Below are 72,089 nucleotides of genomic sequence, written 5' to 3' on the forward strand. Positions count from 1 at the left end.
GTATGTAAAACAAAAATGCAATCATCAGTTCATTTCCACCACAAAACGTTTGAAAGATGCTCGAAACAGACATGCTGGTGATTGATTCAGATCTTCTGGACTTTGACCTCTTGGCATGGACTTTGATCCTCATTTCGGATTATATTTTGGGACCATGCCATTGTCCCCAAGTCTACTCGTTCTACAGACCCCTTGCCCTTTGCTCGGTCTACAGGCCCCTGACAAGGAAATTAGGGAAGGACAGAATTACAGTGGGATTCGGTTTCTAAAAAGAAACACTTGGAATCTTTTTTATGTTACTGATCACTAGTAGGGACACAATATGTATATAGGTTGAACTTGATGGACTTTGGTCTTTTTTCAACCTTATGAACTATGTTACTTATGAACTATGTTACTAGTAAGGTAGTATTATGTTGGGGTACTTTTTTGTTTCAATTGTTAATATTAAAAAAAAGTTACATTTTGTTGAGTATTCATTCTATTTTTATTTTCTTGCAGTTGTTTGGCTTAGTTTGAGATTTAGTTCTATTTTGTACAAGGTCGTGGCAGTGGCTAAGATCTACTGAATGCAAATCCCTGATAATCATTTAAACACAAAATATGAAACAAGCAGAATATTATGGCACAAACTGAAACAAGGGAAAAGTAGCAACTAATATTACTTTCCCATAGGTGATTTTAAGGACCTGAAATTGATGATTTAATTAAAATCAGATATTTTAATTAATTGTGCCAGTTAAGAAGTTTGACCTGCTCTTGTGTAATGTATTGTCTTCTATGCATGCTTTTCCCAACATGAAGTTCATTATATTAACATCAGCGATCTACTTGATTGATAAATGCTTTCTGTGCCACTTGGTCACACCATGAAACCTTGGGCTTGGTTTAGTACAGAAATGAACAGCAAATCAGACAGTAAATAGGCAGTCTATTCAGTCATCAGATTTGTTTGTAACAAGCAAAACATTTTTGCCTGTTAGACAGTGCTGAAATGTTGTGATGCCAGGCATATTAAGAACTTATGATTTTCACATGACTGGTTGCTGCTGTTTAAGACCGAAGTAGGTCCTGCAGCAAAATATGCAGAGAGGCATTCATTGTTAAATGGAGGTACCCTCATTGAAAGACTTTAATTCATCTGTTTTTTCCCCCTAGGCACCATAACACTACTTAATTGGCTGATGCCTCGTGTTCACTATTAAAAGCTATGCGAGAAATGTTGTTCTTTCAGTTTACCATCTTCTCAGTTTCTGGCAGGCAGCAATGCCTGTTGTCCATGGCATGTGTGCACAATACTGCACATGTGTACACAGGCATTGGTGTGCATATTGGGCTCTCAGGTTCATTCACCTCTAGCAGAAGATCGCTCATGTGTACCAATGCTAAACAGACTAATGCCCCAACACTCAAAAGGGTAGGAGCCAAGAGGTTCTGCAAATGGTAATAATCTGTGTAGAATGTGGAGAGCGGGTGAAAAATTATATGACTGTTCCTATAACAATATTATCTGGCTATAGGAAGAAATATACTTAGTCCTAAAGGAAAAGAGTCCCCTGAAGTTTAATTTAAGGGGACCTGACACCTAGGTAATAGAAACCCACGGTTACTGGCAGATTTTGTGGGACAATAGTTTCACATAATGAGGAAAAAAAAAACCAAAAATATAGAAAAAAAGAAAGTTTACTTTTTATTTTAAAGGTTTTTTTTTGTAAGAAAAATATGATTAAGTTACTGATTTTGAAAGATATATAAAAAAAAATTAATATAAGCCACAATTATTTTAACCATTGCTGCTTCTCTGCAACAGTTCTAATGCTATCCATGTGTAAGGATTATCCGGTCTTAATGACTATTTGCACAACTGGTAGATAAAGAGTACTAAATCTTTGCATTCTTGGATAAATGCGGACCTTTATCTTTACAACTTGACAAATAAAGTGCTCCAGTGTTTGACAGAGTTATCAAAATGAATGATCAACTCACAGGCCCCAGGCTATAACTTATAGGGAAAGAATCGCTTACAGCAAGAACCTCATATTTTATGCACATACGCAACAAATATGTACTCACCAACCATGAGTACCGTTGCCATGAAAGAACATGGAAGGCATGACATTAGGCTCAGGTTCATATAAGGCCCCATCAGAGAACCAAGGGAGAATATGACATATTAAACATATTCCAACAAAGCTTTCCTGGTTATTTCATTTTACCACTAAGCTTGGGCGTAGGGGATGGTGGGGGCAAATTCCCCCCAGTAACTCATGCGGGGGGGGACCGATAATGAAGAAATCCCCCCAGGGCCTAGGAACCCCCCCAATAGAAACGCCGCCGGAGGAGAGAGAGGGGTGCCGAGCGGTCGTTTTCAGCAACCGCTCGGCGTCCTTCTGTCTCCTCTGTCATCGCCGCCTGCCTCAGCGCTGCCCCGACTGCAGTGGTGGGAGCGTGAGGTGTCTGTCTCAGTGCCGGCGATTCACGCTGAGCGTCGGCATTTGACGTCATATGCTGGCGCTCAGCAGTGAAGCCGCGCGTATCGCGGCACAGCAGCGAGGCAGAGGCCTCGCGCTCCCACCACAGGACTGCAGGGTAAGTGAACCACAAAGGGCGGTAGGGAGAGGGTAGCTAGTAAGAAGAGGGGGTATGAAGAGGGTAGCTAGTAAGAAGGGGGGGGTAGGGAGAGGGTAGCTAGTGAGGGGGGTAGGGAGAGGGTAGCTAGTGAGAAGGGGGCGGTAGGGAGAGGGTAGCTAGTGAGAAGGGAGGGTAGGGAGAGGGTAGCTAGTGTGAGAAGGGAGGGTAGGGAGGGGGTAGATAGTGTGAGAAGGGAGGCGGTAGATAGTGTGAGAAGGGAGGGGGTAGATAGTGTGAGAAGGGAGGGGGTAGATAGTGTGAGAAGGGAGGGTAGGGAGGGGGTAGATAGTGTAAGAAGGGAGGGTAGGGAGGGGGTAGATAGTGTAAGAAGGGAGGGTAGGAAGGGGGTAGATAGTGTGAGAAGGGGTAGATAGTAAGAAAGTGTGAGAAGGGGGAGAGGGGGTAGATAGTGTGAGAAGGAGGAGAGGGGGTAGATAGTGTGAGAGGGCTTAGATAGTGTGAGAGGATTTAGATAGTGTGAGAAGGGGGAGAGGGGGTAGATAGTGTGAGAGATGGGGAGAAAGTGGGGATCTGATGGGGGAAAATGCTGCCCCCCCCACAGATTTTTAGGGGTTCCTATGCCCATGCCACTAAGCAGGTACTGTTCTAGTGTAGATGCCAAAAGTCAGGTCACCCAGCTAATGGAAAATTGTGCTACCTGTTGCACAGTCCTGGTAAAATGAGACAGACATTGTTAGTACTGGCTCTCCAAAAGAAGATAACCATAGTATACATCATCTGTTCAAAATCTAGATTGTAAGCTCATTTACGCAGGGCCCTCCTCACCTGTTGTCTCTGTAAGTCAATTTGTTATGTTACAATAAATAATAATAATAAAAACTGTTTTAGAGTTGGTCTTACTGCTCATCTGGGACATAAGAGAGAACAGCAGAACAAGATGTGTGGTATGTCATAAGGCAACATGTCATATTTATTAAAAGCAGTTCTGGGACCAGACTGGGATCACAAATCGTCCATGGCACTTTAAGGCCATCAGCCAATTAACCACATGCGTGTAGGCCACCTGCTGCAGGATAACTTTGGCTTACCAAAGGGATTTATAAAAAAAAAAGAAGGGTATGTGCGAAATATATATTTTACAGATCTTTACACGATTAATAAAATAATGGCATAGTTGCAAGCCTTTTAAAATTTGAATCAGAACCGTTATCAAGCTTTTGGTCAAGGATCATCCCTCCACAGTGAGCATGAACTGGCGGGAGTCCTGCATACAACGGGAACATTACATATTAGTTCTGTGTACATGTGCACTCCCTCATCCAAGCCACAGCCCTGACTTTCTGACTTTGCAGTCCTGAAACTTGAAAGACATGCAACAGCAATCAGCATTACCACAAATCTGAAAGCTAGTAGTTTAGCATTGGTATTTATCCATTTATGTGGCTCCCTTTTTACAACGGTTTTTGCAGAAAACCAAAGATTAATAAATGCAAGAAACTTAAAATTACATATTTGTTATTGATAATTGCAAATTGTGTCCTGTTATATTATTCTTGAGATATGCAAGCCAGCACTCATTTTGCATTTCCTTCATTGGGTGTCCCAAAGGTACCATGGGTTGACCACGGTTGCTCTAACAAGAATGAAATCAGATTAAAATATTGTAAATAAGTAGAAAGGCAAATGCTTCTAACATCTGCATACTTGGGAAATGCTTAAGTACAATTGACCAGAGTCACGCCTTTATATTGGAGTCAGATGTGGACAAACCTGGGCGAGAACAGACAAGCTTAGCTCCACCGTAATGTGGGCGGTGTAAAGGCAAGAGGTGGGTTAAGCCAAGCCTTACTTTCCAAGCCTTGTGAAGGGACAGGACTAGCTCCAGACAGTCTCTAGCTGGGTGTCAGGGTCCGGCTACCCGTTGCGGTAACCGCCGGGGTCCGGCTACCCGTTGCGGTAACCGCCGGGGTCCGGCGACCCGATGCGGTACCCGCCGGGGTCCGGCTACCCGTTGCGGTACCCGCCGGGGTCCGGCGACCCGACGCGGTCTCTTACCTGGATGCCCGCTACCCGCGGGCATCGGATCCAGCAGGTGTCCTACCGGCCTCTCCACTCGACCGGCTTTTGCTAGGCGCGCGCGCGCGCGCCCTCTATTAACTTTATTGTTCCCCGAACAAGGTTCGCGGGAACTCGCCGCTGTAGCCTCCCACTCGGGGGCGGAGCTTCCCCCGAGCGGCAAGTTTAAAACCAAGCACTGAGCTTTGCTCAGTGCTCAGTTATTGTGCTTCCCTGCTACATCCTGAGTGCGCCTTCCTAGTGATTCTCCGTGTACCTACTTGGCTTTCCTTTGACCTCGCTCCTGCCTGACCCTTATCTACTAAACGGTTCGTGATTCCTGGCTCTCCTTTGACTACGGCTTTGCCTGACCCTTTTGTACCTCGTTGCCCGCTCGTGTACCGTACCTCGGCTAGTCCTGACAGCGTTGTTGGCCTTATCTGCTAAACGCCTCTGCCTGCATATTGAGCTCTGCTCCCTATTGAACTGGTCCTTCCTGATTCCTGCTCCTGACACTGGGGCAACTGGGCGGGGAGTAGGCATGGTCAAATACAGCTACCTTCTTGCTGAAAAAAGAAACTTACCTGGGAGTTTCAGCCTCATTTTATATATATTTTTTTTAGATGATTTGGCATCACCAACACAAGTCAGTGAGTCAGAGGCCAACTCCCACATGAAATGTACCTGTAGAGCAATGTTGTCCAGGCTACCTAGCTAGTGTATGCCACCCTACACTCTGCTGCTGGAGGAGCAGGACCAGTTGGGGAGATCATGGATAGAGAGAAGGGTAGAGATAGAGCATGATAAATGTATATATATAGAGGAGGAGAGATAGTGAGAAAGGGGGAGAGGTGGTAAATAAGGGGAAAGGTAATGAGAAAAAAGAGATAGGGAGAAAAGGGAGAGATAAGAAATGTGGGGAGAGATAATCTGAAGGAAGGGAGATGGGAGAAATGGGGGAGATAAAGAAAGTAGAGTGATAAAGAAAAGGGGATAAATGGGAGAGATGAGACGAAAGGAGAGAGATGGGTAGAAAGAGGAAAGATAAGGAGAGAAGGGTGAAAACAAAGACTCTTTATTGGGTCACAGATCAAGCATTTATACACAAAGACCACGTCAAAATATAATACCATCCACTTCCCCTATTGTGCCCATAGTAAACATTCCGTCCATCTGCCTGGCACCCTTTATCCCGCCCCCCCCGCTATAAAGCTTACTGGTGTACAAAAACCCAGGTTCCCCTAATGAGGTGACCCCAAACCCTGTATATCCCTGGATGCCTACATCTCCAATCCTCCTCAGCCAGCCCCTTAGCTCAAAGAGCATTATGGGAGATGTAGTCTTGCAGCAGCTGGAGGGCCGCAGGTTGGACGCCCCTGTTTTAGTGGAGTGCGGCGTGTATATTTTCAGGCGTGTGTATGGGCAGGCATTTGTAAGGCCGGTGTATGTGTGTGTATTTACTACTTACTGTTTTGGGCATAAACTATATAGAATAATTAATTCTAACACATTCTAATCCAGAAGGACATTAAGTATTATTTTAAATAAATAAAAAAAAGGGTCCTTCACAATGTCCAGCTGTGAAAATGACCACTATGAACCATGTCTGTGCCTATCCCTGCTTCCTACCATTTACAAAAATGCAGTCACATATGATTTGAATGGCTCTTTAGCAAGATGGAAAAAATGAATAAAATAATTCTAATAACTATAGAAAACAAAATTACATATTATGATCTGATTAAATCTACCAGCTATACGTGTAGCTGGCTGCGTGCTATTCCTCCTGCAGTGTTCCCAATCATTGGTTCACTCCTAGGGACCTTACCAGGTGATTGTCTCTGTGTCCTTTTACATTTGGCCCCTTGAGTTTCTCCCATAAAGTCATTATCACACATTACAGCATTACCCAACTGAAACCACATATAGAAAGGTACTTCACGCCAGCTAAAGCATACTTTCTTTCATATGACCACACAAGTAGCGATTAAGAAAGAAAATACGCTAGGTGCTAGATGCAACAAATCCATTGTCAAGTATGAAGGAATATTGTAGGATTAACAACTAGACCCTAGACTCAAAGTAATAATCAGCACAGCGCACACTCCTCATAAACAGGCAAAATAATTGATTTTCCATCCCGGCAGAGAGCTTTCCGTCCATAAACAGGGGCAACAGTATTGAAGGTGCATTAGCCTTTTTAAAATAATCTGGATGATTTCAGCTCACGTTGGAAAATACACGTATCCTGTCTGCAAAAATACAAAGTCCTTTCAAGGCCACACACACCTGGGATTTAAACATCCCTGTTTCTAGATGTGTGTATTTGAATAGTTGCAGACTGTCGAAAGTGAAATACCGTGTTTGTGTCTAAAGAAAGTTAATTGATCTTGGATTATTTTTATTAGTGCTATATTTGCAGAGTGACTGCATAATAGGGCATCTACAAATTATTACACTGTATTTGCTCGATTATAAGAGGCAAATAAAAGGAAATAAAAACAAAAAAATGCATTTTTCTCAATCATAGTTTTTATTTTTGTGAATTAATATTTGCTAGTACAACTTTTTCCTATAGGGTAGTCTTATATTCAGGCTTTATTTTTTTCTAAATTAATATTCACATTTTGTGGGGGTCATCTTATAATCAGGGTCATCCTCTTATCGAACAAATAGAGTAGTTTAAAAAGAAACAAATCGTGTAAGCATGCAAGTCTTAAAGGAGAACAACAAAAATTTTTTATCTTTACCATATTTTCCACGAAATGTGAAATGATCTATTGATGTTGTTAGTAATTTGCTCAAATGATCTGTGCAAAGTATTGAGGAGTATCAAACTGTCTGTAAAGTATGGTTTATTCTTTTCTTGATCTGAGGAATCATTTCATGTCTGAGAATCGCTCATCCTCTTTTGTAAAATCAGAAGTGGGGCAATGACACCTTCACAATGTATTGTGCTGATAGTACAACAATGTATGATAATAATATGTTATTATAAAACCATTTTAAAAATGGACAATAAAACAGTAATTGTTAAACCGCTAAGATACATAACTATGAGCTACAGTGATGAGAAGGCTGTTTGTCATATAAAAAGGGAAGAAGTGGGGGCAGTTTGCCGTGGAAAAAGGGAAGGGGTGGGATAGGTGGTTGTTTTCCGTGGAGAAGAGAAGGGGTGGTTAAAAGAAGCAGTTTACCATGGAAAAGGGAAAGTTATGACTTTTTTTCAACCTAGGCAGAGTGGTATATAGGGGGTTAAAAGGCATATCATGGGGCACTCTGGTCCAGAAAAGCCTTAAGCCCCCATATAACACACACCCCGACTTACCACTTGTGTCTGGCGGGGGCAGTGCGTGGAGGCCGGTATTCATGAAGTTAAAGGTGCTGGTGTGCACGCACCGCGCCGCCCAATGTCCGTGCCTCAGCTCTTCGTCCCACCCCTTTTAAGACGTGGGACAAAGTGCTGAGGCACTGCCATTAGGCAGCGCAGTGTGTGCACACCGGCCCCTTTAACTTCATTAGGCGCCGGGAGGAGGCAGCCTGGGTGCCGCTTTCAATCCCGTTCGCAGCTGCTCAGCGGCTGTTTTGAAGGTTGGTCTGCCAGCCGACCTGCCCACGGACCACCGTGAAAGCTCCCGGTATCCCAGTCCAAAGGAGGCTGGCCCTGCCTATACCACCATCTGTGTCTAAATCACTATAAAATTATAGGAACCATGCTGTACCACATTTGTGTCTGGATCACTATATAACGGTGGGAGACATACTGTACCTCCACTAATGTCTGGATCGCTGTATAATGATAGGAGTTATACCGTACCCCCGTTATTGTATGGATCACTGTATATTGATGTCAGTCATGCTGTACCACCATCTGTGTCTGGCTTACCATTTAATGATGGGAGTTACGCTGTATCATTGTAGTGTCTGGCTTGTTATATAATGATGCAAGTCATGCTGTATCACTATTATTGTCTAGCTCAATACACAATGGGATTTATGTAGTACAACCATCAGTGTATGACTCAATATATATTAAAGGCTGTACCACATATGTCAGGCTCACTACGAGCTGCACTGTATCATAGCTATGTCTGGCTAACTGTATACTGAGGGATCTGCTATAATGGTGTACACAACAGCCTGAGCAGAGCAGCATTGTAGAATTAATGGAGGACAGCCAGCTAAGCAAGCGAGCAGTAAATGTATTAGTTTATGTTTTGCAAAAAGTTGTGTATGTATGTCTATACGTGTCAATAGCAGACGCATGCGTTCTTCTGCGATATGATGGCTCCTTCAATGAATTTACACACAAAAACAAGCATTAAGGATGGTGCTCACCTATCATATACATTATAGTGCATACAATGGACAGTGTCCCATATCTACCTACTGACAATAACTTTCATTTGGGGTGGGTTGCATCCATCAGGGAGTCACCGCATCATAGTCTTTGCGATGGGGTAATGTTAGAGTCTGAGGGTCAGCTGAGTTATACAGTTCCCCGGAATCGGGTGTTTCACATATGAAGGTAAGCAGGGTAACCGAGTTGCTCAGTTATATTACAAAGAGTCGCTCACGGTGGCACATCGTGGCAATTACTGCTGATGAGCTCCTCTAAGGAGGTACAACCCTCTCATTCCAAACAAAAAAAACAAGCCTATTGACTGTCAACCAATAGGGTGAATGAGCCCCTCGGAGACGGTACATGCCGCCATCCACCCGGAGCACAAAGATATACACGCGAACCATAAAGTTCCCACTGAAATTCTTAAAACTTCTAGGATTGTGTAAAGATACAGAGCCGCCCTGAACCACAAATAACAACCCGTTCCGTACACGCAATACCATTTCCTCTTGTTCCGTTAACTTTAATTATATTTTCTAACTCGCTTCCCGCGTAGTTATACCGTTAGCTCTCTAATCCACATCAGACCGCTGCCTTTTCTATCCCGAACTGACCAGGTTCGCCCTTCCTTCATTAAAAGAGGAGGCTGACCCCGCCCGCCTGTGACGTAAGCACCCAGCACCAGCCAATCACGGAGCACATCGCCCCTCAGCCCAGTGCCCCCCAGCCTGTGTCTCTGCTGTGTATATATATATACTGCGCGCCCGTGCAGCTTTCTCTATCCCCTGCACAGCACATACTCATTAATCTTTGCGCTTTATCTCTGCCCCACCTATAAAAGCTCCGCTTGTAGCTCTGTCACCAGAGTAGCTTTTTAGTCTCCGTGTACCTGAATACCTGGTTTACGTGGGAAATGTACCAGTGACCGGGCGCAGCAGAGCCTTTCATTAATAGCCATTGCATTTCGTTCCGTTACCCCAGCATTATGAAGATGCTTCGGGGGCTTCCGACCCGGCTGCTCCTGGCCCTATGTGTGGTCTGCGTGCTGCACGCCGCACCTGCCAACGAGCGGCGCAAGAACCGCAGGCAAGCGCAGCAAGTCGTGCAACCCCAGACAGCGCTGGACTCGTACCAAAGTAAGTAGGGGAGGAGGGGGTGGCTGATGTCTGCAAGGGATGCAGGGGGTACCATTCCGTTGACTAACCCACTCTGCTTAAGGGGGCTTGGGCTCCGTTACTGTATCTGCTTGTTAAGAAAGGATAAGTAGACCCATCTAAGGATGCCACCCGTTGATGTGTTTGTTAGTGCCCCCCTAAGTACCAGGGAGCTCCTTATTGCCTTCTCTTTGCTGCTATGTCATGGGAAAATACCTGGGGGGGGGGGATCAATGTGGAGTTAAACCATCTTCTCATACAAATATAATTTCCTTATTGTTCTATATTACCTGATGAAGGTGTATTAGATATGCCGAACCTTGACTGATTGTTGCCAGAGAAGACCCAGACCTTAGAAGTTTTTGATACTTTCTTAAAGGATCCCTTGCACAAAATGTAGTCACTTACACAGGGCTAAGGGTCTGAGGATGGGAACGTTTACTATGTAGGACTCTAATCCATACCAAACTAGTTTAGCCTTTCCATGATGTATGCTGGGGTCTTCCTTTGGGTTGAGGTTAAAGGAGCACCGCAGTCCTTTGTGGTGGAAGCTGGTATCTTTTTTTCACCTTGGACACTTTTTACCAAAAAATGCACTCTAGTCATAGTCTTCTCGTAGGGCATGAAGGGTGATGTCCGCTAGGTTAAGCTCATTGATCCACATACAGAAAAAGCATGTCTGAACGCCAAGTGTCTTTTGCATCGGTTTATCACAAAAAAGTCTCCTTTGTTTGAGAGCAAAGGTTTTTACGCTCTGTATTATCCCAAATAGACCGTATATTGTCACCCCACAAGAGAACCCGGCGTCTTTACTGCCTGGCAAATGAAAATAATGAAACTGAATGCTGAAAAACAAAGTGTTTAAAAGTGCTGTAATACACTTTGGTTAAAGAGCTGGAGCCTAAACTGATGATGTAATCATTAAAATAGGATATTAATTCTGCTCCTTTATGTGCCCCCCCCCCCCCCCCAGTGTAGCTATAGCAAGTCTGCTAAATGAGTCTTTTTTTTTTTAATGGAGCGTTTTCAATAATGTTATGCTTTCCTGTGCTTTAGAGCAGGGGTATCCAGTAGGGTGGTTCCAGTAGGTTTAACAAATCATGTTGTGTAATTTGACCGTATCTGGATGTTGAGAGGCCTGAGTAAGCTTTGAGGAAAAATGTGGTGCAATCCTCTAGAATATCCAGTTGGCTTCCATGGAGATTGTTCACCATTTTAAACTTAGCCTATTTCTTGTAGGACACTGTTTGCTGTCTACCTCCTATGTAATGATAAATATAATCCAATGGGTGGCCTTATGTATTGTGGTATTATATTGTTCAGCATGGAAATGCTAAAAATTTTATAGCTTAATTAGAAATACTTATTTAGGTTCCTTGTGTCTATAAACGGTATGAGATCGTTTCGGGACGTCTGATATCAAACAGTGTTGCGTGGTGCAATTGGCAAAAGAGAAGCATTGGATACTGTAGAGCTTGGACTGCTTTTACCCATCTGCTCTGGCATTGCAAAAACAAAAATGTTATGATTTTGTTTCATAAAAGGTATTTTCTGTGGCTCGTTAAGACTTAATTGCTCCTTCCATAAACTTGAAGATACCTCATTTGGATCAGTGTCCTATCTTATTCTTGGCATTATGTGGTTCTACTACATGGTCTTCATAGTTTGCCTTTTATCTGCTTGATGTCTCAGTACATAGGTTTCTGGAAACTACTCTAGAGTTCAATGAGTTTCCCCCAATTAAGTATTTGCTTCTGTAGCATTTGCCTAAGGAACATAAAGGGTCCTCCAGAATGGAATTGCAGAAAGCTGGTTGCATTTTTTCCCCTCTTTCCTAAAGCCTTTTCCAAAAAAACATGTGTGCTGCCACATCTGAAATAACTATTAATATAAAACATTATCTGTAGTATACAGAGTTCATGTAATATCCTGTGTGGGTTTTTTACATGATAGAGTGACACATTATCTAAAACAAAGCACATATGTCGACGGAGAACTTATGGCTGGAACAAGAGTAAATTATAGGTTCTTCTGCAGAAAGTATTATAGGATTTAGTTGAAACCTTTCTAGTGTTCGAACCACCCAATTTTATTTCCACTTGGTGTGTGTGTGAAAGCCGTTTCTTTTGATCCAAGTCATTTTTCTTTTCTGAATCCTAGTAAGGGCTGGCATTCTTTTCTACTAGTAGGAGGAAATCTGTTTCCCAGAGGAAGAAAATTCGATATCTATTAACAAGGGGCTGTAAGCTTAGTCATGAAAAACTGTTTTTCTTTTTCTTCTTTCTACAGATGTGAGTGATGAACAATAGTAGAGGAGCTGCCAGAACTGTGTTCTATCTGAAAAGTTGAATTGTCCCTTGTTCTGTCATTAGCTTTACGTAGCCCAAGGGTGTCCATCTCCTGCTTATTGCACCTTTTTGTTACTTAACACTTAAGGCTTCTCACTAATTAGACAACAGCCTTTGGAATTTAGAGGAAACCCCTTTGTTCTTCTAACAATTACCCTAGTAGTTAAACATATCTTTAGCAAGCTTTCCTGTTTATTACTTGTGTACTCCTTTTTGTGGTACTACTTTTTATTTGGACGCAAATGATTTTTTTTTTTCCACCCATTTTTGGAATAGATATTTTTCCCTTTCCATCTTAACATATATGGAATTGTCGTGAAGTGCAATTTTTGGCATGGTTTTCACCAGTCTGAGTGCTCTACAAGCACTTTATTTTTGACTCATGCTGCATTCAAAAAAATAGCTTTCAAAAATATTGAGCTGTTTATTTTCTTTTTGGAAACGATTCTTATTTTTAAATATGGTTTTCATGCAGCTGAGTATTGGCCATTTGCATGTGGTCAAGCTCTGCTGTCTAGAAGGACATCCTGGCTCCTTGCCTTGTTGTAAACCATAGAATTGCTACTTGTTAAAGATCCAGACACTCTGAATTATGAGTCTATGGAGTAAGGAACATACATCATGTACAACATATTCAATTATGAAAAGGTTTTTTTTAAAACGGCACTTTGCCTTTAGATGCTCCAGGGGGAGCAGTCAGCTGGTAATTGATACGAAAAATCGACACATTTTGTTAGTTTATCTAAAAGCAAATTAATAGCTGTATAAATAATTGACTGGCTACTTGGGACTATCATTGTTGGTTAATGTATAGGAAGCTTATTGGATCCATGAGGGCTCCATGCTGCTAATTTCCTGAATTGCCTTCACTCCTTGTTTAATCCCAGTCTTGTCTTTCTGTGAACTCTAACAATGTTTGGTTTTGTTCACATATTACTTCCCTGGGATTTTGGATTAAAATCAGGGGGCCTGACCTATCTAGTTGAGGTAACTCTACTGCTATTGAACTGCAGACCATTTCACACTTGGCCATCTCATAGCCAGTCAAATACCAGTTTAACACCATACAAGATGTGTTTCAACAGGAGAGATATCTGGTGGCTGCCATTTTTACTACATCCGGGCTTACCACTGCTTGATCACGGCTAGTTAAGTGGTTTATTCAGTTCCCCACACTTCCATGCAAATTGAAGGACTTCTCATTAATGAGGTCTGATGGCTCTTGGGTGAGGCATTGTTTAGCAAGTCCACAAATGGGTTATGCAAGGCAATGTCTTTAGACAAAGGCACATCTGTGATTTCCTTGTTCTAAAATCGAGGTTGCTGGAGAGTTATAACGGGGTGTACTTTGTAATGTATACTGAAGTTAGTGAGTTGAAACTATAACTCTCTTGCTTTAGTGAATAAACCCTTATGTTCAAATGCATCTTTGTCCTCCTTTATAGTAGAACTGTTTTATACAGTTGCTGACAACTGTGTACCTGTTCCAACAGCAGTCAGTCCTTGGGGTTTAACAACATGTTTTGTAATGTTGAATTTGGCCGATGACAATTGGAAGTAGAGCTTATTCCTACAGCCAAAGTATTTCCAACCTCTGTTTTTATGTTCTCTCGCCATAGCAAGCATTTCAATGTCGTTACTGTATGAGCCTCGGTCACTTTAGTAGTGGCGCTGTTCTTTGACAACTGCTATGCCATATGTATAACTGGCTTTGCTTGCGTTTTTTTCTGGCTACTTCAATGAGATTGCCAAGACCTTTTTATAAAGGAGTAAGTTGCTCTATTCCCGTATGGTTGCTAATTTGGTTGAAATAACCAAACACTGTTTGCTTACCACAGAGGGCTGCTACGATAATGGGAAGTACTATCAGATCAACCAACAATGGGAACGAACTTACCTGGGCAACACACTGGTGTGTACCTGTTATGGTGGAGGCAGAGGCTTCAACTGTGAAAGCAAGCCAGAACGTGAGTCCCTGCTCATAGAATGCAGGCATTTGGGGTTCAAACGGGCATCTTCTGCCTTTATGGTGTCTTAATTAAGAATTTGAAGAACAATTCCCTCAACCATGCTAATAATTAAGAATCTGATTGCAATTGTGTGTATGTGTGTGTGTGTGTACAATGCAGACTGTCATACTTTAATTTGTGGGTATTTATAAGGCTAACATGTCTACTGAGAAGGTAGGTCTGATGGTTTCACAAGTAATTTTCCCTGAAAGATTTTAAAGTAATTCTTGATTTCTTGCAACCTAGATAGTCTTATTCTATATTATAAAGGGTTGTTTAATTTGTCCCTAAACAGCTGAGGAAACCTGCTTTGACAAATACACCAGTGCTACTTACCGAGTTGGCGAAACATACGAGCGCCCTAAGGATAACATGATTTGGGATTGTACATGCATTGGAGCTGGAAGAGGAAGAATCAGCTGTACAATTGCAAGTAAGTGTCCGCAGTATAATTAAAATACTATTTGCCACGCAAATTCAACAGCTGTTGTGTTAACCGTTTGTTCCATGTACAGTTTTCAGTATTGATTACTGTTCCCAAAGCTATAAATGACAAGCCCCTGACTCTGTTATTAAAATAGCACTTTGCCATTTGGGCTTCTAACGTCTCGGTGATATGTAAATTTGAGGATTCCTGTGTTATATGCTAACTACACCATTTGTGCAGTGGGGGTGTGCTAAAGGTGTTAATGCATCCTATGGTGTGAAGACAGATGTTCTTTTAAACTGGAGGGATTTGCATAGGTCCTCGATACCATGCAACCCAGGTTAATCCATGCTTATGTTTGCAAAAACCAAACCGAAATCCAGCATGGACATACAATATCTATTGCATTTGTAAATCCTAGCCAGCAAATTATGACCTCTAATAAATATACAATTTAATTGTCCATCCTTTCAGATCGTTGTCATGAAGGCGGACAGTCTTACAAGATTGGAGATACTTGGCGACGACCCCACGAAACTGGTGGCTATATGCTTGAATGCGTATGCCTTGGTAATGGTAAAGGAGAATGGACCTGCAAGCCTGTAGGTATGTACTGGCTCTGGCTTAATCAGGGTTTCTCTTAATAACCCATATAGCAGACCATAACCTCCAGTTATCTGTCTGTCAGCAAGTGTTAATTGCATAAAAAACCATAGACTTTGAAATTAACAAATTCCTGCTGCTGAAAGGATTTCCTCATCCCTGGTCAACATGGCTACAAGGAAGGCGCTAATTAAGTTAAGGTGACAGTGTTATTAGCCAACATGATTGCACAATTCAATTCACTAATAGGATATCTTTATTTGCCCTGTGTTCACAATGCCAAATGTGCCTTCATGGCACCAGTTAATGCCTGAATTCCTCCAAGAACAATTAAATATTAGGAGAGCATTAATTTTACATTTATCAATTTAATATGCTATGAAAAGGTTGGTTAGCATCCACTTACCTCAAGTATGTAGTGGCCATTGTAAGCAACAGGATAGGTTGCCTATTGTATCTGTTTGTCTTAGTCCATTAATTCTAGTTTTGTCATATCCCCTTGAATGTATGTTTAATAACAAGCACTGCATAATTCAGTGAATCCAGTGCAATATTTTAGTACACTATATAGAAATTTTTTTTTATTTTTTTATCTGTCATGAAATCCCATTTCGGCCCATCTAGTCTGCCCATTTCTCATGTATAGACTCACTCATTTAACAGTCTTAAACAGAAGGTGCATATGTTCTGGTAAATTAGTTCCTGTACACAATTTAGTTTCTATAAAACTTTATGAATAGTGTTGCAATCGTTCTGTAATTATCCTTGTATTGGAAGACGGCATTTCCGAGCCTGGCACCCGAGTATAATTTTTTGTTTGTTTTGCTTTTTTCCTTGTAGCTGAGAGATGCTATGATAACACCGCTGGGACATCTTATGTGGTGGGTCAGACCTGGGAAAAGCCATATCAGGGCTGGATGATGGTGGACTGCACGTGTGTAGGAGAAGGCAGTGGCCGAATTACATGTTCATCTAGAAGTACGTTTCTCACCGGGGCATCACAAAATAATGTGCACAACATTTTATTGCACTCTTAAAACACATGATTGTTGATCGGATTAAAAGCAGTGGTCAACCTGCGCCGCTGAATCACTTTTTGGAAATAAATGCAGCTTGAGCTGTCTAATCATCCAACCTTTCCAAGAAACTATTTAATCACATAAAACGTTACCCCCACCCCGTCATAACTTTTTGCAAGAACTCTTAATCATGTGAGACAAAAGCAGGTATGGATTTTCTGTTGCCATAGAAACCTAAAGCTCGTTGAAGTGTCTTGAAGAAACTTTCAGAACACAGAATAAGCTGACAGATCTGATAACATTTATTTGTGTGGCACAGAGTGCAGTTTAGCAGGACATCACCTTTAAAATACTCTGGTAACATGTCTTTATTAAGATGTTACTATTCCACAGTATGGTATGTCTCTTCATAAGAAATTTAATGCATAGTTGTTCTTCGGTAAATTATAAACTCCAGCTGCCATCCATTCTACCGAGTGCCGGGATATGACTGAATATTCAAGTGCTCAACTCCCAAGTACGCCTGGTGCTAGGTATAGTGTTCTGTGGAGGCTGTGTCGGGCCTAGGCCTAGGTGTTCCAGGCCAGAAAAAGCACCCAGGCTTCTACTGCTCTAAGCAAACGGATCTTGGTTCTGCCTTTTCTAACTGGTTGTTAATGGTTTGGTGTTCCTTGACCACATGCGTTTCCTGTGCAGTATGATAGACTAATTGGCACTATTTTTCTGCTGTAAAAGAGGATAAGTGTTATGGCTGTACAATTCCGCCCCCCCCCCACCACTTTTTTTTTTCATGCATGTTCGTGACTTCTCTTGTATAATTCAGGAGTAACATAATTGCCATTGTCAATGTTTCTCTGCAGACAGATGTAATGACCAGGACACCAAGACCTCCTACAAAATTGGTGACACCTGGAGCAAAACCGACACCAGAGGAAACCTGCTGCAATGTATCTGCACGGGCAATGGACGAGGGGAGTGGAAATGCGAGAGACATTCTTCTGCTCAAGGTACTGGTCAATTAGAAAGGGTGTTTCAACATTTTTAATGAGGCAAAATCTGTAGAATGTGCTTGTGGGTACATTCTCTTGATGAATTGTTCTGGACCATTCCTTTGGCTGCTTATAAGAGCACTTACAGCTCTACATTGTATGCTTGGCTGCTCTTGTTCTTTGCATTAAGCATGTAAACTAACATGTAATGCATACATATGCAAATGGTTTCTAGGACCCTGAATTTAACTGGATTACAATTTTAATGGATCTGTTATCTGTTCATAGGCACTGGCTTAAACACACACACAAACGTACAGACTGCAGTGTACCAGCCAGATGCACAGCTGGAACCATATTCTCACTGTGTGACCGAGAGTGGCATCCTCTACTCTATTGGAATGAAATGGATTAGAGCTCAGGGGGCCAAGCAGATGCTCTGTACATGTCTTGGCAATGGAGTCAGCTGCGAAGAAACAGGTGAGTTCTAGTCTTGTATGACTCTCGGTAAGAACCTTCTTTTAAGATTCTTTATTTTATTTTTTTTTGTGTGATTCACACCATTCTTGCTGCTCTTCTCTCTGAACAGTTTCAGTTGCAACTTATGGAGGTAATGCAAACGGTGAGCCCTGTGCAATTCCATTCATCCATGAGGGAAGAACTTTCTATGCTTGCACATCTGAGGGACGTCAGGATGGAAAACTATGGTGTGGGACCACTTCCAACTATGACCAGGATAAGAAGTATTCCTTCTGCTCAGAGCAGCGTTGTAAGTTTATTTATTTTATTTTTTTTTTTGTTTTTTTTTTTGTTCAATGTAAAACTGTATATTGGGGAAAGAGTTTAGAGCTCCTAATTAATATCTTCTGCTGACAAAGAAGTGTCGATAAGAAAGTTAATGCAATATTTAAGATGCAACCTGTTTCATTTGGTGCTCTAGGTTATGTGTTAAGTGCCTGATGGAAGCAAGTGACATGGCATAGATATCAGTTGTTAAAAGGGGGAAGAAGTTCCCAATACTAGTCTGTAAGGGAGAATGCATTGAGGGTACGAGACCCCAGTGCATTTGGGCAGAACACATGTTTTTACACCTGAATCTGCCCCTTTTATAGGGATAGTTGTAAAACATAACTTATTGCACAGAAAGATGAGGATCTGTGAAGCAAACTATTAACTTCACGTGTCCCCAGTAAAATTGGGGCTGTTCTTTCTCCTTAACTGAATTGACTTGCTATTGAATCATGGTACCAGCCATTAAAATTGAGGTGCAAATACATTGAGCTGGCTATCCTTTTACTTACTATACAAACTGGTACGCAATCTACATCTCAACACCAGTCACTTCAGCATACAAAAAAAAAAAAAAAAAAAAAAAATGGCTGTCAAACCACTTGCAATATGCTTGTTTCTTTTGTAGCACTGATTCAGACTCGAGGTGGTAATTCCAATGGAGCACTGTGCCACTTTCCATTTTTGTACAACAACCGCAACTATACAGACTGTACCGCCGAGGGACGCCGCGACAACATGAAGTGGTGTGGAACCACAGCAAACTATGACGTAGACCAGAAGTTTGGGTTCTGCCCAATGGCAGGTAACTAAGACTACAAGATGATTATACCAATATCCTTTACTATATTTACTTTGGCATAAGCTAGTAAACTGCCTCTGTAATAAAGTAGAAAGCTGATAGAATGTTTAATGATTATGCCTTGCACACTAGGAATATAGTACTTTATGCTTGACTCTACTGAAAAAGCCAAGCAGATCTATCCCTATACACTGGCGTGTTGATTTTTAGATGGTCAAGCATGCATTGCTTGTGTTCTTTTTATTCAGCTCACGAGGAGACTTGCACCACCAACGAAGGTGTCATGTACCGTGTGGGAGATCAGTGGGACAAGCAGCATGATCAGGGCCATATGATGAGGTGCACCTGTGTTGGAAATGGCCGTGGAGAGTGGAACTGTGTTGCATATTCCCAGCTTAAAGGTTAAAATCCTATTTTCTTACTGTCGGCATGTAAAGAAGTGTGTGGCCTGCTTGTCATAGCTGAAAACAGAATCCAGTGTTTGCAAGAGGCCAGCATTACATTATTAACACTGCTTCACGAATAGGCTCGATTGAACAACATTACAACTGTAGTGGTTTTTCATAAAGAATCCACGATGGTTCCCAGAGGTGTAAAATTAAATTCCATTAAATCTAAAACTGAAAATTGGTTCTTTAGGTACTATGCCGTACTTCAGATGCATATTTCACAACAAGCTGTAATTGGCTTGGTTTGCTCTTCGTTTTATTCTTCTCACTGGAGGTTTAATAATGTGCCTATTGCTGATATGCAATACCTAGTTTTGTAATTAGGTGTGCATAATTTAGTTAAGTTATGCTCTAACTCATAAGATAACAACAGTTGGTAGCCATATACTAATTCTCAAAGCGTAACAAGGAAGCTACTTCAGAGTCTTCTGTGGACAGACTTCTGACAGGGGACACTGATTCAATGTGATGAGCCTCCAGCTCAAATTAGTTGGTGCTGTGCCAACAGATCTTTTAACCTAGATCCTAGATGTATCCATAGGCCATCTCTGTAGCATTTTCTTTTCATACAACTCTATGCAGTTTAGGATGTTCTTGATCTATTTTAGTAGAAAAGTAGGTCACTATAGCACAGACCGGCACAGTAGCTCATGGAAATGTGGTTTGTATTAACGTTGACAGGGCCACTACTGGATATTCAATTCCATGTCCTATCATGTTCTTTTTGGTGATTGTATGAAGCCAAACACAATGTTTTTGCTCTGGGATTCCAAGAAGTATGTTTGTTATATTGGGAGGAAGGCTTTTTCAAATACTTGCACTGCTTGGCAGAATTTCCATCTTGACTTCAAAAATACTGGCAACACTTTAAAAATTGTCAGTCAATGGGAAAGCTTATTTTTTCTTTATTGAACCCCAGGTGTCTAGTGGCATTGATTATATGTGTATCAATTGTGTATTGTCTTTATATTCATTTAAGAAAATGTCTGCCTCCTTGTACAGATCAGTGCATTGTGGATGGTATCACCTATGATGTAAACCAGTCTTTTAACAAACGTCATGAAGAAGGACACATGATGAACTGCACTTGCTTTGGCCAGGGACGTGGCAGATGGAAATGTGATGCTATTGGTGAGTAGATAGGGTTTCATTAACAACAAGTGTTTGGGTGTAGGGTGACCTTTCATACATGGGAGGAGGGGGGGGTGACAACATGTGGACTCAAATTATGGCATGCGTTGCAGGCCATAAATGCATTTGTTCAGCTCAGCTAACTATGCATATTGGTGGATAACTTCTCTAAATTCCCATTTAGATAGGGTCCTAGTAAAAGTGAATGAGTGGGTGATCTGACCGGTTTGTTGAATTAAGTATTACAAAATGTAGCAGAGTTCATTCTGTTTTCATTGGCAGTCATTCAAATAATTGAGGACATAGAGCAAAGACCACAGGAACGGTGTTTGTTCTAGGGGGAGTGGGGGATTAAGTACACTGTTTATATTCAATTGCCTGGAACATTATCTGGGTTCATCCTTACATGCAGTGTCAAAGAACATGAAATAACTGTGCTCAAGAGCCCAAGGACCTGTGTGCGCACACATGTGTACTCCACTAATCATTTAATCATCCTTATTTTCTAAAATACTGCTATTATAATCTCTGCTTTTACCTGGATTAAATATGAATGGCTGTAAAAGGTTGAGGCCGTGCCGGGAACATGCTAACATGTAATGTTTTTCAGATCAATGCCAGGACTCTGAGACCCGCCAATTCTTTCAGATTGGGGACTCTTGGGAGAAAAATCTCAATGGTGTCCGGTACCAGTGTTACTGTTATGGCAACGGAATTGGAGAATGGCACTGCCAACCTCAGTCTTACCCAGGTAAGGACTCTCTCGTCTGTGTATTAAGAGTTCTTATTTGGCTGCAGTCCCGTGACCTCCTTGTAAAGGAATCTTTCCCTGGTGACTGGAATAGCGGAATTGATGCTCTATGGCTTTCAGTATAAAGAAATGCTTATTCTCCCTACTGTATTTGGGTCATGTATATTTTTTGGTTATTTTATTCACTAAACTGCATCTCTGTGATGCAATAAAATGGCAAAGTCCCATGTTCATTCCAACTGACCAATATAACCTTTTACCCGGGCCTTCCAGGAAACTGACAAGCAAACAGAAGCAGCTATTTAGAAAACAAGTTAACTGTCGAATACTTTTTCATTCCTGTTCTATGGGTTGAGATCACTGAATGACCATCCTACCTATTTTAAGATGGCTTGTAAAAGATGTCCCCTGCAGAAGAGTCTAAGGAATTTTTCCCCTTGATGGCAGAATTCAAAGTAGCTTAATTTTTTTTTTTTTTTTTTTTTTGTGTGTGTGGCTTCTTGATCAAGAGTAGGAAGGTTAGGTAGAAGGGTTTGACTTCATGGACTTAGGTCTTTTTTTTCAGCCTTATATACTATGGCTGTTTACCCTTCACTCTGTTACCAGTGCACAAAGAAATTCACTGCACTTTTTGATGGTTTACCCTCCCTAAAATCATGTGTTATGGCAGTGAAATATGTTTTGTTGCTTCCTTCCCTGTCGTGTAGGCACTTAAGATGCATCTATATTATGTCCCTTATTCACATAGTATAACTTGTCCCCCCCCCCCCCCCCCCCCCTGTTGGAATGTATTCTGGAGAGCACCTTTATCCTACAAAATCTTGTGTAAGAACATTGACATTCCATGCACAGCAGTTTGCTACCAGAGGAATGACCCGGAGATTGCCTTCAATGTATTTGTTCAGTCCCACAGATTGTTCAAACAGTAACACACATTGCAAGGACAGTCTGCTCGGGCCATGGTGACTCTGCACCCTTCCCAAAAGGCAGTGGGCTATAGGAAGCAAAAAATGGAGTTACAAGGGGAAATAACATCATTCTGTTCCTGGCTTTTTTTTTTTTTTTTGTTAAATTTCAATACCTGTTTGTTTCTTTAAGAAAACAAGGAAGCAGCGTCTTCCTGACTGCTTTTCATATTGTATTGTCCTGGCAACTTGGTCTCCAGTATAACGGTGCAAATTGAATACTGTTTCCTCTAGACTTTATTTATTTTCCTGGAGTACAACAGGGCAAGGCATTGGGTTTCAATGGTGATCGCACAGACATCTTCCCTAATTTACTGTAGCCCCATCCATATTTGTTAACTCATTAACATAATTTCCCTTGCCACATTTTTTGTTAATTAGTCCTCTGGTGTATGTTCTCACAAGATGTCTACCAAGGGAATGTGGCCCATTCATAATTAAAGTCCGTTCTGCTAATGTGTAACTTCTGTTTGTGTGGTTTTTTGTTATTAGCTGGAGCTGGACCAGTGCAAGTTATTATAACTGAGAATGGCAACCTTCCCAACTCTCACCCCATCCAGTGGAGTGCGCCTCAGTCTTCTCTGATCAAGCAGTACATACTTCGTTGGAAGCCTGTAAGTCTGCTCTCTTTATTTGGTGTTTGTCTTGGCTTTATTAGCTCAAACAAGCAACAGGTTCTCAGGATCCTCTGGCTTTTCAAGAACTTTGTTTTGAATGTGTGTCAAAGTCCTACAAATGGAATGTATTCAGCTAGAAGAGAGGGGCTTGAATACTGACCTCTAACTTAGCTATGTTAGCATCTGCTCTTCTTCTTTGACAAGGATCATATAGCTCAATGTGTAAACAGGAGACCACCTTTTATCTTTCTACTCAATCTATTGTGTCTACAAACCAAGCCAGGTCATATAAAGTACAAGTGATCTGTGTTATCTTTGGCAAACATAAAGAAGATGGACGTCAGTAGAGGTGCTTCAGAACACCTGAATGGCTTCTTAAGGGTCTCCAAATGTTTTCATTATATATGTACATAGTCTGCCCCTTTTGAATGCTAGCCTTTGAGCCTAGCTCCCTCTGTCTTTATTTTATTCTTCTGTCAACTAAATCCTATATTAATATAACTGATAAGGAGGAGCTGATGAGGTAATCCTATTAAACATTAAACGTGTCTTTACATTAACGCACATGAAATGATACATTGCCAAACCATTCAATTATGGGTCTAGATTGGAAGAAGTGCAGATTAGGGAAATGTTGGCGCCTCCTTGGTTTAAGGGTCACCTCCTAAACAATGAAGGATAAAGACCTATTCATTGGTCACTGATTCTACATATTACTGTAAGATTCAATTCTTCAATACATTGTCCATTATATAAAAAATGGAGCTCTACCCCAGCTCCAGATACATGGCTGATACAACAGTTGACTTGGTTATGGTACAGCGTATAGGTATACAAACTTTTTGTATACTTCTATTGCATCCCCTCAATAGGAAAATGTTAAAAGCAGTACTAGTTTGAGTGTCATTCTGTGCTATAAAGATTAAAATTAAGATGGCCATTATTTAATTTGGTCGATTTTGTGCTGTTGGAGAGGTATAGACATTGCCACCGCTGAGCATAGATACTTGGTAGTAGCTTCTTGTGTATACAGAACTCTAACTCCCCTTTTTTTTTTTTTTTTTTTTCTCAATCTTTTCAGAAAAACAAGCCCGGTGGATGGAAACAAGCAAACATTCCAGGACACCTGAACTCTTACACAATCTCTGGTCTGAAGCCCGGTATAGTCTACGAGGGGCAGCTGGTCAGCATCCTGCAGTATGGCCAACGGGAGGTCACACGTTTTGATTTTACCACCACTACTACAACCTTATCCAGTGAGTGATTCTCGGTCTTGGGCTTAACTAGAAAGGTGTCATGTGATCTCAAGTGGTGAAAGCCTTAAAAGTGGCTTTATTTTTGTGCAAGTTTGTTTGTTTTTATTTTTGCAATTAATACATCTGCATATTTCATCTGCTTGTCAGTATAGTATGGGATTTTCTTTGAGCACAGGTCACACAAAGTTCTCAAACATATTTTTAGCTTCTTGACAGTGTTCCCATATACATTAAGCTTCTTACATCCCACTAAATCAAATGAGTGTGCAAAGAATGTAGTCTTCTGGAGGGTATTTTGGGTTCAGTAAATCTCCCACTTCAGATACGATCTGTCAGAATGTTTGCTTTGTAGATAAGTGATTTAATCTGTTCTAAATAAAGCATTGAAAAGTGTTCATTGTGCCTGGGAGAGAAATCCGACTTATTCTGCCAGGATGAAATTTTTGAGCTTTTAGTCTGGCCACTTAAGAATAGCTGATTTAATGGGGAACTAATGAAGTTCCCTTTTATACTTGACACTTTTAGGTTGGTATGGCTCAAATATATAAGCTTCTTTACAGTTGCAATAAACATTCTGTGGTGTATTTGATCCTCCTGTTAGAAAAGTTTTTTTATTAAAGAAGGTATTTTAATATCTTCCTGTTGACTGCACAACACTTCATATATTGGCTTAGAATCTCTAAACTCTCACGTGAGTTCTAATCATTAATTTGATGTACTAGTTACCTAAAATAGGTGCAGCATTAACATCTGAGAGCCCTGTTTCCCCTTATTCTCTCAAGGCCAGCATAGCGTTCAGTAAATAATTCTAATACGCCTATATTTGCTTTTGTAGGTCATACGGAGACGGGAGAAACCACACCACCTCCTTCGTTAGTGACCACTTCTGAAGCGGTCACAGAAATCACGTCCAACAGCTTTGTGGTATCCTGGGTCTCTGCATCTGACACAGTTTCCGGCTTCCGTGTGGAGTATGAGCTCAGTGAGGAGGGAGATGACAAGCGCTACCTGGGTACGTGTCTTTTTGGGTCAACTGATGGTGTGATTAATGTGACATCAACTAACAAAATGCTAAATTAGGCTTGTGGTGTGTGTGTGTGTGTATATTGTATGTTATATTGTAATGGGGGGGGGGGTTGCATTTAGTTTTGATAGAACATAGAAGTTGAAAGCAAATGAGAACTATTTGGCCCATCTAATGAGAACACTTGTACGCAGGCTCTCTTTATATGACTGGCCCTGGACCCGCTATGATCTCATGCTCTGACAGTCCGCAGAGGCTCATTAATGCCATAGCTGCCCTTTATAGAGGCTGTTTTGGCACTCTAGGAAATGTGACACTAGATGCTTATGTAATGTTCGTTTTTTTCTTTTTCTTTCTAGATCTCCCCAACACTGCCACTTCGGTCAGTATTCCAGATCTCTTGCCAGGTCGTAGATACAATGTGAATGTTTATCAGATTACAGAGGAAGGAGAGAGAAGCCTTATTCTGTCAACCAGTCAGACAACCGGTGAGTATGTCTTTTGCCAGCCACATAGAAAGCAGGTTTGGCATCAACACTACTGCAAAAGACTTTTGTTTTGTTCCGTGTTAATGAGATTTGGCCACCACTGTGTGCATGTCTGCCTTAGGAAAGTTTGGCAAACTTACGTTCATTAAGCATCATGATGAACTTTTAATATCTTGGCATTTAGAACAGGAGTTTCCTACAAAAGTACTTAATTGGTTGACTTTCTTTCTGTGTGTTAGCTCCTGATGCTCCCCCAACATATGATGTAAAAAATGTTGACGATACCTCGATAGTGGTCACCTGGGCCAAACCACAGGCTCCCATAACAGGTGAGAACTGAAAATTCATGGCCTTCCTTGTTTTTATTTATGTTGTACTATGAATGGTTGAGGTGTGTGGGGGGTTTTGTTTTTAGGCATTTTAAGAAAACAAAAATGTTGCAGCATGAGTGATCTTTCTGTAATGTGTTATGCAGATTATGTTCTCGAATACATAGTTTAACTCCCATTTCTTAATCTCTTAAGGATCTTTTGTAACGTGGATGTGTTTGCTTATATAAATTGTTTGCATATCCTCTGTTCCAGGCTACAGGGTTGTGTATTCTCCATCAGTGGAAGGTAGCAGCACAGAACTCATCCTACCAGATACTGCTACATCAGTGACTCTTAGTGAGCTTCTTCCTGGAATTGAATACAACATCACTATCTTTGCAGTAGAAGATAATCAAGAGAGTGTTCCAATTATAATTCAGCAGGGAACCACAGGAACACCACAGAAAGGTAATACGTGGTTTTTTTTTTTTTGTCTTGTGTGAAGAGGAAAAGACTCTTGAGATCTGAAATCAGAAGTAATGTTGCAAAGTGAAGATTGTCCCACTGGGTGATCTTTTTGTTAAAACTAGCACAATTTTAAAACATTAAAACTTGATAGGGTGGCATAAATCTTTCTCATTCCAAAATAAATTTGTTTATTACAAAATTCAAATATTTATTTCGGTATGTCTGTAGATATATAGTTGTTGGGTTATATTCATTTGAAATGTTTTGCTAAAAAGTAACATCTTTTTTCCTTCTTTCTATCCTTCTTTAGTGCACGTATCATCACCAACAGAAATGCAGGTTATTGAACTAACAGATGTTAAAATCACAATCTCTTGGACCCCTCCTCCAAGTGAGGTATCTGGGTATCGTGTTATGGTGATACCAGTTAGCCCCTCCGACTCTGCTACCCAGAATATCCCAGTTGGTAGGAACACATTTGCAGAAGTTATGAACTTGACTCCTGGAACTACATACTCTTTTGAAATCTATGCAGTGAGTCGTGGGCAAGAGAGTGAACCTCTAGTTGAACAGTACACAACCAGTAAGTTTTTTTTGTTTTGTTTTTTGTTTTTTTTTTTGTGTGTGTGTTACTAGTTGTTCAAATTATATATATATTATTTTTTTTTTATATTTTTTTTATTTTCTTCCTACAGAACTTGATGCACCAACAAACTTGAGGTTCCGTGATGTGACAGACTCCACAGTAATCCTCACCTGGACGCCTCCTCGTGCTCAGATTGGCAAATATCTGCTTACTGTTGGTCAAACCCGGGGTGGACAGCCAAACCAATATAATGTAGGATCATCTGCAACGAATTACAAACTCAAAAACCTTCAGCCAGGCACGGAATATACCGTTTCTCTAGTGGCTTTGAAGGGCAATCAGCAGAGCACCAGTGCCTCTGAAACCTTTTCAACCTGTAAGTACAAATGTGATCTGTATTGTAGAACTTTTGCATTGAAACTAGGAAATCCCTTTTAGAATACCAAATGCACTATAACTTTCATGTATTTCGCGAGAAGTTTACAGAGCGCGATTATGGTGCGACATTCTAAATCTAGAGCAGTCACCATGAAACCAGTGGGACATCCACTGCATTTGTTTAATTTACACTTTGCATCAAATTTGTAAAGTTATTCCCAGGCATTGGGGTAGTGAATAGGTTAAGAATGTCGGCATTCTAAGAATTTTTCCCTGCGCTTTCCCTTCTACCTCGGTTATTTTTATTTATTTTTTATTAGATAATCTCTAGCTTGGAGACCAGCATGCATGTTTAGTCCTTGTCTGCTCATACTTCAAATAGCTCTAATAACTGTTAGATGTGAAAACCATAGAGGAACATTCTGTAAAGGTGTGGTTTGCGCTGTCTGGCCACATCAAGCAGTCTGCTGGCTGGAGGTTGAAGCAGCCATTTTCAATGGTGAGCTTTATGTCCTGGGATGATGATGGCAACATGGGTCGCGATAAATGCGTACAGGAATTCCTCTTGATCAAACCAGTGCTGTGTTTGGTCATGAGTTTAAATATAAATAATGTTTTATTTATTTTAAACAAACACTTTCTTCTAAGAACCATTTTTTTCATCATCTTTAATATATTCTGAATGTCTCAATTGATCTTGCAGTGGAACCAGTTGGCTCTATCCCTCATTACAACACAGAAGTTACCGAGACCACCATAGTCATAACATGGACCCCAGTACCAAGAATAGGGTTCAAGGTAAGGGTATCTTCAGTATCCCTGTCATCCGCAAAGCATTTAAACCAAACCTAACGTACAGCGTAATACATAAAATTCTTTAGGATTGCTTATTTTTGCTTAGTTGGGTTATACTTCTGGTACTTGGCTCATTATAGCACTGCTACCTTTCTCTTGCCATGCTTTCTGGTCCAGCAGTATGGTGAGTGCTTTAATTTTTATTGCATGGCCCTAAAGTGTATTGTGTACAACAGGAGGGTTGATGATGATGATGATGATGACAAATCTAATTTGTACTTATTCATTCATACAGCTGGATGTGCGACCAAGCCAAGGTGGGGAGGCTCCTCGTGAAGTCATCTCAGAATCCGGCAGCATTGTGATCTCTGGTCTGACACCTGGCGTTGAATATACCTATAGTATCTCGGTTGTCCAGGATGGCGTAGAGAGGGACACTCCTATCACAAAGACTGTTGTGACACGTAAGGATTCAATTTACATGCTGCATGGAAAGGGGAGTGCAGTTATCTATAAAATGCAATGCCTTCAGGCTGCTTTTGTGTTTCTTTTTTCTTACCCCTAATGTGAAACTGGTTTTCTTAGTTTACTTTTTTACCCTCTGCTGATGAAGTTGGGATTTTTGTTTTCAGCTCTCTCCCCACCTGTCAATCTACGCCTTCACCCAAGCCCAGATACGGCCACCTTAACTGTTTTCTGGGACAGAAGCACATCTCCAGGTAACCTTTTAATTTACCGTATTGGCTCGAATATAGGCCGCACCCTAAAAGTTTGGTGCTATTTTAAAGAAATACAGTGGAATGGTAAAACAGTATGCACAGAAATGCATGTATCTTGACATTTTGGTATCTAGCTTAACAGAAAACCAGTAGCTATCTTAAGGCCCCCCCCCATTCATAATGCAGCTTACTTATAGATATGCCACGCCCTGACTCCCTGGTGTCTAGCGGGGCTGGCTGGGGGATGTCTGCACGATGTCAGGGCTTCCGCCAGGGCTTCTATGGTGGAGCACCGGAAGGTTATGTCACGCTGGTGCTCCACCATAGAAGCCCTGGCGGCAGTGCCAGCGGCGGAGGTTGTCTACATGCAGATGCCCACTGGCTGCCGGAGAGTAGGATCCAGGTCCCCTGCAGCAATTGTAAATGAAAAAGAGAGGAAAAAAAATGCGTTGGGCAATAAGAATTGCACATCCCTGCGCTAAACTCAGATAGGCCACATCCCCACTTTAAAGACTTAAAAGTGTGTGTGGGGGGGGGGGGGGGGATGCGGCCTATATGGTATATAAAATTAGAATATGTGTGCAATGTCTGCCATAAGTCTTCTACGGTTACCATTACATCGCAACCTCCTGCAGTATGTTCATCATGTGGTTTTGTAATCCTTAGGGGTCACTGGCTACAGAATCACCAACACGCCTACTACTGGCCAGCATGGCTATTCCCTGGAGGAAGAAGTGGACGCAACACACACTTCCTGTGTCTTTGAGAATCTGAGCCCAGGGGTGGAGTACAATGTCAGTGTCTATGCAGTTAAAGGGGACGAGGAAAGTGTTCCCATCTCAGAGATTTTCACTCAAGGTAACTCTATGCTATCCCCTTAATAGCATAGGTTGAATTAATGTCGTTGTAATGGCAGCCTGATTGATGGATTTTTTTACTGCATCAAATGCTTTACAAATGGCTCATAATCACTTGCTGATACCTTAGTGCATCATACTTATTTATGTTTGCTGGTAAGAAACAAACCAAACGGTGTTATCGGAAGCCTTCAAACTTGTGAAATGTTCGCATGTAACCATTTAATAACCTTAAAATGCAGTTATTTGCTAAAAATGCTTAGCTCTTAATACTATAATAGTTTTTACTTGTACTTGAACCTACTTTACAAAACAAATGGGTTAAACCATGAGTTCTCTCAACTTGTAAGACCACTTTGCTCAGTGCTGTGCGATATGACGGCGCTATACAAATCTCTATGTAATAATTAAACCATTAACAAGTAGAACATGATGGTGGCAAGTGTTGACTGCATGTGCAGATGATTTTTGGCTTGGGGTCTGCAGAAATACATCAATGCCATTATTCTTATTATTGGCTAGTCTTGATGCACTTAGAATATCAACTGCTTTTTAATTGTGTTGCTTTTGTCTATCAAATTTTGTTGCTTTTGTCTTAAATGTTCCCTGTAATTATGCAAACCATGATTGACCTGCTTTGCTTTCCCCTGCCTCTACACCTTCGGCTTCTTCCTTACTCACCCTGCCAGAGATCCCCCAGCTCACTGACCTAAAGTTTGTCGATGTAACCGACTCGAGTATTGATCTGAGGTGGACGCCTCTTAATTCCTCATCCATAATTGGCTACCGAATCACGGTGATCGCGGCAGGCGAGTCCGTACCTATCTACGAGGAATTTGTGGGCCCCATGGAGGGGTATTACAAGGTTTCAGGACTGGAGCCTGGCATTGACTATGAGATCAGCGTGATAACACTCATTAATGGCGGCGAGAGTGTTCCGACCACAATCGTACAGCATACGGGTGATTGCACAAAGCCTGCTGGTTTGCCGCGGGATAGGTAGAACTGTACAGAATCACCAGCAAGTTGGATAAGGGCTCAATAATGTCATACAGCTAGAGAGCTTTTCAACTGAAGGAAAGTGAGCAGCATGGGCAAAAAAAACCCCTATCCTAAATCTTGTTTTGCATTGCATCATATAACGTTCTGCATTTTGAGGGCAGTTGCGTTGCATGAGCACATGCTTGCTCTTTGATATGATCACAGCATTATATTTAATGTCCTTTGGCCCCTGGCCACTGCAGATAAATGTATGAAGTGAAATCTGCTCTGTCTATTGGTGACCAACATTGCTCAAACCAAGGCAGGCCAGTTTCCAGATTGATTTATATGAAACTTTGTTGACAGTTACATGGATCATGTATTTTAGGACATGGAGTTAACTAATACGCTGGTGATTCTCATTACAGTACTGCCCCTCCCTCTATGGAGCATGATAAACAATGAGATGGGAGATGCATGCGTTTTTTTTTTGTTTTTTTTTTTCTTCCTGGGGGGGGGGTTGTTGGGCTTATTATAAAATATCTCAAACTCCTAAATTACTGTTTTTATACAAGATTGCAGTTGTGCAATCCCATATAAATGCCTGATTTTCTGTATTGTTGCATATTTTCACATTGACTGGTTTAATTGTTTGAAGGCATTGGTAAACAGTCTGATTTTGGGAGTTCCTACATAATACGCTATTGGCTCGTGGTTTAAGATTGAAGGACACTGTAGTGAATTAATGGGCATGTTGCAAATATCTCAGAGCACGGTATAAGATCATTCAGGAAATTAACAAGCAGATCATACCTGGTGGCGAATGCATTCCAGTTCATAATGGGAGAGGGGAACCAAAATTCTCCCATGGTGCTGTGAGACCGGTCAATAAATACAGGAGGCGGTTACTACTGCTTGACATGGGATGACTAGTCTTTGAAATCCAGGGGCCATCAGTTTTTCACAAGGGCCATAGGATGATACATATGTTTAATAAATGACATAAGACACCCGGGTTCCCTTCTATCTGATATTAGCTTTTGATTGAAGATGTACCCTTCAGTGCCAAAATATACAACAATACACAAAATGTCACAACTCCATCACTGGTGGTGATGTACCATTGGTGGATTGTGTGGGTTTTGAAAGACTTAAAATTCTGTAAGGCAAGACCATACCTGCAGTACACAAATTTCTAGGGTTTTTGATCTTTTTCAGATTTCTGCATGTCTGAATCCATGAATCTAATTTTTGCCATATGCTAACAAGCTACAACATTTCACAGCTATGTCCCCAAACACACAGGGTAATCGCCCCTGAAGAAGTGCTCAAAAGCACTAATGCAAAAAAGAAATCAAGTCTTTTAAAACCCATAGAATCGGGTACACCCTGCATGCATCTTGTGCATGGCATAATGTCTGGGACGGGTAATTGTGTCCCTCTTACAATATCAGTCTAATATAGATTTCTGTCGCCATTTTAGCTGTTCCTCCACCAACGGACCTGCGTTTTACCAATGTTGGGCCCGACGCCATGCGTGTCACATGGGTACCTCCATCTTCTATTGAGTTGTCCAGCTTCCTCGTACGATTTTCTCCTCTTAAGAAGGCTGATGATGTGACAGAGCTAACTATCTCCCCGTCTGATAACATGGTGGTTCTAACAAGTAAGATTCCAGATGAGTTGGGGTGCTATGATTGATCGTGTTACTTGATTATACTTCATGGATGCAACATGCTGGTATAAATAGATCAAAGACCTGTTGGCAGGGTGATTTCTTACTTCTCTCTGTTTTTTGGCAGATCTCTTGCCATTTACCGACTATCTGGTCAAAGTGTTCTCTGTTTATGAGGAGAGAGAAAGCACCCCTCTTAATGGAATATACAGAACAAGTGAGTACATGTGTCAACCTTTCCCTGTGTTGCCTTTGTCTTCATTTAACATGATTTATTTTATTGTAGACTACCGTGATCATGTCTTCCAGCTTATATTTAAAGTAAAGGTACATGGTGCCCTGGGATTGTTAGAGGTAACCAGCTAACTACATTGTTTCAGTCCCCATGAGTGGCTGAATAGGCTTAAAGCCCCAAAAGGTGGAAACTGGCTGTAAAGGTTTTATGAAGTATGTGACTAGCCTCTTAAGTCTCCAGAAAGTGGCGCTTGGGTTTTACCTGATGAAAGCTGTGATGACAGCTGCCTGTTCTTGGCATGTGGAAGATGTAAATATTTGATTTGTCATTCTTACTCCATGAAGTAGAAGGCTGAGGCTTGGAGTTTTGTTTTGTTCCTCGCGGCTATGGATTCCTGCATTTCAATCTGTTTTGAGTATCCCTTATTGGGAGTCTAGCAAGATAAAACCCAGAATCCTCATTTGAATGGTTTCTGGAGATGCAATGCCCAAAGTATTTACTAGACCTCTGGCCTGACATTCCAGTAAATTTCATCTGTTATAAACATGACGGTAAATGATATCTTGGAGCGCTGTAGATTTTTTTTGTTAACATTTTTGCAGATACATGGCATCTTATTAAAGATAGCTTGCCAGTTCATACATACATACATACATACATACAGGCTGCTTAACTCCAAAGAATGAGACGGGTGCATAACTTTTTTCCTTTTCTTTTTCGCTCTTGTGTAGCTCTGGACTCTCCAACTGGAATTGATTTCTCTGAAGTCACTCCTAACACTTTCACTGTCCACTGGATTGCTCCTCGTGCGCCCATCACAGGATACAGAATCAGATACCAACTGGAAAGTGGAGCTGGGCGTCCTAAAGAGGAAAGGGTACCTCCATCCAGGAACTCAATTACCCTTACCAACTTAATACCCGGTTCAGAGTATATTGTCAGCATTATTGCAGTTAATGGTCAACAAGAAAGTGTACCACTTGTCGGACAGCAAGCTACAGGTTAGAATGAAGTCCTATAATGAGGAAAAAATGCATCAGTTTCTGCTTTTCACACCAGATCTTTAATGTTGCGTCTATTTTCTTGCAGTGTCTGATGTTCCAACAGATCTAGACGTAACCTCTACAACCCCAAATACCATCACTATTTCTTGGGAAGCACCAGCAGTGAGTGTGCGTTACTACAGAATCCTTTCTTCCCAGACCGGTAAGTCTGTAATTTTATTTATTTTCTGTAGAGTTACAAAGTTTTGCAGTAGTTTTATAATTGCATTAGCCCAAAAGAAGCTCAAGTTCTATCCTCTTGACCATTATTTCATATGTCTGAAGGTGGCCAAGGTCCAGTTAATGAGTTCACTGTACCAGGAACTTTCAACACGGCAACAATCAAAGATCTGCTGCCAGGCGTGAACTACACAATCACGGTATATGCAGTCACTGGACGAGGAGACAGTCCTGCTTCCAGCAAACCAATTACACTAACCCACTCAACAGGTGAATATAGTCTAGATTCCATGTCATACCTTCTGGGGTTTTTTTTGGAGGGGGGGGGGGGTTGTGTTGCTAAGGCAGTCTGTTTTTGGGTTAACATCTCCAAATGTGAATCTAAAAATCACAGTGCATTGCATAGAACTAATTGAAGCTGTCCTTCTGCAGATGTTGACCATCCAACCGAAATGGAAGTGACCGATATTCAGGATAATAGCATTCATGTTCGCTGGAGCCCATCTCCTGGCCCGGTGACAGGATACAGGGTTACCAGTACCCCAAAAAGTGGTCAAGGAGAGACTCTCTCCCAAATTGTGCCTGCAGGTAGTCATGTTTTCTAGCTGGCTATGTGCCCAATTTTATGTGTTTGCGTTTTTTGTTTTTTTTAAACCAGGCATTCATGCAATTTACTATACTGTATTGTGCTTAAGAGTGATACTAAGCTGTTAATTTTATTTATGGACTTCTTGACTTCTTTGCGTACCTGTTATCAAAGTGTATTATCACCGACAGATAAAACCGAGATGACCATTGTGGGGCTGACTCCAACTGTGGAGTACGTGGTGAGCGTGTATGCTCAGGGTACAAATGGCGAGAGTCAACCAATAGTGGAAACGGCTGTCACAAGTAAGTTTGCAAGTCTATGTATTTGGTTCCTTTGCTCCTCAATCTTCACATGGGTTCAAAAAAGAAACTGACTAAATGTATCTTGGGAGATTTCATCTGAGACTTGACTATTCATGCAGGGCACCAAGTCATTATAACATCATACTTGTTTCCAATGAAGTGAAACATGCCTTAATCAAGCTATGCTTTTGGCTTGCTTTGCAGTGCTTAAAAGCAAAACTTCAGTAGTGGGTCATAATTTGAAAAGGAAAGTTTGGCTTGCTTCTGATGCAATTCTAATTTTTTTGTTTGCGTTGTAATCTGTATAATACTGACATAAAATAAAAATAATTTTATGTAGTCTCTTCAGTGCTTAAATCATACACATAATCTAGCCTTCTCTCTGGCATATATGTGTGTGTGTGTGTGTGTGTGTGTGTATATATATATATATATATATATATATATATATATATATATATATATATATAATATATATTTATTTTTTTTAATCCTTGGAATTTAAGGTTTTAATGCAACTTGAATGCGGGCATTTTTCTTTTTTGAATTGTATTTTAATATAGCCTTTGCATGCATTAGACTGTTTAATAGTTGTTCGTAGATTGCTGTTTAATTACAAATGCTAAATCCTGGCTTCTTAATGATAACATTGCATAAACTTGAGAAGCACTTAAAATGTTTTCATGCTCTCAAGGCATCCAATATATAGATGCAGCCTTTTGCTTTGTTTTTGGTTTTTTTGCTGTAGGAGCTAGCATACATGCATAACTGGCAATGACGGGGCTAACCATTTCACTGCCAACATTGTATACCCTTCTTGGCAGTTAAAGGGCTAGTGACTTCTTTCTCCCCATCTGCCTTCTAAACGGCTTAACTCTGCTAACTGCTTTCCTGGTTAATTTGCCTGACAGACATTGATCAACCTAAAGGACTGACATTCACTGATGTGGATGTCGACTCCATTAGATTATCTTGGGGAGTCCCAGAGGGTCAGGTCACCCGCTACCGGGTCACTTACTCAAGCCCAGAGGATGGAATTAAAGAATTGTTTCCTGCTCCGGATGGGGAAGATGACACTGCAGAACTGCACGGTCTCAGACCGGGCACAGAGTATACTGTGAGCATCGTGGCTTTGCACGATGATATGGAGAGCAAGCCCCTAATTGGAATCCAGAGCACAGGTATCTCCAGGGGCATGGTAACTTGTCGGTCTTTGGGCCCTTCGGTTTTCATCTTCGTGTTGGGTGCATGCATACACTCCATTCACCCTGAGACCAACTCTTCCATTGTTGTTCACCGTTCCACGTGTTCATTTACGTGTTTTTATTTCATTTTGTCTTTAACCCTACTTTTGAACTGTCTTCAATATGTCTTATTTGTTGGTAGACTTTTATATAGCCTTTGATTAGTGTGATGTATAAACAGTTGGGTCTTGCATGCTTTGTGTCTCCATGGTCCACCCTTGTAAATGTAAGTCATTGTTGCCCACCGCACCTTATTCTGCATTGCTGAATTTATTTTACAGCCATACCCACTCCTACAAGTCTTCAGTTCTCCCAGGTCACACCAAGTGGCTTTACTGTTAGCTGGCACGCGCCCAACGTCCGGCTTACTGGATATCGCGTGCGTGTGAATCCCAAGGAGAAAACAGGGCCCGTGAAGGAAATTGACCTTGGCCCTGGTGTAACAACAACCACGTTGAGTGGGCTAATGGTGAGTTCTTTTTGGGGTTTATATATATAATTTCGACGAACTAGTTCCAAGTGTCTGCTTACTTTGTGGGTTCACCAATATTACCAACCTTATACTTTTACTCTGCCAATAAAATCCTGATCTGTTCTACAGTAAAAGTAAATTTGCTTTAACACTTAGGTTGCAACCAAATATGAAGTGAATGTATATGCTGTGAAGGATCACCTCCAGAGCCAGCCTCTGCAAGGCATAATCTCTACCCTTGAGAGTAAGTAATCGTACCACCATCTGCTTCCATTATAAAAGACTCCTTATTTGCAGCAGCATTTTCTGGCCAAGAGGAGCGGGTCTCTACTGCGCCTCTGCCTTAATGGGTAGCTTAACCAGGGAGACCTGATGTCATAACTGGCCTGCTTACACTAGGGAGGCATGTGCCATCCCGGCCGATAAGCCTCCATTCCATGCATCCAAATTTAAATTTATTTTTTTTATCTGTGCTAAACTACATTTCTGTATACAGCACTATATTATACACAAGAAAAAATATAGTGAAGTGCTGTAAGTACAAATATTTAAGGCGCATGTATGTTTGTGCCAATACACTGGAGAATGATTAATGTGAATTGTCAGTCTCATTCGGTAGTATGGCCAATAATTGAACCGTTGTCTATTGTTGTTGACGCTTCTTTATAACCTTGTGTCTTCTACATTTCACAGATGTTAGCCCTCCTCGTCGTCCAAGAGTCACAGATGTTACAGAGACAACTATAACCATTACCTGGCGCACAAAGACTGAGACAATCACTGGCTTCCAAATTGATGCTGTGCCTTCAGGTGGTCAGATACCAATCCAAAGAATTATAAGCCCAGATGTTCGCACTTACACCATCACAGGTACAGCATTGGTCAACGCTGTTGGAACAGGACAGAATTGCTCTTAAGGGTGGCTTTGACTTATGTGAATCCCTTCTTCATTCAGGTCTGCAGCCTGGCACAGACTACAAGGTCTATCTGTATACCCTGAATGACAATGCTCGCAGCTCCCCTGTGACACTTGATGTATCTACAGGTAATTTATATTGTTGTAGAGGAAGCTTGACATGATGCTTTTGTCTACATAGTGTTCATAATTTCAATTAATACTCTGCATTTCCCCTTTAGCTGTCGACAGCCCTTCCAACTTGCGTTTCCTCACTACTACCAGCAATTCGCTGCTCTTCTCCTGGCAGCCTCCTCGCTCCCGTATCACTGGCTACATCATAAAATACGAGAAAGTTGGGTCTGTACCCAGGGAGCACCTACCTCGTCTTCCAGCTGGAACCACTGAGGCCACCATTACAGGTAAAAACAGGTTTTCCCGTTTACAGACGTTTGCGACAACAAAAAATAACCGGACATTTCATTTATAAAACGTTAGTTTAGAGGTGGGAAAGTCGGCTGTGGCAGGGACTCGTACGAAGCACCAAAACCGGAGAAAAGGTGTTTGAGCTGCTTTTGGCATACGTGTTATGGAAGCGAAATGTAGTGGGAACCTGTGATTCAAACCTCTTTGCATGTATTATGCAAAACCTTACTTCTACATGTCTTGTGTATCATATGAATTTAGGTGGTCTGGAACTTTTATTCCGTCTGAACTTAATTGTTGTTGGAGCGTAGGCCTACTGATGTTCTGAAACTGTTTAAACTGCATCTTTTAACTGAGGGTTTTTTTCCCCACTGTGAAAGGATGATTGCGTTCGTACCATTCTGGAGTAACCAGTGAAACCATTTAATAATTTTCAGCAGGCATCTGACATTCTTGAAACATTTTTTTGCAGGCTTGGAACCCGGCACTGAATACATTATTCAGATAATTGCAGTGCGTAACAATCAGAAGAGTGAGCCGCTGACTGGGCGCAAGAGGACAGGTATAAATGCAAACCAGCTCCCTGGAAACTGATTTGATTCATGTGTCTGTGTTTTTTGTTTTTGTTCTCTCTCTCTACCTTGTACACCACATTGAATCTCTAACGTCCAATATGTAAGCTGTCCCTGAGGTCTGTGCTCTTGGTAGGCAAACTGACTTTTGCATCCATTTATATGCAATAAATATAACGTTCTATTTCTTAAATCACTATTACGGATAATACCCTGGACTGTACAGGGGTAATATGGCTGGTATGATAATTAAGGGATTAATTTGCAAACCAAGCCATTAATTTGTAAAATGGGAGACATGCAGGCAAGTTGAACATTTTTGCTCCATCTTATGGACCTATAACTGTGCATTATGAGGAGGCAACTTTCCTGAGTTTCTTGTAAAATTGGCTGATCTGGTTTTTATGTAATATGCAGTTAAAGTGGAGAGATTGTTTGAAAGCCCTAATATTATGCTTTTTTAGCTTATATCTTCTGGCATGCGGAGCTCACTGGGGTTGCTAGTCAAGATGCACAGTGAAGTCGGAGTTCAAATGTTCAACTTTCTTGCAGACACTTCAGTTGAGTCGAACGTCTCTGCTTTTGGGCTCCATATCTCACTGCCCAATTTGAAATTGAAATCTGGCATTCAAAACCCGCTTTCGGGCAAAAGCAATGTGCCAATTAATACCTGTTGAGCTATGGATTCATAAACTGAAGGACCACAGGAGTGAGTTTGCAGCATTTGCTGGCCACTGCCATAACGTGCTTCTGTAGTAGATGCTCTTTGCTTGTGCCTGCAGTATATGCAACTCTTAAGCTAATGCACGGATATGTAATTTTAAATTAATTCTTCTAGATCAGTGTTGCCAAAATGCTTAGTCCTGGCAGTTTGGACTGCAAATCCCATGACCTTAGAGGTTCAGTATGGATGGGAGTTGCAGTCTGTAGCTGGAGGGCTGCAAACTGGCAATGCCTAGTCTCCGTCTAAAACCAATCCTATAATTAATAAATTCATAATAAATAATATAATTGCTATGGTGGAATTGTGTAATCTGGTGCTTGTTAGGCAGCTGACTACAACAGTAGGTATAGTCTTAATGCCACTAGATGTTCTGGGGTTTCTATAAGCTGCAGGTTTACCACAATTAAAGTTCATACCCTTTCTAAGTACTGAACTATAAATGAGGTGATATTTTTATTCATTTTTTTTTTTTTTATCCTATGCCATCTTCACACCATAAGTGGCTAACCTATCTAAATGGTGTTTTGTACAACTTGCAAAGTTTAGGATAAAAAAAACTTTTCATTGCAGGATTTTTTATTAAAAAATCAATGTACTGGTAACTGCAGCATGACCCTTAAATACATTATTGTTTTTTTAATGTTCCAAAATCACTACCTACTGTTGATGTAAGTGTATCTGTACCAATGTTTTGTGTACCGGTACCACTTGCCATTTCAGCTGCTGGCTTTGACTAATGCTTTGCTCTTATCGCTTCTAACTGTTTGGCCAGATGAACTTCCCCAGCTGGTTACTCTCCCGCACCCTGAGCAAGGCCCTGAAATCCTCGACGTGCCCTCGGTAGAGAACACACCCTTGGTCGAACACACCAACTTTGACAATGGTAACGGTATCCAACTTCCAGGCACCAACGGGCAGCAGCCCAGCCCTGACCATGAAGGGCAGGTCATAGAGGAGCATGGCTTCAGAAGTCCAGTAGCACCTACAACCGCTGTGCCCCTGAAGCCAGGGCAGTTTACTCCTGGAAGGCATGTACCAGAGATGGACACTCGGCGCCCTTATTACAGAGGCGATTATGATGAAAATTATCCTCATGGATTTGGACCTCAGCACAACGATACTGGAATTCAAGAGGTGGCATCACAGACCACAATCTCCTGGAGACCTTTGTTGGAAACCACTGAATATATAATATCCTGCCACCCCGTAGGCCATGATGAAGCCCCTCTGCAGGTAAAGCCATAGAATTGTACATATTTCATAATGAATAATATATAGCTGCTGCAGTGTAGACTGATCAGATTGTTTGGTTTTATTCTCTTTTGTTAAGGGTGTTGTGTGTGTGTGTGTATATATATGTATGTATGTATGTGTGTATATGTGTATATATATATATATATATATATATATATATATATATATATATATATATAATTAGAATTTACAACACAAATTCTTACTTTGCATTTTACCTTTTAGTTTACAGTCCCTGGATCTTCTAACAGTGCTACACTAAATGGTCTCACACGTGGGGCCACTTACAATATTATAGTAGAGGCATTGAAAGGATTGGATAGACACAAGATCCTGGAGGAATTGGTGACTGTCAGCAATACTGGTAAGTCTAATGATTGACAAGGTGCAGCTATATGTGCAAGATATCCAGCAAAGCACCAGATGAATAGCGAGTAATATATATTATAAAATTCACCTATGACTCCTGCTCTTTCATTTGTAAATTGTACAGCATTAGCCTGTGATTAAAAAGATATTGGATGGTACAGGTATTTTTACCCTGGAACATTAACTAATATACTTGTTTGTTTTCCCAATATTTTCTCTCTCTCTCAAGTTCCCTCTAGCGGAGATCTGCACCCCACAGAGGATACATGCTACGATACGTTCAATGGTGCCCAATATTCGGTGGGACAGGAGTGGGAACGCATGTCTGAGTCTGGCTTTAAGCTCTGGTGCAAGTGCCTGGGATACGGAAGTGGACACTTCAGATGTGACTCCTCCAGTTAGTATAAAGCTTTCAAACATTTTCACTGTGAGGCACAAAGTATTTCAGTGATGTGCTGGCTTGGCTCACAAGCATATTCTATGGCTTCGAGTACGAGGGAAGGAGTGGGTGAAAGACTCATCCTTTAATGCTGACGTTCACTTGTGAGACTATTTCACCTCTGCAATGGTAGTGAACAAAACGTCTGTCATCTGTAAATTACTGATTCAAATGTCATGGATTCATTCCAATGACTCGTCTATAATCTGACCAGAATTATGCTTCGCTGACATGGTACAGCAGCGATTTTACCGGTAATGTAAATGCAGATGAACCTTCCTATTTCCTAAAACTCTACAGTTGCATTAGTGTAATTTAGTATGTGCTGCCAAGGATAGCACTCTCATGTTACAGAGACTATTAATAGTACCATCATTGTGGATAATTTGCAATCTGTAATGTGGCAGCATAATACTGTAATTCTAACTAACCTTTTTTTTGGTCAATTGCTTGTAGAATGGTGCCATGATAATGGAATTAACCATAGGATTGGTGAGAAGTGGGATCGTCGGGGAGAAAATGGGCAGATGATGAGCTGCACGTGTCTTGGAAATGGAAAGGGAGAGTTTAAATGTGAACCTCGTAAGTAGAAGAGCTAAACATGCCTTTGTATCTTTCAATGCAATGCTGCTTCATTCTTTTTGTGACACAAGCAGCATATTATAGCACCCCTGTATGTAGTGCATTGTCTTGTTTTATACACAATTGTTTCATATGGAATTGATACCAAATATCATATTCTGTAATCTTTGTGGAGAATATGCGTGCATAAAAATGGTTGCTTGTGAGACAAAGTACACTGGAGAGGTTCATGTTTTCAATGGAAAAGCTCATTGTTTGCTTAGGTGGGGGAACATTTCTAACTTTTTTTTTTTTCTTCTTCCTCAGATGAAGCTACTTGCTATGATGATGGGAAGATGTACAATGTTGGAGAGCAGTGGCAAAAGGAATACTTGGGGGCCATCTGTTCCTGCACATGCTATGGAGGAAAGCAAGTAAGTGACCACTTGTTAAACCAGTGGCTGCTGTGGGCATGGGACGTGTTGCCTTGAGTTGATGAAACCAGATTCATGCACATGTGGCTCTTCTGTTCTTTGTTAGCTGTCATCAAAGTTAATTACCCCATTTCTTTGCATCAGGGCTGGCGTTGTGATAACTGCCGCAGACCAGGTGCAGCTGCTATCCCAGATGGTGCTACTGGACAAACACTCTCTCAGTTTACACAGAGATACCAACCAAGCACAAATTACGTAAGTATCCGTGTGGTCTACCCAAATGAAAAGTTGATCGCTGTCAATCTATCATCAGCCATGAGATTAAAGGTATATGACAGTGGAACTGGAGGCCTTCTGATAAGATATCGCCTTATCCTACTTAAACATCAGTGTTTCCATGGCTTGCCCACGTTAAGAGTCTAAATGGCATGTGTTCATATTAAAATGTTTAACAAATGTAGTATGTTGGCAAATTATTCCGAATGTTCTACACCTGGATGGGTTGTTTGGACCCATACCAACTATATAACAGCTGAAATATCTCAAAGATTACTTTGGTTAGAGGTAAGGCACGTTGCACTTTATATATACATAGCTTCCATCATAGCACTGATGGCATCTGTATATTTGTAATATTACCATGTTTTGCCTGTATTACACTTTTTTTTTTTTTTTTTTTCCTCTCCTTTCTTCCCTTCCAGAATCTGAAATGCCCTATTGAATGCTTCCTTCCATTGGGCTTCCCAGCAGACACTGAACATTCTGAACCAAACAAAAACTAAAACATGATCACAGAATCATGGGAATATATAGGGGAAACATGAAGCACAGATACAAGGGCAAACATTTTTTGGGAATATTCCTAACTTATCTGGGTGGAAAATCCAAAATGGCTTAAAATTTTGACCTGGAGTACGTGTTGCCATTCAGTATTTTGATTGTAATTGTCTTAATATGCTTTTAAAATTTGTTTTGGGAAACCAAAAGGGAAGGAAATTTTTTAAATATAAAACATTTGTTGTAATGGGCAAAGAAATGTCCTTTCGCATCAAGTTGTTAGAGGAAAATCTTGTAGGAAGTATCTCCGGTTCATGGAAGCCTGTACCGCATTGCAGTAGTGTATGGCCTGGATAATATTACAGGCAAAGTCAAAGGGACCCTTCTGCTTTTTATGTTATGCATCCCAAGACTGCTGCTTCTGACAATCTGCACAATCCTAATTCCTTTTCCTGCACAATCCTTACTGATCCCAATCCTTTTACAAACCTTCAGTGTTATTTATCAGTGTCTGCTTCCTCTCCAGAGGATTCCTTCTATTTTACTAAGAAAAAAAAATGTAATTCTGAGGTCTAGAAAGTGATGGCAGTTGAATTTGATGTAATTATGGTTGGTGATTTAATTTTTTTTTTATACTGTATGTGCCAAAGCTTTTACTACTGTGGAAAGAACTCTTCTTTTAATAAAAAGATATTGAAAATTATTGTGTGTTCAATGTTTGATCCAGTAAAGGGTTTTATAAAATTCCACGTAAAAAGGCTGATTCGATAAAACTGATTATAATGCAGCCGTTCACATTAATGTGTTGTGCTGTGATACTGCGTTTTGGGCTGATGCAAGAAAAAGAACCTAAAAACCAAAAACAGTCCATGCAGCAAGACACCAGCTGGTCATGGAAAAACTATATAAAGGTTCATGCAGTATTATGATTTGAATTGTAAAGCACCATCATACTCTGCAGAATTGTACAATTTGTAAACTGGACATAAGTAGTGCATGACATAACAATTTGGACTTCCAGAAGCAAACATTAAGAACGGCAAGGCTCAAATGATCTTACAATCTAGAATACTATATCTAACTTAATCTATGTAAAATTTTAGGATGTGGTGTCAAAGTTCTAATCTATTGCCATTAAATATTTATTTTTTTGTCTATATGGTATCACTAGGGGCCACAATCACTGTTGCATAATATTTTCCCACAGAAAACATGCAAATACAGAAAAAAACTCAATTCCTATTCATCCACATGCCTTGGATACAACCATGCCCCACATATACAGAAATTTGTTTGGGTCTAAATTGGAACATGCAAATTTTGGACTAGACACAAAGAAAAAGGGGTTGCTCCTGCACTTGAATGAAAAAAAACCTACGTGCACAGGAGACCCAAAATCTGGACGCGTTTCGAATGACACCCCGCTCTTTATCACAGATATTTTGGACTAGACAAGGCATCTTTCAGTGAGCTCCTAGATATATTTCCCATGCTTATGGCATCTCGGTTGGAGCATGTACATTTCCTATTTTAAGCTTGCATTTTTATCACTCATCCACTTCTTATTTTACAAGGGTGTAAAAAAAAAAAACAAAAAAAAAGCAAATTTGAGTTTAAAATAAGGGGTACGTTTTTTTATCCTGGTCGCCCTCTTCCCCAAAAAGCCCACATAATTTAACTTACTTACTAATATAGCATTCTTCCTTACTAAAACCTTTTTATTTTATAACCCCTGGACAAAAAGCACAAACCATGACTAACCCAAAAACCCCACCCATCAAATCTTGGCATATACAGTAAAATTCTATTCAATTGCCATGAGTAAGCATATCAACTTATTTGCTTTCCTACTAACCAATCTTATACAATCCCCTCCTAACTAAACCCTAAAGTTCCCTGCTAACGTTATGTATTAATAAATGCCCACCGAACCACCAATATAAACATTGCATTTTAAAATACAGACAGTTTCTGATCATTGCCTGTCTATTGAAGGTTTCCAAAACACTATCCCACTCACAGAAGTAACCCAAATGTGCTGAAGCTGGTCTGCCCAGTATCCAAGAGGACAGCATCAGCCATGCCGACAGTAAGCACTATTGGCGCACAGCGATTAAGGACTACCGTCAGGAATTGCAAGACATAATAGTATGTCTTGTGTCATGAGTTTAACAGGGCCCTCTAATACTCTATATAGCTCAAGCAACGAAGAATCAATTTTCAAATACTTTCATGTGCGTTCTTACCTGGTAAAACACTCCCTCTGCTGTGTATGTCTCATGCCAGTTTGTGGCTTTAAGTGCTCCATTTTGAAATCTGTGGGAACCCCCCCTCCATAACAAGGGTGCCAGAGTCACAGTAGGTATTCTTGTGCAAGCAATCAGTGGAGTTGTTGGTGCCTGGTATTTTGTGCACTACTGTAAAAAGGGCCCACTTCCAAAATAATTTTATGCACACCATTGCAGTTATAAAATGGCCAGGAATCTTGGTCCATTCCTTTCTCATATTCCTGGGTCTGACATGAATCACTCCCTTGAGGTCATACCATAGCATTTCAACCAGGTTTCGATAAAACCACTGTTGCCAATTTACTCCTGTGCTTTGAATTGTTGTCCTGTTATATCAAGACATCCCTTACATTCTTCTGCAAGATGTTTCAACTTGGGAATTCAGTTTTCCGTTGATACCCGAGATGGGAAAGACAATAAAAATGCATCCGTGTAAAGAGACAGGAAGGGAACTACAAAGCCAGGGGCCACTGTCAGCAGTCAACTCCCTTGCTTAACTATTATGCAGGACCAGCACTGGCTCTCTAATGTATAGTTGAATAGTGAAGGAATAGCTACTTAACCTTACATTATACAGGGCTAGCCAAGTCCTACCTTGAAAAGAAGCTCACTGGGATCTATGTTTCTCCAAATATCCATGCTGTAGGAGAGGGGCTCCATGCACAGATGGCCCCCTACATCACCCAGTAGAAGTATGGTATTCATGTTGTGCAAGGAGATACATAAAATGCACTATAGCAAGTGGGTGACCCTTTCCACCAGGGGCCCTGGGGAAATTGCCCCACTGTTAATTCACCCCCAAGCAGGGGAAAGGAGACTGTCCTTGTGTATTTGCCATTAACAACTCATCTGTAATTTAAACCTCTGCAAGGTTGTTGTAAATATTCACACCAACTTTGATGCCCCCTATTCTCTACCTACACTCTCCCTCCCTTAGGCTGTGGGATGGGAGGATTTAACAAATCTTAACAGCAGGATGTCGAAATTCCCCAAACCTTTAAGTAAGGTGAGGGAGGGCAGGGTAACATAACAGCTCACAAAAAAAAAATGTTAATGGAGTTTGCTGTCAAGTTGTGACATATGAGCAGTAAGGAATGTTCATTAACCCTTAAACATGAGTGAAAATGTAAACCTGCATTTATAACCCCCATTGGTTGGATCTCTAGAAGTTTGCATTTGCAAGAAGCTGCATTTGATTTTTATGCAGAAAAGAAAAAACAAGAGATCAAGATACAGATGTCCAACCTGAGCAGTAAATATATTACACACATTTCAAAAAAGGTGATAGCAGCTTGCTTTAATTGAGCATACAAGAATGGATCACAACATAGAAACCAGACATGTAAGAAGAGTAAAGCGAACTAGAACAAAGAAGAATTTCAATTGCAACAATTCCAAAGAATGTTGCTGGAGTTGTGTAGCATTAAAGTGCAATACAACATCCTTCTGTTTTATGCACGGCTAGAAGCACTTATTTTTAACCGTATGGAATATTCAGTAAATTAAACTGTAATGCACAAGACTCAACAACATTTCAAACGTTAGTGGTGGAAGAGACGCAGGTTTGTATGCACCAGGATAATGCCCAGCTGGTCACAAGCATTAATTATGGCTTTGTCAGCCGCAGAACCCGCAGGAGCAGCAATGAAATCAACACCACTCTGTTTAAATAAATAAAAACCAACAATCATTATCCCAGTATCATGATACACATCTGCACAATCTAGACAAAACATATCTAGAACATTCTGTGGGTTTAGGCAGGGATGACTGCAAGGAGATTGTAATCTCTCAATATCAAGACCCTCTTTCTGCTGTCAGCTTTATATATTCCTGGTACATGTCACTACCAAACACCTTAATATGTGTTTAGCAACATCTCCCGAGTACAGGGATACCACCCATGCATCAGACCACAATTTGGGAGGTGTGTGTTTCAGGTTTTTCAACTTGGAATTTAGCATCTGGTGATACTGGCCCTACAACCTATTTGGGACATTTTGAAGTTGGCAAATTCAATTTACCCCAACAAACCATATATTTTTGAAAACCAGACACCCCAGGGTATTTCAAATGCTCTTTATATACATATATTGTACCACCAGCCTTTGTCAAAGCTTGTGGCAGTATTTTTTGTTGTGTGATATACGGTATGTGGTATATTAATACCGATTAATGCAGCATATTTTCACAGCAAATCTAGCGAAATTAACAGATTTTCTATATGGCTTTCTGGAAATATAGATCACTGATCCTGACTAGCACCACTTCTGCCTGTATAAATACAACCCACTGTCCACATTTGATTTTTCTCTGGTTGACCACCAGAAATTCTTATTTTCCAGTATAGGTTAAAGAATGTATTTCTAGTACTTACAAGTACATCGGACAATAGACTGCCCACTTTAATGACTGGAGTTAGGTTATGTCTAAACAAACCTTTTTTGCTCGATCCAAATTATCTCTGAAAGGAAAGAAGGCATCAGAGCCAAGGGAAACACCACTCAAGGCAGAAATCCATTCCCTTTTCTCAGCATCTGTCAGCAGTTCTGGTGGCTGCTCAAACAGAGTCTTCCACTGTATCAGCTCCTCCTAGAAATAGAACATTAAGAAAAAAAAAAAAGGGTATCAGCCCATATGAAAAGGAGGGGAGCTCAAAACACAAGCCAAAAAAACACCAAAAAAAAAAAAACGAAAACAAAAGAAGAAAAACACACAAGTCTCAGCTAGCCTGACTTAGGAGGTTATTATGCTAAATTAAGGTGTCCACTTCATTGTTCACAATGTTTTGGCTGTCCCATTAAAAGCCCACTTAATATTCAACTAGGCCCAATGTACACATTTACGCTGCAAAAAACAAGTATACACGTATAACTGATATTTCCCAAAAATATTTATAAAAAAAAATAAATAAAAAACAAACAAAAAAAAAATTCCTCACCTCTGTCAAGGTTCCGCTCACGTACTGATCAATGGCGTTTGATATATCTGCCCTCTTCACGCCAGCTTTGAACTTCATGCCCAGGACTCGTGGGTGATGTCGCAACCACCAGTTATCAGCTTTGTCCCCAGCTAACCTTGTACAATGTATACGGGACTGCTGGCCGGCCCCTGCACCAATCACCTAACAAAGAAACGAGATCAGTAAAAACATACAAGAGTTTGTACTAAAGGCAAGGCTTACACCAAAAGCTGTAAATATTTACACTGCCATCTCCACGGGACAGGGCATTAAACAGACATTTAGATAACCCGAGAAGGGACAGTTATTTACCGTACATTCCGTTTCTGTGAAATGGAAGGAAGTGTTGGGCACAGTCTGCACCTTACCTCGTACCGAGACTCAATTTGACCTTTACCAGTCAACCTAAACTTAAATCCTATAGTCAATTAACCACTGTTGCGGCTACAAAGATTATTGTGTGAGTAAAATCACTCTTCACATTTCCATTTCCAACCAAAACCACAGTTTCAAGGTATGTGATCTAATACCGGCTACCCACCTGCACTTTGCGGAATACTCCGGCAGGGAAATGCACTGCCATATTGTTCCCAGAAAGTACAGCATATTTTTACTAAACCAACAATCACTAAAATTAAGTCATATAAGAAACTCAGGTTGGACACCCCTATGCCATTGTGGCTCAGTATCGAATTTGAGGGCCGATAACTAATCTGCCCATCTAGACTGCATCTTATTTATTTTTGAATAATAAAACACACCATTCTATGTACCAGTTTATCCCATGTAGATGTAATGTTCAAGAGAACAGAATTCACTTAGTTCAGAAGGTTACACAATAGTATAGTAGACTGGCGTATCACACGGGTAGGGTGGCATCTCACATCTCCAAACATTGATTTGGGATCAACTACAATGGATTGTTCTTACTAATAGCTCCAGTTCCACCACTTTGATCTTTATACAAACCACTGAAAATATTGTTTTGTATAAAAAGGGATTTGTGATTGAGATATGTGAACTAATTTGGATATTACATGCTTTTGAAGCTTGCAGTGACAAAGCCCCTAAAGAAAGGAGAGAAAAGCCTATTCTTGTATCTATACTTAAGTTTGAATTGTATAATATTCCATTTTCACGATAACACCCATTCAAGATAAAAAAACAAAGAAACAAGACATGTTACCTGGCCATCCTTTGCGTAGCAGACTGAATTAGACTGAGTGTATTTCAAAGCGACAGAGGCTACAATCAGATCTCTAACTGCTGATTCCGGGAGCTACAAAATAGAACGGGTTTTGCTTAGACCACCAGATGTTGCAGGATAGAAACAGTTAAAGTATGCAAGGGTCTCAGGCAGGGAGTAACAAAACTAATGTTACCAACTGCCAGTAAACATGAAAGAAACTTCATCCAACTGTTAAGGGGAAAAAAAGTAGATTAAAAAAGTCTATGAAAGAGTATATGAGTGATGACATCAGATAGTTTGTCCCTGCGCTCCCCTAACAGTGCCACAGTCTACAGTGGGATTACATGCTCAGTGTGTCATCTGATATCTTCTGATAAAGCCTGCTCATTTATTGACCTAAGTAAGGTTTAGCAAATAACGTACCTCTTTTTTGGCAGTCACCACATTGCTGAACAAAGCCCGGTCTATGAGACCATCATTCCTCTTCTGCTCTAGCTGAAGGCCAAAGAGAGTCCGAACCTCAGTCCCATCAGGCTCGTATGCAGGGTCCATCTGAAAGTACAGAGGAAAAATTTAAAACAAGCCACTCTAGTCTGATCCCGTATATATGTACAGTAAACATTTCCCACAACAGATCTGGCAAGATCTTAATGTCTGTTTATTTATAAACCTCCTAGTCCCATCTTTTCTATATTAGGTTTTTTTCCCCCCACATTTCTCTTCTGAATAACATGATTTCTAAACATCTATAAATAACACTCATGTATAATGCGCTGCAGTCACATAGGATCCATCAAATTAGGCTAGGCTTGTCTATATGATGCCAATTTGACCAAATAGGTAGTTATTCATTAAGAGTCCAATGTCCTGATGAAACACCTGGAGGATACAGTAACTTCCATTCTTCTTTTTAGACAATATTTTCAGGGCTTCCTCTTCATATCCAGGAGCAATAATACCATCTGAGACCTAAGATAGTGTAAGGAAGAGGCACATTTCAAAATCATAAAAAAACCCCAATGTGTTTGTAAATAATCTAAAGGTGCTTAACCCCTTCAATCCCCTATAGACGTACCGGGACGTCCAAAAAACGCCCACAAAGAAACCCCTATGGACGTCCCGGTACGTCCAGCCCTTCGTGCAGCGTCAGGGACACATCCCTGCCGCTGCACGGGAGACCTGGCTGTCTTTTGACAGCCTTGACTCCCCCCTGGCAGCAGAAAGCCGGCATTGCCGGCTTTCTGCTGCCCGATCTCCCGTAACAGCTTCCGGCATGAAAGCCGGTAAGCTGTTACGGTTGAAAATGCCCGATCGCGCAGTTGCAAACGTGCGATCGGGCATTCCCTTCCGGGTTACGTCACTGCTGACGTAACCCGGAAGGTCATCGGAGGACAGGATATCCCCTGCGGGGATATCCTGCCCTCCGATGAGGCACAGAGACGCTGCGATCACTGTGATCTCTATGCAGGTCCTCACAGACCTGCATAGAGATCACAGTGTGATCGGTGCAGGGGGATCGCGGGGAGGGGAGTGAGAAACCATCTCTCTCACTCCCCCTCCTGTCCTGAAAGAGAAAAGCAGAAAAAAAAAAAGTTAATTCATTTAAAAAATAATATTAAATAAATCATTAAAATAATATATATAATACAAAAAAAAATTATGTGAGCTGTGATGTCATTGTGACATCACTGGCATGTTCAGAAGGTCCCTAGGAGGACCTCTAACCATTTCTGTGTAAAAATATATAAAAAAAAAAAAAAGTTAAAAAATTAAAATAAAAAATTAAAAAAATATATATATAAAAAAAAAAAAAAAAAAAAAAAAAAAAAAAATTAAAAAACCTTACTTCCCATTGCCCTAGCATAACATCTAGCCAGTATAACCCCTTCTGCCCCAGTTCACAACCCCCAAACCCGTTAAGCCATAGGCATAAAAATTATACAAAATTGTACACCTTATAATATGCTACCTGGTGCTGGGAAAGTCTGGAAAATCTATATAAAATTATGTATTTCTGAAATCAGGACACCTGAATTGATAAACTTGGAGGGGATTTTCCATCACTTTACCTAATTTTGTGAGGTTCAGAGGGAAAATGTAAAAAAAAATTTGTTTAATTTTCTAATCTTTGCTAGTTTTTACTAAATTTCTCATTCTAAATTTTCAGCTAATCATCCAACTATGGTATCAAACGAAAGCTCTATCTCTTCTTGAAAAACATTATATAGTTTATATGGGTACACTATTCACAGAAAAAGAGAATCATCGCTAAACCGACACACCCCAAAAATGGCAAAATTGCTCTGGGCTTTGAGGTACCAAAAACCCCTGGGATTGAAGGGGTTAATGTGTTGCATCATAAATGCAACTTTTGTGACAACGATTTCACCAAGGTCTGCGAGGACAACAAGCTTCAAATGCGATGCATCCATGACACACGGACACACTAAATTATTGAAATGATAAACTCCAAGAATGCACCCACTTGAGTTTGGATGAGAAGGGCCAACAGTGGCAGGTTTCTTCAGGAAAAAAGGTTGAGGTGCCCCTGCCTAATGCATAATTCAGTGGTGAGTATACAGAAGAAATCTCACTCATTTAGCTATAGATTATGCAGGGCCAGTCAAGCTCACGCTGCAAAAAAGCTCATTGGAGCTGGTTCACATTAAAGGGAATACATATTTCAGTTTCATTATGAACTATATACCACAAGGTTTACTCTGTCCCCTCATTTACCTCTCGAGATATTATTTTTGCTGTGGTAACATCGCATACGTCAGAAATTGCAATGAAATCACCAAATGAAGACATCCTGTCGGCGCCTGTAAAAATTACACAAAGGAATGAGACTGCTAGAAACAGACAGCAGTATCCCCCCCCCCCCCCGACGTATCACTAAACGTCTAAAAGCCCGTTACCTCTAGCTCTGGCGTAGGCTGTTGCTAGAGGTGTAAGTGTTTGGAACAGATCGTGGACCATGCAGACGCGTGTCTCTTCTTCTGATAAAGGTACTCCCACAGCAGCACCTGGCGGACAGAAGTGAGAAGGCACTCAACTCAAAAAACAAACACTTGTCTCACAAAATACATGAGGATATCAAAAAGCAGTTGCAATAGTTTAAAAGGTCCAAACAAGTAGGATGACTTCCCAGAAAGGAACACACAAAATGCAAAAAGCTAGCATTGCATCAAAAATGTACAAACAAAAATCCTGCTCTTAGACCTATGTCCCAATATCTCTGGAAGGAAGGGCTTAGCGTTACCTGCAGGACTAACATGTTTGAAAGAAGTAGCTGCCGGCAACCCCACAGCGTTCTTCAGCTCTCTCACCAATTGCCAGCCATTCAGAGCATCACAAAGGTTAATAAAACCAGGGGAACCATTCAGCACTGAAAGAGTCAGATAAAGGCTTGTGAACATCTAAGAAAAAAACCAACAAACTTTACTTACGATTCAAAAGATTTACATTTTAAACACAAATTCGATGGTATGAGCCTTGACTCAGGAATTCCAGTTCAGGTTATATCTACAGTCAGGGACCTTACCAACCTGTCAGTGGTAAACGTGGCCCACAGGTATAGATCTGAGCAGGGACTTGGTGAGGGTTTATGCCATACCGGAGTGAGAGTTGAGAGACACCTTTACTATATCGCTTTCTAAAATAGTCTGAAATGGCATCATCGTACTGGGCGGTGTGAGTGAATGCCTGTAGGGAAGAGAAAACAGCACCATTATTTAACTTTAAGAACGTACTTCATGCATCATTAGCATAATTCAGTCCCAGTGCAAAGCTTGGAGTCTTCCTCAAACTGATGGGATTGAGATATGAGGTGGGATCCACAGCGTACCTTCAGAGCCAGCTGGCAGCGTTTCTCCAGGGTTGTATCCTTCTGTTCAGACTTCTCCATTTCATCAGCAGTGCTCTCATAGTCACCGGGGTCACAAACAACCGTGACACGGGCATGGTTTTTGGCAGCCGCACGCAGCAGTGTTACACCTCCTTAGTTAGGAGAGAAGAAAGCAGAATGTGATATTGAACAAGGCACATAGAAACTGCACAATATGACACATAAGTTGAAGTATATAAAACTCAGCTGGGAGAATCAATGTACCAGATTTAATGGTACATCTCCTACCTTTTTACAAATGTATCTTCAAATTATAATTGGCATCAGTTTTCTATTCTCATTCAGACAACAAATAATTCTTATCTTAAAAAAGGTTTTCAATTATTGGTACAGAAATGTGTACCGAGCAAGTACTGTCCCTTAAGAATTACTAATGTGGACAAGCCTAACCGATAGATTATATATAGATATTCATTTTTCTTTTTTAAATAATTTCCCACGGAAGATGAAATACTTTAAATTACAATTTTGGTAACAATAAGTGCATGCTTTAAAAAAAAAAATGCTGCTAAGGTTCTTGTTCCACTGATAGCATTCTAGGGAAAATGCAAAGACACTGTGTTCTTGTGCAAGGGCATCACAAAACGCTGTGTATGTCTTTGCTTGTTCTCACACAAAACAAACAAAAAAAAAAAATTCCCATAGTTTAACCTCAAATTCTTATCTTGGTGCACCGATGACCCTGTCCTTTGGCTCTAATACCAACACACAATGATCTGCTTGTTTAGAAAACCTAAGTATTCAGGAGCTTCTTAGGATTTTAGGGAAATAACTGGAGAATTAAGATGTTGGTCTCAGTTTAGTTTTTTTAGGATATTAAATTAATCTGTATGCAAATTTGGCCGTATGGCTGGACTCTTATAATAACAGGGTTAAACACACTATACCTAAAAGCTAAGTGTCAGATCAACAGGGTAAGGAAGAGGCTTAAGTTCGAAAATGTATCTTATCACTATAGAAACAGATAGAGTTGGCCAATAAGATAAGAACAAGTTTCTGAATTAATAGATGCCTTTTATAATATCTACTCGTATGAAAATGCTATGGGGTTGAGACATTTACCAATATCGATCTGCTCCACAGCTTCCTCCACCGTGACGCCGGGTGCAGACACAGTCTTCACAAAAGGGTATAAATTGCAAACAACCACCCTAAAAAATTTAGAAGGGTCAAAACAACACTAAGTGGTTGTCCACTACAACCTAAGGGTTTATTTTTATGGCAAGAATATTTCGACTAATCAACTTCACCAGGTACACTTTAACAATACACCATGCTACATGCATTGAAAAGGGATCTAGTGAATAATGTAATGAGATGCTAAAAAGATCGGATACCAAGTGTTTTTTGGTAGCTATGTGCAAATGTTATTTTATTTATATATAACATGGCAATGTTGCACGCATACAGTCAGTATACCGTAAACAGTAATTCTCAGACAAGCTGTAATATTACCGCGGATCAACCCTTCTGATGCATCTCGGCACCAACACTTCCTGCAGTCGCCAGGAAAGCATGTTCCTGAACACGGCATTGCTTGAACGACCGCTATCCTCTCTCCATCGTGTTACATTACCTCACGTAACTGAAGCCCAGTCTGCTGAGGTCGGCCTGATCTTCCGAGTTGCTTCTTGCAAGGATGCCTGAGAAAGACGACAAGAGCAACTAACGTTATGTAATGGTCAACAAAATAGCTATTATGGCAAACGTAAATAAGTTGGGAGAAATGAAGGAACAAAAAAACAAACAAACACAGCCTTACGTAAAACAAACAAAATATGATTTAAAAATAAATGATACCAACAGGTCATGTGCTTGAAATGAGATAATTGCTTCTGAAACGTGCTTGTGGGCATATGGACAGCGCAATGGAGACGCAAAAGTGCAAGATCGCAGCTTTTATATATTGTTCTACCGGATCACAATCAGCTTTAAGACATGCAGCCCAAATTCCACATACCGTACTTCTACAGAAGATACACAACAATGGCAGGAATACGATACAGCCAGTACACTGAAGACCTGTATCACCTTCCAGAGCGATTTTCAAGTAATGGAAATTATTTCTGCATATATAGGGAGCAACTCGCTCCCCTAAACTGTCAGACGAACTGGAGCATCCATGGTATAGTAGGGAACAAAATATGGTCACACATTCAAGTAATATATACTAACAAGCATACTAGCAAACGTCTCTCTCACTTCACATTTAGTGCACATTCATTGAGAGATTTATATGTTTAGGGCTGCAACTAACGATTATTTTCATAATCGATTAGTTGGCCGATTACTTTTTCGATTAATCGGATAAAAAAATGAATGTACATTTTTCATTTATTTAAAATAATTTAATAAACAAATGATGTTAAATACAAACGCAGAATTAAAAAAAACAACTGATAAAATGCATTTCTTGTCTTTATTTCCCAACCAGCCCCCCCAATTTATGCACGTTTGAGCACAGGCTTGCCACGCTGCCTCCCACATATGCCACTCCACGCTGCCTCCCACATATGCCACTCCACGCTGCCTCCCACATATGCCACTCCACGCTGCCTCCCACATATGCCACTCCACGCTGCCTCCCACATATGCCACTCCACGCTGCCTCCCACATATACCACTCCACGCTGCCTCCCACATATACCACTCCACGCTGCCTCCCACATATACCACTCCACGCTGCCTCCCACATGCACATTTGAGCCCAGGCTTGCCACGCTGCCTCCCACATATACCACTCCACGCTGCCTCCCACATGCACATTTGAGCCCAGGCTTGCCACGCTGCCTCCCACATATGCCACGCTGCCTCCCACATATACCACTCCACGCTGCCTCCCACATATACCACTCCACGCTGCCTCCCACATATTCTACTCCACGCTGCCTCCCACATATTCTACTCCACGCTGCCTCCCACATATGCCACTGTGCCTGATACGCCTTATACACCCCTCCATCCTCCCCAGACATGCCACACTGCCCTCCCCACATATGCCTTATATATCGTATATGCCTTATACCCCCAGATATGTCACTCCATCCTCCCCAGATATGCCTTATACCCCTAGATATCTCATAGTCCCCTCAGAGTCACAGACCTGTTCGCATCACACTGACACCATACTTTTATAAATAAGTACTGGGTTAATCTTCACTGCCCCCAGGATTTAGATTCCCCTTAGTCTGCCCCCCTTTACCTCTAACTGCGCCTTAAGTTAACTTTATTAAATTAACCCTCAGTCCTCATCATTAAATTAACACTAAACACCCCATTAACCATAACTATCCCTAAATTAACTCTAAATACCCCATCAAACACAACTACCCTAAATTAACCCTAAACACCCCATTAACCACAACTGCCTCAAATTAACCCCAAACACCCCATTAACCACAGCTGCTCCTATATTAACCCTAAACACCCCATTAACCATAGCTGCCCCTAAATTAACCCTAAACACCTTATTAACCATAGCTGCCCCTAAACACCCCATTAACCATAGCTGCCCCTAAACACCCCATTAACCATAGCTGCCCCTAAATTAACCCTAAACACCCCATTAACCATAGCTGCCCCTAAACACACCATTAACCATAGCTGCCCCTAAACACCCCATTAACCATAACTTCCCCTAAATTAACCCTAAACACCCCATTAACCATAACTGCCCCTAAATTAAACCCCACCTCCCCTTTCAGCAGCCCAAATATTAATGTTATACTTACAGTTAGATGAGTGTCACAGCCATGTGGTTCTGGCCTTCTGGGAGAAGGAAGGGGGCGGGGCCAGTTGTCACAGTGATTACAGGGAGGGGCTGGTAAGTAGGAGCTGCTGCTGTGAGTCACTGAAACGGATTATATAATGAGGGGTATTTTTCAGAGCGTTTGCTCTGAAAAAACCCTCATTTTATAATCGATAAAAATCGATTCAACTAATCGATAATGAAATTCGTTGGCAACGATTTTAATTATCGATTAGTTGTTGCAGCCCTACATATGTTCATTGAGGGATTTTTGCACGCCTGCTGGGACACATACCACACAGTCATGCTCCTATATACTGCATCAAATTACACCATAGTGAACATTCATTACAAGTTACAAGGGCTTCTTGGTTCCAAAATGCTACTTTATAAGAGCTTTAGCTGAATGAGACCACCAATCTATGATCACCTGCATGAACTGCTGGGTGAAGGGTCTTCACACGTCCTCCCAGCATCTCAGGGAATCCAGTAAGTTCAGATACATCTCTAAGATAAATAAAACAGGGTAAGAGTAAACAAGGGGGGGGGGGGGGGGAATACCAAAAACAAGAACCACCAATCCAGACCTCCTTTATGAAAATGATAAAAGATTATAAGGTATATGTCAACCTTCAGTGTTTGACAATAGGACAGGTTAGGAGCTTCATGGCCTCTTCACAGGAACTCATCAAAAACCAAGAAACACAAGACAGAGGGTCAATGGAGAATCAACAGTGCCTGAACCTAACACAACGCTGCAGGATCAATTCAACATTAGCAAAGAAAACCCAAGACTTTTGCACAACCTGACATTCAAATGTTCATACACCAGATTTTCTCCTTACCTGACAGCAAGTCCAGCATCACGTAGACATTTGGCAGTCCCACCAGATGCAACCAATGAAAGACCAAGAGAGCTCAACCGCTGCGCAAACTCTACCAGTCCGGTTTTATCAGAGACGCTGAAAAGAGCTGAAGCACAAAATAAACAAAAACAAAAAAAAAAAACAATGAGGAATCACCACAATAATGCAAAGATTGGAAAACCATGACCATAACGCCCCACCTGAAGTGGAACGGTCAGCATCGCAACTTTCTGCACTAAACTCATTTATCAAACATATAGTTTTTTTGCCATTGGGGTGTGTAGGACACATTTCCCCTTTTTAATGGCTCCAAGTATGTGCACATCATGTGATGCTGCAGGATCATGTTGGGGTCACATGGTTAGATTTAATTAAAGACTACAGACATGAGATTAGATTTGCTCCATTTACTTCTGAGATGATTTGTGTAGAGAGGACATGTGATTAGCCCAAGACAGACTGCTTTTCCAGAGACAGTTGGAATCCGCCATGAAATGGGGTTTCATGGGATACAACAATAAAAAAAAAACCACGGTCAGTGGGCTTCAAGTACCGCCACAGCCGAGCTGATGAAGACTTACAAGAATGGGGAACGCGGAGACTGTAAAAACAAAGCGGTGTTTATGGTCTATTAAATAAACAGCCATTACAGCAATCTTTCAGATGAGATAATATTGTAGGCAGGAGAAGACATTACTTATGGGAGAAGAATGGGAAGTAATATGGACAATATAAAGGCAAAGACTGAGGATTACAATGAGGGAGATAGGAGGATAAATAAAATAAGAGAAGACACAGGAGACTAAGAACAAAAGCACAGAGGGGCAGCTGGCAGGAGGCTTATGGGCACCATGAAGGACAGGAAGAGAAGTGGGGACTCGGGAGCTGAGGAACCACTAGGGCTAATAGGGCAGCAGGGACCTGATGGACATGCTTAGGGAAGGTGACAGATAGCTGATAGGTACACCTAAGGCCAAGAGAGTGGCATAAAGCCCATGGGCACCTTGAATTCTAAGCGGGGTGCCATAAAGACAAAGGGCACCCCAAAGGTTAAGTGGGGGTGGCAGTGGGTTAATGAGCATCATCTAGAACACGAGCTGTTGAGAGCTTATCAGGTTAGAACGGGGACAGACATGGACTTGATGGGGATTCGGCAGGATATGATGGGGCAACCGGAGGAGCTGAGGGGCACTCAATATGATGAGGGGGAGGCCGTGGGAGCTGTTGGGGACACAGAATTAGGGGCAGCCGGGGAAGGTAACGGTGCAAGGCTGTCTCCTACTATGACACGAGTTACGTAACAGGGGGAAAAAAGCACATGAATATAAAGCAGCAGCACCCGGGAAGAAAGGCTGCGGGGTGTTAAAAGTTATCGGGAGCATTCCTTACCGAGCTCTGCCATCTCTCACTCAGGGAAACAGCGCGGTGGACAAACTACACGTGGAAGCACAGAGAGCAGGCCCGTAACACCATAGGCAGAGGTAGTCACAGCTTTGGGGCGGGGCCCAATATGTCACAGGCCGCGACCATTAGTGATCGCGCTGAGAGAGACCGACATCCCCAAGGGCGGGGCTTCGTGTCAGATTTTAGGATCGCGGTAGTCTGCGGCGGTGGTATTGGTGGGTAGCGGTACTATGCTCGGGATACCCGGTTTTACGGTTATTCTGTCGGAGCTCCTAAGGCACCATCAATTGTAGCGATAAATCAACTGAGGAAGATATGGCCGCGAAATGATAACTTTATACGGGAGTGAAGTATGTTCTGCACGCTGGAGGCTTTCTTTCTGTCTGTCACACTTACTATTACCGTATTTGCTCGATATAAAGACTAGAGATTATATGACGACCTTCCAAAATTTGAATATTAATTTAGGGAAAAGAGAAAAAGCCTGAATATAAGACTACCCTATAGGAAAAAGTTTTACTAGTAAACTCACATGTAAACTATTTTTTTCATATTAAATAAAAACTATGATTGAGAAAAATCCATTTTTGTTTTTATTTCCTTTTATTTGCCAACCTGCCCCACAGTTATGTACATCTGCCCCCAAGCTTGCCTCTCTCCCCAGATATGCCCTATACCCCCTATATGTCACTCTGCCCCGATATACCTTATACCCTCATATATGCTACTTTGCCAGACAGCAATGCCTTATACCCCCCCTATATGCCACTTTCCCTCCCTGATATGCGACTCTTCTTCCCAGAAATGCCTTATGCCTCTGCCCCCTTAGATCCTCCTCGTGCCTCAGATTGCCTGGTGTCTAGTGGGGGCAGCCGTTGGACGTCTCCCCAATGCACGTAGGCAACCTCTGCTGCCGTCCATCGCTTCCATCAGGGCTTCTATGACTGAGCACTCGAAGGTCATGTCACGCTGGTGCTCAATCATAGAAGCCATCAGAAGATGGGTACACTCTGGTCATAAAGGGATGGACATGGTCAGCAACAATATTTGTATTTTTGTACTGTCGTATTTAAACAATGCTCAATTGGTACTAAGGGGCCAAAGGTGTGCCAAGAAAATGTCTCACACACCATTATACCACCACAACCTGAAACGTTGATACATGCCAGGATGGATCCATGCTTTCATGTTGTTTAGTCCAAAGACTAACTCTGTCATCTGAATGTCGCAGCTGGAATCAAGACTTATCAGACCAGGTAATGTTCTTCCAGTCTTCGATTGTCCTGCTAGTCTGCGCATATCGCGCAGACAACCTCCGCTGCTTCTATGATGGAGCAGTGCCGGCAGCAGCAGAGGTTAGCAGAGAGGAGGATCCAGGTCCTCTGCAGCGCTGCGGGGGATCTAGATGTTAGTCTTATAGGCAGACCTCTATTTGAGGTCTGATTATAAGACGGCCTTGATTATAAGATCAAACCTTGTCTTGTAATCGAGCAAAAACAGTCATTCAATTAGCTTCTACCAGTTTTCCTGCCAGTGTTCAGGCCTACTCTGAAATAAAACATCAGTTGAAGTACCTTTTGTAATCATATCAAGTTAGCTTAGTAAAGCAATTTAAGGACAAGTTATTCTGAGTGTGGAAAAAAATACTCCCACAGAGCCAGTACAATACACACTGAATATATTTCATTAAATCAAATAATTTTCATCCAGAGAAACAGACAGACCTAACGTGGCCACAGCATCATCGTGTCTTTGGAAAAACCTACCACTCATGTTGCTATATTGTACAAATCCAAAATCAGCTGTGTTGTTGGAGGAGTATGTCTGTTACTGAGAAGTTGATGGTGTCACGGTGTAGATCCTGTAACCGTGTGACACAGTGAGAAGTGTTTATAGAGACATAGTCATGTGAATGTGAAAGTACACTCTGTTTGAATTCTATGGTTTTACAAATCAGGACAAAATAACACTCATCTTTTCCTTAGAAGGTCCAAAATTAGGTAAATACAACCTCAACAACACATGATTACACCGTATCATGATTTAACAAAAATAAAGCCAAAATGGAGAAGCCACGTGTGTAAAACTAAGTACACCTTATGATTCAACAACTTGTATGACCACCTCTAGTAGCAATAACTTTAATGATTTTCTGTATGACTTCATCAGTCTTGCACATCGTTGTGGAACAATTTTGGCCTACTCTTCTTTACAATGTTGAGGTTTTCAAGCATTTCTTTATGCACAGCTCATGTAAGGTCCCGCCACAGCATTTTAACCCCTTGATGACAATTGACGGTCCAAGCACGTCATTCACTTTCAGTACCCAGGCCAGCAGGTCGGGTAGGAGCCCAACTGCAGGGGATAGCTGAGGCTCTGTCTGTATCCCGAGATGCATATTGACGGACAAGAGAAAACAGTTTCACACCAGGCTGGTATACAAGAATGGATTGTATTCAGGGGCGGGCTGGGCCGGGGGGCAATTGCCTGAATCCGGGCTGGCGGGCCGCCGTGCCGGTAGCGTACCTGGCGGGGGCGGTCCGCCTGGAGTGCCGCTCACTGAGGGGTGCCGGCACGCCTCAGAAAACGATGTGCGCGGCAACTGTGGCTGTGCGTCGGGACTTGATGTCAAATCCCGGCGCACAACACTGAAGCCACGCCCACCGTCTTCCGTGCTCTCTGCACCGGAAGGACGGGACACAGAAGAGGAATAAGAAGAGGAAGAATGATTAGGAGGAGGAAAAGTGACAAAGCCAGAGGAAAGGTAGGAAAATATTAGTAAGCGTGTGAGAGTGATGGGTGTTATGCTGTAGTTTATGATGAATGTTTGTGAATGAGGGTTTCAGATTGCATGGAAGTGTGGGGGGATAGCATGGCATAGGGAGGCTGTCTAGGCATGATAGGAGTGTGATTGCTGTTATCATTTTTATTTTTTTTGTCCAACTGTGGTGTGTTAACAACACTTTTATTAAAAGTAAATTACATACCAAAATTGGACAGAAAAATTAAATAACAGTATTAATAGATATATATGATTGCAAACAGCAATCACACGCCTATCATGCTAAGTCAGCCAGTACATGCTAGAACCTGGGCATGATAGGATTGTGATTGCTGTTAATTATATATATATGTATATATATATATATATATTAATATTGTTATTGATTTTTTTTGTCTAATTTTGGTGTGTTACTTTTAATTTTTTTTTTTCGGTTTTCGCCAAATGAATGCAGTTTCGGTCCAGAATTTTCATTTCGGTGCATCCCTACTATGTACTAAGCCAGTCACTGAAGTGTTAGGCTTACACCACATCAATGTTTGGCTTAGTATATAGTGATAGGGGTTGTACTGGCTCAAAGTATAGGCACACATTGACGGTGGTACAGCGTAATCCCTTATTATAGAATGATAACAGTTATGCTGTACCACCGTCAATGTGTGCCTCAGTATATAATGATAACAATTTTGCTGTACCCCTGTCAATGTTTGCCTAACCATAGAAACTATGCAGTTTTAAAGTGTGTGTGTGTGGGGGGTGCCACATACAGGATCTGCCACAAGTGCCAAATACTCTAGGTACGCCCTTGCGTCGTGCGGCAGTCAGGCTCAATGGCCATTCCTCAGCTCTTCGTCCCACGTCTTAAAAGATGAAGAGCTTAGGCACGGCTATTGGGCGGCCCGGTGCGTGCACGCCGGCCGCTTTAATTTCATTAGGTGCCGGTGGAGTGACTGCCGCTTTCAATGTCGCGTGCAGCCTCTTTGGTGGTGCAATGGGCCACTTGACTAGACTTCCCCCCCAGGCCTTAGGCTGCCAGCCGTCCCCTGATTGTATTGATGAAAGCTGGTTGATCAGGAACAGGACTGGCATATATAGTGGAATAAAGTAAAAGAAGGATACAGTTAATTGTAACACATGGACTGGAAAGTCTTGCCGGACAGGCCTGGAACTGGAGAGGGTTACTGCAGTGAGGACAGGGGCTCAGCTGTTCCAAGTATAATTAGATAGGTGTGCTCCTAAGACATTTTCTGTGAATACAGATAAACAAAAGTTGGGAAATGTAATGAAAATGATAAAGTGTTTCAATACATTACTTGCTGGTGGTGATGATCTGACTAATAATGTTAGTCAAAGTACTTCACAGAGTAATGACATGGGTGTCTAGTCTTCAAAAATATATGATTTGATGGGGTAAATGGTAAATGATGGGGCCGGCTTTAAAGATACACAAAATGGCACATGGAGGAAGAATTACCAGATTTTGAAAAAATCATTTTGAAATAGCAAAACGCTACCTGTAATTATTGCCCAATAACTTGCAGAAAAAAAGCAAAAAAACATATTTCTAAACCCAGGGCAAAGAGTAGAATCTACTTGTCTTGGCCCGTCTTGTCCTGAAAAAAACAACATATAACTTGTGTGGGTTCAGTAAATGGGAAAGAAGAAAATACAGCTAAACAGGAACACCGCAGAAATGTTAAATCAGCCATTGTCACAAAGGGGTTAATGGAGTTGAGGTATTGACATTGACTGGGTCATTCTTTTCTTTTTCAACCATTTTGTTGTAGACTTTCCAGTGTGCCTGGAATCATTGTCCTGCTGCATGACCAGATTTCGGTCAAGCTATAGCTGTCAGACAGATGGTTTCACATTTGATGGTTCAATACTTTGGTAAACAGATGAATTCCCAAAGAAGAATCCCTTACTTTATCATCTATGAAATCTCCCCTCTTTCAGTCTCAGAGGGTGACCTCTTGTTCTTTGTACATTTCTGTTAATGAACAGGTCACTGAAGAGCTCTTTTTATTGGCCCGGCATATATAAAACTACAGGATCAGAGTCCTAGATGTAATGTAAGGAAGTTTAACTTAAGTGAAAGGATGGTAGAAAAGGTTAACAGTTTAACAGGCATAAGCCCATCCTCAATCTAAGACGAGACCAACAAAGAAATAAGATTTTTATTACATGAAAAATAGGCAGGTCAAATATGGGTCAAATTATTCTTATCTGTTTTTTGTCTATGTTTCTATGTTACTTTTACAGTCTTTTCACATTTTGATATTGTTGTGCTGCAAAACCCTTTGTGATCCCATGGTGGCAGTCCTGCATGTTTTCTAAATACTTCACCGTGTTTACAATGAGATTCCATTTCTGATACTGGATGTGCAAGTTAGGAAACACCATAGTCTCTATAGGAAATTCTTAGGTTAAGAAGCATCACATAAATACCCCACAAAAACAAGCCAACTAAATAAAGTGCTAAATAAAGTTTTCTGACAGAAATGCATGCTAAATCAACACTCAATATATATTTCATTTAGTTACAATTGGAACATTTTGGAATAATTAGTTTGCCACAATATTTAAAAATATGGAAGATCCAAATTCCATTCCATGTATCAACCATTCCAGGCTGTTCAGTAATTTGTGACAGTGCCTGGAGCTTGTACATTTTTTAAGATCTTGATAGCTAAGTTTAAATGGCTGATCCCTATAAGAGCCAAGCCATCAAAGAAAGGTTGTTGGATAGGATTAAGGGATGAACGTTATCCGCTGGATTGTTCAGTATCTATGGGCAGGATGGTAGAAGACGCGGAAGATCTATGGATAACTCCAAAAGAATGGGGAACAATGGTTGAGTGGGCCAGTAATGTGCTATTAGAACAAGTGTTGCTTTTTGTATTCTCACTTCACTGGGGGAAAGGTATAGTTAAGAGCCTCAGGCCAGTGTTGAACAAATGCATCCACGGATAGAGCTTCCAGATCCGTTCTCTAAATGAAGAAAAGTGGAAGTTGCTGGTTTAAAGGAGATGTGGAGAACTATGTGGAGTGGATCCCAAAACTCCTTGATGGAAGATCCAATAAGTATCTGGAATTCCAGTCCGACACTGCATTGGATAAATCCAATTCCATATATTCCAGTTGCATCGTGAATCCACCATCCAAACAAAAATGCCAAAATGGGAAAAATGGGTGAGTTTGCCACCCACTTTTCCAGGGAAAAAAAAAGGTAAAGGGGAAAAATGTACCTGAATCAGATCTGGAACGTGAAAATTATTGTCCACCGCTCGCTCTCTACATACCAGCGTGTGCTGGGAAGAATAGTATATGCTGTTTGAAGTCGGAGAAATACTCCCGAGTGTCCTTAAAGGAGCATCTACTCAATGGTCTTTGATGGATCGATGAGTGACTAGGAAAGCTGCCCATTCCTTTTCTGGCCCTGGCAAAAAAAATCGGCACAAGTCAGCACAAATGTGAGAGTGTGTTAAAAAAATGTTTGCCAGTACAGTTACTGAGGGAGAGACAAGGCAAAGAGAAAAAAATAGCTAATTAGAGGGGACACAGGAGAGAGAGAAATAAAGAGAAATATGAGAGATTGAGATAAAGAGGAGATGAAAAATAAGAAACATAATGAGATAAAGGGGAGATTGTTACACAGGGGAGAAAGTATAAGAAAGGGGAGAGAAAGAGTATGTTTGTGTTTTATGTGTAAATTAGAGAAAGTGAGTTTATGCCCCACGTTGCCTTTGCATTTGAAGTTTTAAAGTAAGGTGGATTGGGGCGAGACCACTTTGCCTGATTAAGCTGTTAATTGCGGAGCAGTTCTTCCCTCCATCATCCCCTAGCTTGCCTACTTGCTCGCCAAAATGGCGGATGTCATGTTTGATTTCACTTATTTCAGACTGGATGATGTTGATCATGTCTGTCTTGGTCGGGAGAGACTTTAATAGTTCGTGCTAGTTATCTTAGGTCAGAGTATCCTCACATGGGAATAACAATTGCGGAGCTAATGCTTTTTGTGTTCTTAAGAAACATTTGTTTAATTTTGTTTATCTAAAATACAATTGTAAGTCACATGTGTGATTTGTACCTTATTTGCTGTACACGAAAGCCTGAATTCATCATTGTTCATAGTATTCACACTGTCCGAAATGCCTTCTAGATAAATTGCTGTTTTTACAGGAAATGCGCACATACCGCCAAGATATGACTCATACAGTCTCCCATGTCAGGTGCACTGACATGATCCCGAAATCACGTAAGGCCCTGTTGTTAAAGTTATGGCAGGGTCACGAGCTTTTATGAAGAATATAAATCATTCATCTTTTTGTGTACACTATAGAATTTACAACTTCCAACCATTCCTGGCTTACAGGGGAAGTCCCATAAAAAATGTACGCAGTGGTGTATGCAGTAATATAGCATAGAAGAAACATTAGGCTTTGTAGGCAGTTCGTGTGGTAATTTTGGTGATTTTCCCTGCTGAAATACCACAGTGAGCTGGCTGTTTATGGCATGCTTATCCAATAAAAAAACTTTCATCTATTGACTTTTATTAGCAGGAGTGTCCATTTATATCATTAAGACTTAGTCATTCCATTCCTTATCACAAGGTAGTATAAAAATGTCACATAATCATTATACATAAAACATGCCTAGTGAATGTTTTAATCTAGGTATTTTGTGTCAATATTGGTACCTTAAGTCATTTGCTTAGCTTATGGTTATAGTCATGAGATTTATGCGGGAAAAACAAGCCTTCTGGCTTGTCTGGTGTCTGTAGATGAGTGTTTAATAATGCTTCTACTACCCCCTTTTATTTCACAGTAAACTTATTTGAAATGTGTTATTCTGGATTTTTTTGTTGTGGTTAGTCTGTCTCTCACTGTTCAAATAAACCTACCATTAACATTATAGACTGATCATGTCTTTGTCAGTGGGCAACCGTACAAAATCAGCAGGGGGATCAAATAATTTTTTCCTTCACTGTATATAGTTTTTATAGGTGAAACTGTGAACATTTTGCCTTTTTCCCCCCTACATTTTTACATATTTTTCATACTAAATGATGGTTTATGTATCTAATTATTATTTCAAAAGAAAGCCCAACTACCTGAAAAACAACAATATAAATTTTATGGGCGGGGACTAAATGAGTTGGTGGGCAATCACATTGAATAAAGACATAGTAAAAACTGCTCTGGTCATTGAGCGCAAACATGGTAACAAACCTGTCCTGAAGGTGTGAACCTATGGAGGATTAAACACCAAGGTCCAACAGACTTCCCTTAAACTAAAATAAGAACCAAGGCTTCACTGAAGTCACCGGGAGCTGTACAGCAATCAACTACTCTTCAAATGAAAAGTCAAACACTTGCTTTTAATGTGTGTGCCTAAAAAGTAAAGTACAAAACTGTATAGGACAAAAGATATCTAGAATCGTGGCAAGAAGTGTTATAAAACATAATGCGCTCTTTAGTAAGGTAATTGTCCTCATGATACCAGAAACCTGACAGAAGAAATGTGTCAACGGATAAATGGCCTAAAGCAAAATATATATATAAATACCGGTATGTCATGTATCTATTTATTCTCAGGGTAGCAGTAAATGGTAAATCCATTCTAGACATTGTTTTGTTCATATTTAGAGTATACTCCCTTCTTTATCTTCGCACGTAATCCATGAAGCTAAACAATTGTATAATGTAGTATATTGAAATGCCAAAACCTACTTATACCTACCTATGTTTCCTCATACCACTCTACCTTTGAAATATACATTCTTAACCTGTCAATAAATTAACAAAAAATAATAAATAATAATAATAAAATACATTTCTCACAAAAACAGCTCTTACAAAGTACATTTTAGTAGAATCTGGCCATTAATACAAGATATTTAAAATAAATGAACAATACAAGGACACATACATACAGTATATCCAACAACTGAGTAAAACATTATACTTATGATTTTATGGTATACATTGTGAGACGCCATTTCTTTAAAGGATGCTACAGCTACTTACAGCTGGGATGCAATAATTGTCCATTGATGCAAGAGATAGTTTGGTTCCATGTATAAATATGCAACAAGTGTGGACGGAATGGCCGATTTATAGCCAGGGAGCTTACACTTTACAGACATGTGACAAAAGCTACTTTAAACACAAGTGATCCTTGTTAGGCTAGGTTTCCACTTGTTTTTTTTTTGCTAAAAACGCCCATAAAAACGCCAATTCAGCCACACGGCGTTTTTTTGTGAAAAAACGCTGCAGCCAGATGTTAGCTGTTCTTCAATAGGAAATCGCACAATCCCATATCCACTTGGCGTTTTTCTGTTCGGCGTTTTTTCAGTCCTCTTTAGCGTTTTTCTGGTTTTTTGGGCTCTGTGGCAGTTTTTCAAAATCGCAGCATGTTGACACTGGCGTTTTTTTGCAAGGAAATCTTGGCGTTTTTCTCCAATAGAAGTCTATGGGAGAGAAAAAACGCCATGGCTTTTTTTCCACAGTTACAATGCAGAGGATGGACCCAGTATCTGTGTGTCCTACGAGAAATAGGCTGGAAACAAACAGTTTCACACAAAACAAAGTTCATATTGAATTTTACACCATTTGGAACAAACATGCCTTACAAACAAACCCACTGGATCCTGCGTGCCAAAAGCAACAGCAAACCATTTGCACCATCATTTGGGGCCAATCTTCCTAGAGGAGCAGACATTCGGAATAAAGCATGCCTTACAAACCACAGAAAAGAGACAAAAGGGTCCGCCGGGGCGTGTTCAGGTAGAACTCTACCAAGGAAATGACACCAGGAGGGGGCAGATACTTGCCATTTATGCTAATCCCTTTTAGCTGGGTGACAATTCTAACGTGTAAAGGCTGGAAAAACTGCCTAAGGTCAAAAAAAGTAATTTCCACAGAAAGGCTAAAACGCCAGAAAAAACTCCAGAAAAAACGCCAAAAGGCAGGTAAATGCAGTGGCAGTTTTCTTGGCGTTTTTCCTGGCGTTTTTCATCAAGAAAAAAACGCAGGACAAAAACCCAAGTGGAAACCTAGCCTTATAGTGAAAAAAAATTTAATTCTGCATTTGACTATAATAAATATTATGAATAAACATTTCAAAAACAGGAGCTTGGGAACCGTGGGGAATTTTGTATTAGAGTTGATCTGAATAACAACGTAACTTAACCACTTCAAGGTTATTTTGTACCAGCCTCGAGGGTCACCAGTAGGACTGCCCCAAAACCACCTACTTTAATAGGAATGCAGAAAAACATCACTTGTGTCTTAAAATGGTAAAAACTAGACTTCTACATTTTTTGTTTTCATACAAACTTTATTTTTAATGAAAATTGCCTATTTCGTGCGTTTGTAAGAGTCACCGAAAATGAGGACGATCTCGAGGACGAAACTGATGTCCGTTCATCATCACGACCCCAAACACCTCCCTGTCTATGGATTTGGTAATAGAGATGTCAGCCTTGACAAGTTTGTCAGGCAAGGATGGGCATCTTTTATATGCCATCATCGGGGGGGGGCTGACTAAATTCTGGGATATTTGGAAAACTCTCAGGGAGAATATGCCAATGTTTATAAATTACTTTTTTAATGGTGCAAGATTGTTTACTAAAAGTAGTAACAAATGTGAGTCTGGGTTGTGTAACAGTCCTTTGAGAAGGACTTAAACGAGATTCTCTTTCCAGGTCATTCACTAATAATAGTTGTGATTTTACAACTTCCTCTGGATAACCTCATTCATAAAATCTGTGTGACATGTCCTGTAACTGATCTTTAACCTGTGTTTCCTGAGAGACAGTTCTCTTCACCCTAAGGAGGTGACTTTTTGGAAGTGATTTGCGTAAGGCAGGTGGATGAAAACTTGAATAGTGTAGAAAAAAAAAAAAAGGAGTTTTGGATTAAAGAATTGGATACCATGTTTCCTTTTGTGGAAAATTTCTCTTCTCTTTTAGTTTTTAATAAAATTCATTACTAAATTTGTTGCACCTTTAGTATTTTTTCGGTGACCTATTATTTATACACTTTACTACCTCTTTTAGAATTGGTTGTTTTTACACCTAATTTGCACTTTATTTAGTTGTTTCACATTATGATATATCACTGTGTATTTGCATAATTTATGATGACCTTTCCATTCTTGGTCTTTGTAAATATTCAAGTCCTTTATCCATATTATAAGAACCAGTGACATTTTTTAGTTTTATTCAGTTTTATTCACGGCATATATCATACATCTATTTATTCACTCACATTAGATATTGTCTCTTTACTACTTTTCTGGGCTTTTAAGATAATAGATAGTGACCTGATATATGCACTTGGCAATGCAAGTGCATCTTTTGATTACACTTGCTCTGCTCTATCAGAGATTATGTTCTTGCCCGTGCGCGGAATGTGCTCGCACGTCCGATCTGGTTGTTCGGTTTTACTTAATTCACACTGTTTGTTTCGAGTATCAACACTGACTGTTTTTATATGGAACTGCACTGGTTAACTCCCTATTACATACACTGATTCCACATACATATTAATATATATTCCTTTTGGGGATTTAATTCATACGGATCTTTATATATTTCTTTATAGTGTTACTGGTTTCTTTTAACATCTGCAAGTATCTCCTTTATTTATTATGGGATGTACACTTTTTAATATTTGTTTATGTTAATGCATTATCATTAATTATGCTACATGTGTTACTATATTAGATTGATCTTTTGATTGGCTGTCCATATATTGATATGTGCTACTTAAGCTCTCACTTTTGAATGTGTGTTTAACTTGAGAAATACCTCATTGTGAGGTCAAAACATAGTTTCTTGTCTTAATAAATCTGTCTGAAGTTGGAACTCTTGAGTGCCTGAAGCCTTTATTTATCTACTGGATTTACTGAGGAACTGGCCCTTCCTGGCACAGTTAAGCACCCGGGTTCTCTTGGAGTGTGCAGATTCCTCATTCTGGTTATCCAGATTTTTTTGTAAACATTTTTTTAGTTACATTTTTCAAGTTGAGTTGAACGGATTGTCTTTTTTATATTTAATGGTTAGTGTGGTGGGTAAGAAGTAATTTGCTAGCTAGGGTAAGGTTTAGGGTTTTTATTTCTACCAGCTGTTAACCTGTGAATAAATAGGAAAAATAATATCTTGAAACGTATGAATAAGGTTTAACCACTTCGCATCTGACTTACCGGTTCTGCCCTGGTACGTCATGCAAAATAAAAAATGTCCCCGTGATCACTAAAATTATGGCGACAGGGTGCCTTTACAGACCAGCACAACTGCCCCGAGCCCACTCGAGCGATTCTGCAGGATCCACACGCAATCGCCGCCGGTTTTCCGGCATTTGTGTCCCTGCTGCCAAAAGCAGAATCAGGGACAGGGGCCAATGTTTCTTCGGTCTCCACATGAGTGTGGAGACCAGCGCCAACCCTCCCCTAAACATGGTGAACCTGCAAAGTGGGTGTTAGAAATGTTTTCTTTTCTTTGTTAGAATAACTTTGGAAGGGGCTGATGTGGCCCCTAATTAGATTCCCCGAGCTGTCTAATTTTTGGATATATAAAGTTTTAGGTGGTTAAAATGAAATATGGGACATCTACTGTGTCTTAAATGAGACCTGGACCCAACAAACTGATCTGTCAAAATTCCATGTGGGTTGTTTCTAAATACAAATCACAAGTTGTTTCAGTGAAGAAAGAGGGAAATAAAAAATAGCGTAAAATAGCCCTGTTACTTAAGGCGTTGAAAGCACATGCACTGTTTATGTGCACTGGTTTATGATGTCTTTGCATACATTGCAGGTAAGTATGAAATAACCAAATCAT

General features: G+C 40.8%; 2 protein-coding genes across 2 annotated transcripts; one reads left to right on the forward strand and one right to left on the reverse strand.

The window, feature by feature from the left end:
• Positions 1–9,983: 9,983 nt before the first annotated feature.
• LOC149282400 (fibronectin-like) lies at positions 9,984–43,104 on the forward strand. Its single transcript, XM_089498275.1, has 46 exons — positions 9,984–10,128; positions 14,333–14,461; positions 14,799–14,936; positions 15,405–15,536; positions 16,374–16,511; positions 17,413–17,565; positions 17,830–18,021; positions 18,131–18,310; positions 18,959–19,135; positions 19,381–19,533; positions 20,584–20,712; positions 21,323–21,463; positions 22,921–23,042; positions 24,127–24,301; positions 25,137–25,313; positions 25,685–25,813; positions 26,053–26,142; positions 26,398–26,592; positions 26,903–27,175; positions 27,288–27,554; positions 28,260–28,354; positions 28,647–28,815; positions 28,984–29,070; positions 29,737–29,928; positions 30,617–30,889; positions 32,392–32,574; positions 32,711–32,800; positions 33,550–33,819; positions 33,908–34,024; positions 34,147–34,311; positions 34,474–34,629; positions 34,819–34,932; positions 35,844–36,113; positions 36,458–36,645; positions 36,805–36,892; positions 37,342–37,518; positions 37,604–37,693; positions 37,786–37,965; positions 38,442–38,531; positions 40,038–40,498; positions 40,745–40,883; positions 41,118–41,285; positions 41,784–41,909; positions 42,216–42,322; positions 42,467–42,577; positions 43,024–43,104. The coding sequence occupies exons 1-46, from the start codon at positions 9,984–9,986 to the stop codon at positions 43,102–43,104; spliced, it is 7,422 nt and encodes a 2,473-aa protein (XP_089354401.1).
• A 3,824-nt stretch (positions 43,105–46,928) lies between these two features.
• On the reverse strand, positions 46,929–59,461 carry LOC149282401 (bifunctional purine biosynthesis protein ATIC-like). The gene is made up of 16 exons (XM_089498247.1): positions 59,449–59,461; positions 58,039–58,165; positions 57,624–57,700; positions 55,022–55,088; positions 54,508–54,596; positions 53,386–53,537; positions 53,087–53,243; positions 52,801–52,926; positions 52,457–52,564; positions 52,275–52,360; positions 50,418–50,507; positions 49,962–50,090; positions 49,536–49,628; positions 48,329–48,511; positions 47,827–47,979; positions 46,929–47,048 (listed from the first exon to the last, which is right to left on the reverse strand). The coding sequence occupies exons 1-16, from the start codon at positions 59,459–59,461 to the stop codon at positions 46,929–46,931; spliced, it is 1,770 nt and encodes a 589-aa protein (XP_089354373.1).
• Between the last annotated feature and the right edge of the window lie 12,628 nt (positions 59,462–72,089).

Source organism: Sceloporus occidentalis, unplaced genomic scaffold (genome assembly GCF_023333645.1).
Source record: "Sceloporus occidentalis isolate IW3139 unplaced genomic scaffold, rSceOcc1.0.p SCAF_117, whole genome shotgun sequence".
In the NCBI taxonomy this organism is placed as follows: Eukaryota; Metazoa; Chordata; class Lepidosauria; order Squamata; family Phrynosomatidae; genus Sceloporus; species Sceloporus occidentalis.

What these genes read in the sequence shown, in the direction of transcription:
- LOC149282400 (XM_089498275.1), top strand. Translation starts at nt 9,984, where the DNA reads ATGCTTCGGGGGCTTCCGACCCGGCTGCTCCTGGCCCTATGTGTGGTC. An exon ending in TGTCGGACAGCAAGCTACAG is followed by an intron (nt 33,820 to 33,907) that starts GTTAGAATGAAG and finishes ATTTTCTTGCAG; the next exon opens with TGTCTGATGTTCCAACAGAT. An exon ending in GACACTTGATGTATCTACAG is followed by an intron (nt 37,694 to 37,785) that starts GTAATTTATATT and finishes TTTCCCCTTTAG; the next exon opens with CTGTCGACAGCCCTTCCAAC.
- LOC149282401 (XM_089498247.1), bottom strand. An exon ending in CAAAAATAATATCTCGAGAG is followed by an intron (nt 50,508 to 52,274) that starts GTAAATGAGGGG and finishes ACACTATCTTAG; the next exon opens with GTCTCAGATGGTATTATTGC. An exon ending in GAAGTTACTGTATCCTCCAG is followed by an intron (nt 50,091 to 50,417) that starts GTGTTTCATCAG and finishes CTGTACTTTCAG; the next exon opens with ATGGACCCTGCATACGAGCC.